This window comes from Tympanuchus pallidicinctus, unplaced genomic scaffold (genome assembly GCF_026119805.1).
Source record: "Tympanuchus pallidicinctus isolate F22 unplaced genomic scaffold, pur_lepc_1.0 scaffold3, whole genome shotgun sequence".
In the NCBI taxonomy this organism is placed as follows: Eukaryota; Metazoa; Chordata; class Aves; order Galliformes; family Phasianidae; genus Tympanuchus; species Tympanuchus pallidicinctus.
This window is the reverse complement of record NW_026294747.1, coordinates 85,213,276-85,285,364: the sequence shown is the minus strand read 5'-3', so window position 1 is coordinate 85,285,364 and position 72,089 is coordinate 85,213,276. Positions and strand designations below refer to the sequence as shown.

The following is a 72,089-nucleotide window of genomic DNA, read 5'->3' as shown; positions in this document are numbered from 1 at the left end:
AATAGAAAAGCACTAGGCATAAGGAAAGCTTTCCTTTGGGAAGTAAATAAAAAGCCATGTGGAGTGGAAAGGTACACTAAGCTCAACCCAAAGCTCTCAAAGTGAGTATGCGTTTTCTGACACACAATAGATTGCTATAGTTACTCATGCTTTCAGTTGGAAGGTCATTTGAAAGGGAAGAAAGAAAAAAATATATTGTTTCTATTCTATTCAGAATGGGCTGGGTGAAGTAAGAGTGGAGAGCACATCCAGAGTTGAGTGCACTGGTTCTCCTGATGTGCAAGATCTGCTTTATGCAGGGATGTATGCTCGGCTCCACTGAGTGCAAAAGGAGGATAAAGCACTGTGGCTTCAAACTGGCAGATTCTACATGTTCTGTGCAGAGGATAAGTGAATGCACAAGGAAAAAGACTTATTTTTAAGTCAGAGCAGAGCAACCATTAATACAGGATCTTTGTGTTACTGCTACCTTTCTGAAAACAAAACAGTACAAAAACAAACAAACAAAAAAAACCACACAAGCGTTTATATGCAAAAAGATATTGTGCACAGACAAGTCATACCCTTAGTGACCCCCAGGATAATCTCAGAGTTATAGAGAAGGGGTGAGCAAAAATTAAAAGACTCGCATCAGAGCCTTCTCCAAAGATTTCTGTTTATTTGTTCATTTAAAATAAACAAACAAACAAAAAAAATCCAGCAGCTTGGAAATTTTACAAACACAGGCTTTTCAACAGGACAGAAGAAACCCTGCATTTGATTTACATTATATATCATCACTGCCTAGAAAATGTGCTTGCATAATCACAGGATTTGAAATTACATATGAAAGCAGCTAAGGATAATCATATCCATGTTTCTGTTCTTTGTGTATGTCCTCTCCCACAACTGCTACTTCCTATATATTGCTGTGCTGACACTGATAGAGAACTCGACTTGCTGTGCGTGAGATCTACAAGCTCATGAGAGCTGATTTGCAAATGCTAATGACTGCAGTTTTTAACTTAAGAAGAATTTACAAAGGCTTCCACTTGGAACAGTAAGTTCATTCCATTTCATTTCAATAAACAAAATTAACACTGAAAGGGAAAAAGGCAGTGAAACACAATGAGCCTATTTTTCATTTATTTACATTCACTTCTAATACGTATTTTTATTTAATGTGGTAAAAGGCCAAATTAATATTCAGTGCCAAGTTTCAGACAAATGTGAAATTTCGAGACTAATTGGATTATTAAGCTCTTGAAACAAGGATTTATGATTGTAGAAGAAATGCTGACACAACCTGAACTCCGAGCAGTGGTAACGCTGCCACAATAGCAAGTCGTGTGAACAGCCCAGATTGCCTTATCCTAGTAAAATGAAGGGTTTAAAACAGAGCAGAAAGTTCCAAACCATTTTATTTCTAGTGCTGTCATGTTTGCAGTCAGGTTTGGGTTCAAGTGATGTGAAAACATGGATCTGTTTATATATTCCGGAGTTACACCCACAGAACAGAATCCTAGAGAAATTTTTGCAAACGGGGCCTGCAAGAATACAAGAAGTGCGTGTAGGTGTGTGTGTGCCTACAGAGATTATGTATGTAATCAACACATTAAGCTCCACAATGCTGAAAATAATAAATTGTTGTGAATGTGTAAGGTGGGAAGTGCATTTTACATGGATTATCTGCCCTAGTTCCTGTTCTTATTTTTGGAAAGCAATCAGCTCTTCGTGAGAACTCAGCACGGTGCTGAGCCACCCTCGGGCTTTTCATGGCCCAGCCCTTCACTTTGCATTATCATCTGCTAGCAGCCACATCCTGTGCAGACTGATTCATTACAGCCAAGAGAAGCAGACAGAGCAGGAGACCCACTGAATCCCAAGGTCTGAAGCCACCGTGAGATACTTTCCTCACCGTACCATGCAAAATTGGGCTACCTTTCCCAAGGAATTACCAGATGTTTTTGTCACTGACTACTCCAAATGAAAGGTGATACATTATTTAAACTCAAGATCTCTGTTAGAAAACTTTCACATGCTTGCTCTGAAAGGCCAAATAGTCACTGCAATTGAATTCAAACGTAAAAACAAATATTTTTTACTACTTTTGCTTAACAGCTATAGTCAAATGCAAACAACAATCAGGTAGAGACGATAGGCTTTACGAATATTTATTTACTGATGAATATAAAATCAATTATTATTTGCAGCTATGGAAATGTTTTTTGTTTTCTCTGAAGCTGCAGCTCATTGAGTCAGACAATACAGTATATTGAACTTTCATTTTTAAACTCTCAAATGTATTATCATTGAAACAATATGATTTCCTAACATCCTGCTTCTGAACACACATCACAAGAAATTCAGAATTGAAATTACTGCTGCACTCTTTCTTTTCTGTTTCAACACGGCTCTTTAGCAGGAATAAAATGCCCTAAGCTCTCAGTGGGTAGGGGCACCAAACTGCAGCCCTGGCCTCCAGAATTCACTCCAGGGCTTTACAGGTAAATTACCCAGGTTGAAGTATTTGTTTTCAAGCTGCAGCATGCAGCTGAGTCTTCGTACAGACTCTTTTCCAACATCTCCTGTCATGATTACAGCAAGAGCAGGACATAAGGAAATGCTGTATATAAGTGAGTTACACGAGACAGTGGCAGAAATGCAGCTGCTGCACCATACTTATGTCCCTGCCAGTCCTATTGCAGCACCATGTGAGGGAAGCGTATTGATGCGGCAATAGGAGATCTGTCAGAAAGCATCAGTGTGCCACAGTCTGAGAGACTCCTTTATCTCCAGCCTAACATGAGTGATTACAGCTGAATTACAGAGGCTTTAAATGTACAAGTCAATTTTCTGAGCTAATTAAAATGAGGGAGGCCAGAAGTCCCAAGGTTAGCATAATTCAGTTCCTACACAAAATAAATTTTGATTAAAAAAAAAAAAAAAAAAAAGAATATATATCCCCAATTCAAATAGAAATTCATTAGGTGTAATTCAATGGAAATAGTAATAGTCCATAGACTGTCATTTAACTTATGCCAATTATGATATAACAAGGACAAAACAAGGATAAACTGTTTGCGGGGACATTGTTACATGAATTTATGTTTCCCAAAAAATCAAAATTATCTTTGAGAAAACATGTTGACCCACAGAAGCACCTCAGATGCCCAGATAAAATATACACGATGGATATATAAATTCAGTATTACCATTTAAATCTGCGGAGACCTTATGCTAGCTGTCTGAGGACTGCATCTTGGAGATCACCATGAAACCAGTGCCAAGAAACACCAGTGGCCCACACACAGCAATATCCAATAATTAGAAGGTCATAGAGTTCAGCTAATGTTAGAAACAAGAATATATTTAGAATTTTTCCTTCTCTTATCTACATCCACATTAGACCAGCCTTACTAAAAGACTGCTTTTAGCTAAACAAGTCAGAGATGAACACACTTTCCTGACCCTCTTGACCCATAAACTCATCCCTATGACAGCCAACATAGAGATCTCCAACATCAAAGCCTGCCAAAGCTTTCAGGGCAAATGACATTGGCACAGAAAGAGATGGAAATGCTGCAGTCTGAAAGAAATTATTTTTGTTTATCATTCATAAAATGGTTACAGAACATAAGTGCCAGGGCTGCACGGCTAGTGGCTGTTCTGGACCACCTCATAGCACCAGGCTTCATGCATTCACCTTGCCTGAACTAGACTCCTACTGTTCTTGGAAGCAACCCCAGACACGGCAGCTGGTATGCCAGCCAGTGTCCCTACACCCCCAGGCCTACCCTCTGTCAACTTGACCAGAGATGAATGAGTGATTAGGTGGCTTTCTTAAATAGGGCATTGTTTCATTCAGTAATAGGAAAACTTCAGTGCATGAAATAAAGATTTACAACCAATTAGGCAGCCTAGAAGTATATGTTTCCCTTAGTTTTCAATATCTTGAACAACTAGTGAGGTCGAACAGTTTCAAATACTCCCTTCCTGCATGCCCCCCAGCTCACAACTGCAGCGAGCCTCCCTTGGGATGGGATCCTGGACAGGCTGATCTCGAGAGTGGCAACCCTACCACAGCAGAGCTGTTGGAACTAAAAGGCTTTTAAGGTCCCCTCCAACTTAAAACATTCTATGATATGATTCCCATTTCTTTTCTAACATTCAGTTTTTTGTCTTCAGCTCTTCAGTCTGGAGGAGCCGCTGTGTAAATATAGCTGGAACTAAGAAGGGATAACCTTGATGGCTCAAGGATTAGCATCTTACCTTCCTGAGCTGTTTACAAGCAGGCATTTAGTCTGGAAGCACAGTCTGGCCTCTTTGCCTAGATTCTCAGATGTTGGGCTTGCCTTTCAATAAATTCAACATATGAAAAGTGAACGAATGTGCAGTCAGCTTGGCCAGGCAGTGAACATGCCATACCTCACATCAGTCACAATGAAACAGGAGCTGACAAGGTAGGATGCTCCTGTATCTAGCTTGCTCCAGATATTTTGCACATCCCCCCTACCCCCCTCCCACCTTTTTCCCATTTAGGTCTTGGGAACTGCATTTTTACTTCATTACAACTGATTTAAGAGGACCACCTAACACTTCCAAGAAGGGTATCCTAGCAGCTGTGCACTTGAATTTGTTCTCAAATAGGAGGGAACAAATGTAGCCCATATGGTAACCCCAGAAATCACCCTGCTGTGAAGTTCAGTTGCATATTTCCCTTCTGTTTCAAAACACACATGGTTTATCCACGCAGTTCTACAGCACTATACTGCTTCTAAAAATAACCACAGCCTGCAAAATTCTGTGAGAAGAACAGGGCTTCACATCGATAGGTCAGTCAGGAGTCTAACAAAATGCTTTCCTCATCACCCAGACTAAATGCACACAAGACCATATTATCCACAGCTCCCCAGACATCCCTTCCTGCAGCAACAGCAGTGACTTGGGCTCAGGAACATGAGGCTGCTGGCTCCCAGAGCATGGCCATGAGTTGTGATCATCTCAGATGAGTCACATCACAGTAACAACAATGCTCCAAAAAGCACTCAGCCATTCCTAGATTTCCCTCTCAAAACAAGCCAAAGGAACATGCATTATGAGCAGGCATTACTAACCTCCCTGAACTAAGCCTGCAATCTACCTATACATGGCATACTCAGACTGCCTACATTATACCCACTGTGCTGTATGAATTCCTTCTTTATAGAATCAATGCAGCATCAGATCCTCCTTAGAAGCCACGAATTGCACTCTCTTCAGCAAAGTTTCAGCCTGCTGCTAATTAACACCCTGCTCTTTTGTAAACAACTGACCCAAGACATAGGCAGCTGCCTTCACACAGCCTTGTTGGGAGCCAGATGAGTTCATCAGCCACTGACAGCTGCTTGCCATTCTGTGAGCACCACAACACAGGCAGCAGCCCCTGCAGAACTAGAGGCTGCACCAGGGAGCATCTCACCAAGGCAGCTCAAGGAGCAGGGGGTGAGCACTGCTTGCCACATGGAAAGGATCAACTGGGTCTCAACAAAAGGTGAAAATTTGGAGAGAAACTTTTCATCCATCACCTTGCTGGGGAAAACAATATCTGTATTTTTCAAATGTAAACACACATTCAGTCCAACAACTTACTTCAGTTGAAAGGGTTGGAAGTCAATATACAGTTATTCAGCTAGAAAACAGAGCCCAGACCCTGAAGACAAGCCAAATTTAAATGTTTTTCTATCTATATACAGCTGAGGCAATGGCATAACAACCTTTGTAATTCCACAACAGCAGCATTAAGACAAGAGCTTATGGCTTGTTTCTAACAGTGCTGCACCAACCTAAACACAATCCTACGCCTTCTTGAGGTAGAAGCAGTTTCAGGTGTTTACCACGGCCAGTACCTTGAAGAAAAGAGTATCATTTGAAGGATATTTTTGCAACATTTAGCACAACCGCAGCACTGTAACAAAATTACATCTACTTGTTCTCTCAAAGATTTTCTGACACATATCAGTTATGTATTAAATGCTCTATTGCGATTACTGCTTTGTTCATGACCGGTAACTCTGTCATAGTAACAGAGAACACAATTTTGGAGGTACCACTACAATCATATTTGACTACTTTACTCAGGAGTTACTGTAATATTACAGCCAAATAGTTCTAGCACAGATACAGGTATATCTTCAATGTAACTCACCCCCCATTTGCTGTTTCCCCTTCCAAAACCAGCGTCAAACACTATGCGATAACAAGCAAGTCACTCAAAGAACACACCTTCTCCACTTTCTCTGACCATTTCCTCCAAACAGAAGTGCTGGGTAAAGATCAGTCATGTCTTTGTAGTTAAAATCATGCACTGAAGCTATTATACGCACAGGAGTTCAAGGACACTGTCACTGTTAAAGACCAGCAGGTTCAATATGCAGAACAAAATACGACTGGCTTTTTTTTGGGTGGGGTGCCTTTTCAACTATTCCCAGTAAAAATTTAATGAACGTTTGAAGTAATAATTACTTTGTATCTTATAGTTTGCATTCTGGGTACAAAATAAAAAAAATAAGTAAATAAATAAAAATCATGCCAACCTGTCACACCAGCTTCCTTAACCTAACAGTGATATGCACATAATAGGAAGAAAAGCATTAGTTAGATGATACCAATAGCATCCTAGATTCATAGGGCTAAAGAACAAGCACCTCTTTCTCAAGATCCACTGTGAACAACCTCCACTTTGATGAACCATCAATGATGTGAAAGAACTGTGAGATAGGTTTGGACATTCTTATTCAAACTTAAATTTTGATTTGTATGTTTCTAAATGAGATGCATCTTGATGTCGTTAGAGGCCTAAAACTAATCAGAACTTCAATTTTTCCACATTCTGCTACTTACCATAGAATCTGAGAAGAAAATTCACCGAAGGTTTAAGAATCCTTCGGACAGCTTCAGATATTTGCACTTGTCTATACAAAAATCAGTACAACTTGTGCATACACAATAAATGCCCAACATTATCTGTCCAACACCAAACATAACACAAGAAAGGTTCACATATATAAAGGCTTTTTCAAACTATGCAAGACCCATCACTACAGAAAGGGTTACAGAAAGCACAATTAATATTTCTTCTATGAGCGTATTGATACATCACTGATTTAAAGGCTTTAACGAGGTACCTACAGTTTATAAGACTGGAACATTTTTGACCCTTACCACATTTACAAGATTTTGGTTTTCAACAGAAATGGTTCTATGGCTAATAGGATCAATATGTGCACAGAGGTTGAGGAGAATATATCACTGCAGCACAAGTCAGACACCTTCTCTACAGACTTGTTTTGAATTGTTTATTGAGGTTTAAGAAGTCATCCACATTTCTATAAATATAGACATTACTTGAGTAAGTGACTTACAATGTCACCAGTGCAGGTACATATATAACCAACATACAAAAGCTCCACTGGAAGCTACTTCAGTTTATTCAAAAAGGACCGAGATGTATTAAAAAAAAAATAATAAAATAAAACAAACAAACAAAACAAAAAAAAAAAAAAACCAGCTGTCACTTTCATTTATTGAAGACACTAAAGTGCATTTTTGGTTACCTCCTGGACAAACAGCTGCTGGTTAAAAAATTTGATTTTTTTTTTCCTAAAACATATCTAAGTTATATTGATTGACATTCAGGTTTGTAGCTGTCACCCTCCTGATACATGGCAGCATGTAAGAAAGTGGTTTTTTTTTTTTTTTTTTTTTTTTTTACATTGCTGGTTGACTAAGAGGAGGAAATAGATTTTATTTATTTATTTTTTTATTTAATGTTTCCAACAAAAGTTTAAAGAGAATCTAACATTCTGATGAATTTTTACAGCACCACTAAAGTTAGTCCTAAAAATCCAGGCTCTGTTATAGCCCTTTTAGTTGCTAACCAAGTATCTAAAGAGTCACCTGAAGCTCTGTACCAGTAAGAAAAACTACCCTCCCTTTTCTGTCAAGCACTATCCTGCCCAGTTAACACTGTTTGCACACTCTGTAAACAAGAACAGCTTAAAGCATAATTAAAGCAGAACACAGGCCCATCTTGAAAATCTTCTTCCCCCACTCCCTCCCTCCCAGTAGTGTCAAATGTTTTGAGTGTATAAAGCATTATTACATTCCTAACCACAAAATACTTTAATAATTAGAGTCACAATAAAAAAAAAAAAAAGCATACGTTGAAGTGACATAGCAATACCACTTTAATAAAATGGGATATTTTGGGGAGATACAAGAAGTGCTCTGCTAAGTTTAACTTCATCTTTACTTCATTATGATTTATTTTTATTGCCAAAAAAAGTCACTAACAGAGCAAACATGTTGCGATTGCTAGAACCACAACAGCCTAAGTTGTTCTTTACAGCTTCTTTACTGCAATTAATTTACTTTTAATTGGATAGATCGAGGACGTAATACTTATCATTCAAAAATAAATTACTAATTTTGAGTATTAGCTTAAGTCTGATTTAATGTATAAGGATGAATAACTACCTCTAAAAAATAAAAAACCTTATATATGAAAAACATGCTGTATATTGGGAAATCACTTTTCCATGCTCCAACGTGCTGTTTACATTTTTTAACTTGTCAAAAAAGTCTCTTCTATCAGTTGAAAAACCCACAGCACTTAAGCTTCAAGTATTTGAACTGAACATGAGTCAATTTCAAAAAGTGCCAAATTAAAAAAAAAACACCCTACACATGTAGCCAAGCTTCCATAGAAATCCCCAAACAAGATAAAAAACAGCCTCTTGAAATAATGGGTTACTAGCTTCATACATGTTTTTAAAGCTGTATAATGTTCACCTAAATACTCCACTTATGAGCATTAGAAGTTCAAAAACACAGAACACCTTCAATGCAAATCGCTTGCAGAGGCACCCTCAAATGTAGGAGTACAACACTAAGCAGAAAACCTTCGTCATATTTGGCTATTTAGACATCCATGTCACACATACCCACCCATCCATCCATTTCCTGATAGTATTACATCATCTATTCGGGCTTCTGAAATAATGCAGAGCCATAAACTCAGAAGAGACTATTTAAAAAAAATAAAAGTTCCATGAGCACACTGCCTTCCACAAGGCAAGGTTGTGCAACTGATTGTTTAATGTAACTAAGCTTAACGGCATCCAAACAAGCAGGCCTGGGTTTGGAAGCTGTCTTATGTCAAATTTTGACCACGTAACTACTCTAAAACAGAAAGGTCAAAACAGAACTCATCTCTTCTTTTTCTGCTGCCTCAACATTTTCCTTCGCTTAATTATCATATCGTATAGCTTTTCCAGTCCTTCTTTGAGTCCATCTCCGATGATTGCACAGGTTGGCTGCAAATGCCAGGGAGTCGAAGAACTCAGCTCACTCATCGCTAACATCTTCTCGATTTCAGAAAGAGAGAGAGAGTTTCTCAAGTCCTGCTTGTTAGCGACTATAAGGACAGGCACTCCTTGATTTTCAGATATCCGCGTGATTTTGTGAAGTTCCGTTTTGGCCTCCTCCATTCTCTCGACGTCTACAGAGTCCACCACAAACACAATACCATCGGTACACCTCGTGTACGACTTCCATAGCGGCCGCAGCTTCTCCTGGCCGCCCACATCCCAGAAGTGGAACGTGACCGTTTTCGAGTTGCCCAGCGTTACTTTGATTTTCTCCGTATTAAATCCTTTCGTGGGGACGGTGTTGACGAACTCATTGAACTGCAGCCTGTACAGCACGGTCGTCTTCCCAGCAGAATCCAGCCCCAAGATCACGATATGGAAGCACTGGAAAGAAGGCAGGCTGGACAGGATCGGCGTCTGATCCGAGAGTCCATTCCCCATCGCCGGGCGGCGAGGTGACAGCGCGCTGCCGCTGCCACTACCACGGGCGGGGTCCAACGGTCGCGCTCGGCTCCGATCCTGCGGCGACAAACGCAGCGTTACCCCCGCCTGACCCGGCCTAGGGCTGCCGCCGCCACCCCCCCAACCGCGGGCAGCGAGACCGTAACCGCTCCCCGCCCAGCCCGGCCTTACGGGCTCGGCAGCCCCGCAACGCTGCGGTGGCCGCTACCGACACTGCGGCGCGGCGGGCATCCGCATTCCCTACCGCATGCCGCCGCTACCGCCGCCACCGCCACCGCCCCCAGCCCTGCCCCTCCGGCCTACCGCTCGGCCCCGTCCCTCAGCGCAGCAAGGCTAAAGCCGCCAGCGCCTCCATGCCGCGCACCTCCGTGCCACCAACGCCGCTGCCGCCGCCACTACGACTCCCAAACCTCTGGCAGCAGAGCAGCGCCCAGCCCGCGCCTAGCCCCGCTCGCCCCGCCCCGTGCCCCTCATTGGTCTCTTATTGCGGCGAGGGCGGGGATAAAAGCGTGCTCCGCCTCGCCTATTGGCTGGCGGCTCCGGCCACTCATCGCGGACCCCATTCCGGCACTCTCAGCCCACGAACAGGGAGGTGAAGCGCAGCGGGCCTTGGCGGTCGCTCTGTACCCTCTCCACCCACGGTGCGCGGGCGGTGGCAGCGATCTCGCCGTTTCTCTTGAGCAGCATAAGCCCATAAGTTGCTGCTGCTGTCACTCAAGCCGGCGCCCCGCCCTAAGCAGCTGAGAAGCGGCTCGGTGGCGCCTCACAGTGCGCGGTCCGCTCCTCGCACCGGAGCTCACCTAGCGCCGCCCGGGGGGAAACCCGTTAGCAAGGCTCGGCCCGGCAGCCGTAAGGCGTCCTCGAGGGGTGGGTGGGGGGGCGGGCGGGCGGGCGTGCAGCTCCCCTCTGCTCGCCTGGCCTTTGCGTCACCCCGCCCTGCCGCCGGCCGCTCCCGTGGCATCGCGCGCCCCCCGTCGCCTAGCAACGGGTGCTGCACGCGCAGCCCCACCACCCCACTTCCCCCCAGCGGAGAACCTCGTGGAGCTCCCCACGTGACCCGTCGCCCCGCCCCCCTGAGGGCCGCCGCCATGTTGAGGCCGGGCTTTCCTGGCGGCGCGTGTGGGTAGGAGCTCTGTTAGAGCGTAGGGAGAGTGTGCTCCGCGCTTCCGGGTTCGTTGATGTAGCCACTGAGGAGGAGGACTGTTTAAGGATATTCTGGCAATTTCGTATTTCTCTGCTGAAAACATTGCGGTTTACATTTTAAATCGCAACTGTGATGTGTAAAAGAGCGAAGTTGTATAGCGGGGCGTGGTGTAGCATCAGAAATGCCACAGCGTGCTGCAGACACGTGGATCAATGGTATCAGCGAGCTAAAACACCCGTTAGAATCCTGTTTAAAATAGCAACGTTTTCACGTACTGTTTAAAATAGCACATGGAGCTCAGGCAGAAAAGCATCAGTAGAACCAGCCTTGGTTATTTCATGGACAGTGCTCAGTGATTTGAAAGTGCTGGAAGCCAGATGAAAACACCTTGTTAAGGAACATTACCACAAATAATGGATTTAGTCATAAAACCTGACCATCTGAAATAAATCGAATTGACCTTTATTTCCTCCTATAAAATTGTTTGCTTATTTTTATTTAATCAACCTGAAGATATTGTAGCCTTTGAAACCTCAAACTGCTTCCATGTAGCATTATAATAACCATTTGTAATGAATCCCACAAGGAAAACATGGGCTATCTACTACCTTTATTAGAGATATTCCAATTTTTAACATGAAATCCAATAATGCTGCCTTTATCTATTGTTGAAAAAGTTAATACATAAGAACATATTTCAGTGCCCTGGAAAATGGAGTGATGCAGAACCAATGATTTTCTACAGCATGGCATATCTGATATCTTAAAAGATTATATATATATATATATATATATTTTTTTTTTTTTTTGGAAGAAGAATTTTATGATATCAGGGCAATAATTAAATGAGATTAGAGAGGAATGACCATCTATAGCAAACTGAGCATATCTGTGTTTATAAGTATGTACATGAAAATGATCCACCGTCTAAAAATTGATTGGAGAAGTCAATTGTTCTGTTATAACTTGCTGTAAACTGAATTATGAACTCTTTGGGGCAGGTACTATTCTTCATTGTGAGTCTTCTTAGTGTTTAGTGCCTTGATCTTAATTAATGCCTGTAGGCATTACTGCAGAACAGCTATTAAATTGCAATCCAAGTTGATCAGCCCCTCCTATACACTTCATGCTTCTTTAGAAGTCAAACGTGCAGACTGGGCAGGTGTTCCAGGTGCTATGGAGTAATGGTAGCTAAATTAATGGGAGGGTAAGAAAGCTGACACATTCTGCCTTTGATAATTGAAGGTGATGGTGAAGCAAGGCTTTGATTATGCTGTAGAAACTTAGACTGAGGAAAGTGTATGGCAAGAAGTACACTTACTACCTTTTCTAGTATGTAGTTGAATGGGGTCTCTTATTTAAACAAGTGACCATAATTGCAAAGTACATTTATGAGTAAAACATGAACAGGAAAAGTATTAAGCTATATGAAGCCTGTCATACAAAAGAACAAATTACCCTGATTTTGTGTTGGGATTTTTCACATACTGATCCTTAACTTTTCACTTCATATCTACTGTGTGTACTATGAGTTTTGTTCTGACTCGTTAAGAGAATGATGTTACTGCCAGGTACAGCTGGCTACTTATGGCTGGCATTTGGTAATGGGATCCCAACACCTCTGCCTTGTGACACATCAATAGTCACAAAGAATGAATTCTCAATGTGTGAAAGCCAAGCAATGTGTATAAAATACAATCGACTGTGTTTCAGTGTAATGATATGACACACCTACATGAGAGTGCAAAATAACATTTTAAAAGTGTAGCTTAGTTATATATGTTCAAAAATTGAACCTATTTCTCTTCTGTTATGCCCTAAATCTAAGATTATCAATTAAAATGTACTGTTCTGAGGTGACTTGCTTTGTTTCTAATAGATCTGGTTCCTGCTTAAAATATTATAGCACTTTTATCATAGGTTTTGAAAATAAACAGTAACAATGAAATTGCTGACATTGGAAAACATGAAGTTCTGCTTTTAAGAGTCTCTTAAAGTGACATACAAAATGTTTTGCACAAAGAAGTCTTTTATCATCTTTCCTACATTTGCTGAATTATTTTATTACTTGCAAGCTGCATGAATTATTTTGCTTTGATTAAAAAGTAGTTGGTGGTAGAAAATCTAATTTATTTCTTCACAATAAATAACGAAGCTTAGAGCAGCAGGAGATGGAATTGCTGTGTGTTACAGTTTAAGTTACAACTCTTATTAGACCAATTAATTAAACCTATTCTCATTTCATACATACCTTCACGTGAAGTCTAACATTTGCACTTTGCAGCTTTCATATTCACAGATAAATATCATGCCATATAGCTGGCTAGCAAAGAGAAAGCCTTGCTCTTTGATTCTGATTTCGAGTTGCATCTTGAACGCTGCTTAGGTGTGTTAGATGAAAAAAAATACGCACAAAAACACAACAGTACTAACTCTTTACTTTTCTTACTCCTAGAGAGAAAGTGATATGTCTCAGAGTGACTGATGCTATAATCTCCAGCTTCTGCGTTATGCGCAATTCAGTGATTTCACCCTCACTGTACTGATTTTTCATTTACTGGGAGCAAATAACTGAAGGTTAAATGTTGATCCTGTGTTTATAAATACAAAGGTTATAATCACAATATTTAAACCCAGGCATACAGCTAGTTAGGGGAACAGTTGAAGGAGGAGAAAAAAGTGTTGTTTTTGCGGGTACCCCCAGTTTTCAGTCTCCATACCCCTACCTCACTAAAAGGCAGCCACCTCTAAAAAAGAAATACAAAAAAATAGTTCCTACCTTAACCCCTCAGTTTGTGAGGTAAGACCATGAGAGACCAATCTACGTGTGATAGTAAGTACAAGCATTACGGCCTTGGCTTGCACATTTTCTTCAGTGGCCTCATATTGATAGGACTGAGCATATATTTACCACAATAACAAACATTTCACCTGCTACTCCCCCACACCCACCATATTTGTGCCATCATTTCATTTTTCCTGGAACTACTGACTTGAGGCAGACAAGCTCTTGCTGGCAGCCAGGGCTACTGAATGCTGCCATTCAAAAATGTCATCAGTTATGGCACTGCTTCCAAGAGATTTATCTTTTCCCCAGCATTCTCCTCCCCACAAAAACTCTGTGCTCTTTAGAGCTTTATTTTTGTATGCTAGAGTTACTCTATTTAAAATCCTATCAAGTTGAGACATCACTATATGCTACTATTTCCTCACAATGCTTTCTTTGAAGAAGGTTGCACAGTTTTTAAGCATATCATTTTTCCTTAATATAATACAAGCAGTTTGCAAGCAGATTAAAAGTACTACAATTTCAAATGGTAGTATCTGCTTTACTGTGTTCCTGCCTAACCAAACTGAATACATGAAGATATTTTCCAAATTCCACAGTAAAGGAGATGCCTGGAGTAAATCAGATACTGCTGTTTGCTCTGTTAGTGCTAGCACAGAGCAACAATGAAGAAAACTAAACAGAAAACTGCAGTTACTTTTTTCTTCTCCAGAGAACTTTCTAAATATTTAGTATTAAACTTTTAAAAGGGTGGTGAAATTTGCTGGATTTATAAAAGATGGGTTAAACAGATTCTTAGTAGCAGAATGAAAGATTCATTCTTCTATGAATTTGTGTTTCAGCTGGTTAATTGTAGTGGAGGAAGGATGGAAGTTGTGGCTGAGGCTTTTCAAGACTGATAATGGTAAAGGGTTTTGCTCCTCTGGATTCACTAGTTTAATGTATAGTGTGAGCACACGCAGTTGCTAACCATGAATTTTCACAAGATTTGCAGAAATTGTATCGTCTTTATGGCATCAGTGTCTCTGTTAAGACGTAGTTTAATACTTATAATAAATTATGAGGAGCTGGATATACAAATATGCACTTGCTGTGTTATGAAAGGTTGTTTCCACCGGGAGTCAAGCAAAAAAGGAATATAGCATCTCATCATTTGAGCACGTACAACTAAGTGATAGTTTGTAGGATGAAACAATAATTTAAACCACTTATTCCATAATAATCCATTCACTTGCAATGGTCACTTTTTTAAAATACAAGTTTTGTGTTTCTGTACTGCATATATCCAAAAGGAAACTCAAAGATTGGAATCCAGTATACAGGCTCCATTGTAAAAACAAACAAGCTGTTCATCTGTATAACTTTGTACCAGTGTATATAGCAATTGGAAAAAAAAATTACATAGAGATTACAGTTAATGGAAGTATTTTGTGGAAGATATGTCTAAAGTCCCAGGAGGGCTTTGAAAAATCTGCTCTGTCTGCCTCAGTGTGTAATGTTATATGTAATGTAGTGATAATGTTGCAGCTTCTTGAGCTAGACATTCAGAGGCAACTACTAATATAAATTGCTACTGAGACAATGAATAAGTGCACCAAAAATTTATTTCATGATCTCCAATTATTCATAGAATCATAGAATGGCTTGAGTGGGAAAGGACCTCAAGGATCATCAAGTTCCAACTCCCGCCGCTGGCAGGGCTGCTAAGCTCCATCTCTAATACTAGACCAGTTATTGTATGATTTACCAGTTCTCCTAATAATAGGAGCTTACTAGTGCTCCTGATAAGTACTGGTTATCTACAGAAAAACATATAGGGAATCTAGCTACTCTCCGGCATTCTAAAAGCATCTCTTTCTTAGGTCAGTCAAAAAAAGACTTACTGCCTCTGTAGGTCTGTACAAGAGGGTACAGTCCCTCTTGTTTTAATCTGTAGAAGGAGGCAACAATATATTATGAATTTCAGTCATAACTGTTTACAGGTGTAGCTGTAATATATTTTATAACATAATTAATAGATTAAAAACGTTCCTGAAGATAAACAGCATAAGATCTGCTTTAACAGGTAGTGATGTAAGCCATAGATGCTCAGTGGACTGTATCAGTTTTCTGTGAGCAGTCTGCTAGGCTCATCTTCACCAGCACTTGCTTCATTTCCCTCCAGCACTGTCTTTGTGCAGCATTTGTACAAGAGTTTTCAGAAAATACATCACTAGGCAGACCTGTGTCTCTCTTAATCAGTAGAGAACAGAAGAGCATAGAGGGAAATACTTAGCTGGGGCCAGTGAAACATCTCTATACATTTGCACACACAGTGGTATGTATTACAGTTCACTGCTTTCAGGGATTAGTGTTTCATTTGCAGATTTACTGGGGACTAAGAGTTCTGAGCCAAGGCCTCCTTTCCTTGTCCCTCTTCCAACCCAACTGCATTCCAAGGTATAATTAACACACACAGGCCATGATGTAGAAGCAGCAACTCTACAGCTTTTATAGGTGTATGGCAGTTGCATCCAGTCTCTGAACAAATTTGGATTTTAACCAATGTTTTGGATTGTATTTTATATCAGAACAGTGTTAAAAATCAGCTTTCCAAGAGGGAAGAGAGTGCAAATACCCCCTTTGCTTTGATTGCTAGCATTAAAATCATACTTCAGTTAGCAGAACGTGAACCACAGGTAACCATTCTAGATGGGATATTTCTCAAGCTGAAGAAAGTATTTTGGCTGCAGGTGATAAGAACTGCAACCAAAGGAGTTCTTTCCCCAGGGTCATTGAGAGTTTCACCAACTAGCCGAAACTGTTGTACAAAGGTTTCAATCTCTTACACTGGGACACAGTGGGTGTCTGATACTTCAGGAAGTACAGGATATTTGTTGCAGTTTCTAAGATTTCAGCAAAAAATGTAGTTACTGTTCTTAATAGCGATACTGAGAGTTCTAGTGAGAAAGCAGAGCCTATTATTGTGTGCTGTAGAAAAATAGTCCTTATCCTGGGTTGTTCACTAAGCTTGTGATCACTTAGGTGAAAAAAAAAAAGTAAAAGAAAACAAACAAAAAAAAAAAAAAAGAAGAAGAAGAAACAAACAAAGAAAAAGGAGGATTAAAGAGCAGGGAAGACAAACACTGTGTGGGTGGGGAGCTGTAAGTTCAGCTCATTGCTCATCTGTACTTTAGAATTTCAAGTCTTATCAGGTTAGCATTTCTTTTTACATTAACAAATCTGTCAATCAAATGCAGGATTGGGCCTACTGTTTGCTGAAGTTTACTACCTAAATTAATTGAAAATTGATTTGAAAACCAATCATAGGTGTGCTGGGCAGAAAACTTTCCTTCATGCTCAAAGGTTTCAGTTTTTGGATGGAAGCAACAGTAAACTCACTTTGAAGATCTTATAAAAGCTGTCTCTACAAAGCCATTTTTGCTTTCATCTTAGAATATGATTCAAACAGACCACATTATACATTACAGCTTCATAATATTGAGAAAGACCAGATGTCTTTCAGAGAATTTGCCACCTTACAGTTGTTGCCACCAGCTTTATAAAATCTACTTATGTAGAAAACTGCCAAAATATTTTTATGCCTTATGTTGACATCATAGCTTTTTATTTGGAATCTAGGCTTCGCCTATTCTGGTTCTCATGGCCATGCCACACTACTTAACAGGGTTTAAACAAAGTAAGGGAGGCAGGTATATCAACTCAGGGAGAAACAGACTGTTTAGCTGAAATTTTAATCCTGCAACATTAAGTGGAGACAGTGGATGAAGAGAATAGTGCAAGAGCAGGTAATTCAGATTTATGAAAGGGTAAACCCCATGATTGCCATCGTGTCTTTGGAGGTTTTCCTCTGCACCTTCTGCCAAGATGGGACACAGATGGAAGATTAGGAAGGGGTCAGGTAGAAATTATGGAAACAGAAGGAGCATCAGGATGCTGTAAAGATGTGTATAGATATGTTTTTAATTAGTTATTCCATTTGAGACCTCTCTACTTTTAAACTATAAAAGGAACATAAATAAAACCTCTCTACATAAGGAAAAGAATAAGCACAAACATATCATAAGGAGAAAAGAAGGAACAGAATTTACAGAGTTCTTCATGCTTGGAATTCTTTGGCTTTCCGATAAAGCGATACGTGATGCATGCAGCATGTGAATTTATACAAGCCCAATCTGAATCTTTAACAAAAGTATGAGAGAGCATTGAAGAGTAGAGTGACAATGGTTGCATCCCTTCTCCCATTTTAACAGTGGAACACCTCTGAAACTGTGGAGCTGTTTTTAAAAACTATGTTATTCTTAGAGGTCCCACCTATTAAGTCTCGCTTCAGAACCCAGCCCTCTTGCTTTGGGTTGCTGACACCTGCTTGGCATTTCATTTCAGTACAAATCCACATGAACTTTTTTTTTTTTTTTTGAGCAGCACTGCAGTTCAGATCATTGTTTGGCTGGGGACTGATTGAAAACCCAGCACTCTAACACAGTTACACCTCCTATATCTTTCAGACCTGTGAAAATTCATAGTTGAGATAAAACTGAGAACCATTTGTAATTACTGTGTACTCCCTAGTTCCAAGCTTTTGTTGTTACAGAATCACGGAATTCTCCCTTTTATGTGAAATAAAGCAGCTAGCAGATACTTCAATGGTGGAGATACCACTGAAATGCAAAAACAAATCCTGAAAATGAACAAGATACTCAGCAGTCATCTTAATCCTTCCATCTACAGTCAGTGGACACTTTTTGGTGCTCTCAGCTTTCATATATGTAGCAGCAAACAGAAGCCCTCGACGCTCAGTCTGTAAGTTGGAGCCATGTCACCAGATGTCTGCTCCCCAGTATAATTCAGCATTAAAAGAGGAAAGAAGTAAATTATTAACAGCCAGTCTTGGAGCAGCCCAAAAGATACCATTTGCCAGAAACAACGTTAGCTGCACTACAGAGAGGCCGTTTGGCTTTACCAGCAGCATCAGAAAAGTTTAAGGACATGGAAGAACAGAAAAATTGACATACTAAAAGCAAATGTTCTTACTTCCCATGTCAAAGTAAAGAGGAGCCTGAGGATTTTGCTGTTCCTTTGTAAACACAGCTGAGCCTCATCCCCTCACGCTTACCTTTCCCAAAACAGCTGCTTCTGTTCTGGGGAGGAATTCATTTGGACCCAAACAGATGCACCTGCAGTTATGACTTATAGGGTGCTCTGACAAGGCAACATGAACCGCGTTGCTAGAATTTTTGTTTGTGTTGGTTTATATCAAAAAGTCTTTATTCCTCAACTGAACTTGTTCCAGTCCTCTCCCAGAATTCTCTTAATAAACCTGCCTAGCAGCATAGAGAATTCCCCAGAAAGGGGTTGACATCTTGCATTGTCTGTTTTTTCTCTGAGCAGGTCTGTGCTGCTTGACAGTAATAACCCAGCAGCTGTCTGGATTATGATCAGTACATACAGGGTGACAGCACTGAGAAGTGACTCTGTTAGGTCAAGCATTGTGCAAACACATGATAAAAGACAGCGCAGTTTAAATAAACAGTGGAAGGGTGGAAGAAATCCCCCTATAATAGGTAGAGAGGGAAAGCACAGAAATTGTGCGATGTATTTCAGGTTACACAGGGATTTACAGGGAATACAGATTATGAGAGTCCTTGTCTGCTGTTTTACATGTGCAAAAATTTTCTACCACCTTTCTTCACACAGTCTTGGTAAAAGTCACTTGAAGTTTTGAGTACATTTAAAGCTCATGGTCATGCCCTTCTGCTAAACTGAACAACTGATTTAAGAAAAAGCATTAAGAGAGTTGGTTACATGCCTTGCAGCCTATGTTAAGATCTCATTATCCCTGAGCCAGCAGTAGAGCAGCACACTGGGCAGGGCAACACTTGGAGGAAGGAGAGTAATCACAGGATGAGTAATGGACGCTGCAGTGCCCCAGCACCTCCTCAGGGATGCTCCCATCTCATCCTGGGTTGGGGCAATTCCATGGCTTCTCTATGAGCAAACATCTGCCAGGTTGAATGTTAGGAAAAATTTCTTGTCAGAAAGAATGGTTAAGCATTGGAACAGGCTGCCTGGGAAGGTGATGAATCCACTTTCCCTGAAGGTGTTCAAGAAGAGTGTAGATGTGGCTTTGAGGACCATAGTCTAGAGTGGTCACAAGCATGGGTTTATGGTTGAACAAGATGATCCCAACTTTATCTGCTCTTATTCAGTGCATCCGGAAGCACAGTGAGATCCACAGCAGCTTAGACGTGGCAACATTAGTACATGTTGACTCATCTCTACAACATTTCTAATTGCTCTACAACTACCTGAAAGGCAGTTATGGTGTGGTGGAGGATGGCCTCTTCTCCCAGGTAACTGTGGTGGAACAAGAGGAGATGGCCTTAAATTGTGCCAGGGGAGGTTCAGTTTGGATATTTGGAAGATTTTCTTTTCAGAAACAGTGGTTAGGCATCAGAACAGACTGCCGAGGGAAGTGGTAGAGTCCTGGAGGTGTTTGAGGAAAGGACAGATGTAGTTCTTAAGAACATGATTCAGCGGGCATGGTGGTGATGGATTGACTGTTGGAAGAAGTGATCTTAGAGTTTTTTTCCAACCTTAATGATTTTATGATCATAAAGAGTTACCTATTGTTGACTGGAAATATAGGATTTTCAGTGCCCATCTATTCTCCTTGCTGACAAGGCAGTCATTGCCACTCTTCTCTTCCCCTATCACAACGACTAATCTCTGATGAAGACCAGTAGAATAGCAGCTGGCTGATGTGGGAAGGACAGCCATCTTTGGCACCAGCAAAGATGGCGCTGTTCAGCTGGTGAAATGGAGAAGTCTGACATTTCTGAATCTCCTCTGTGAAAATCTAAGCCTAGAGGGAAATTACAGTCCTAGCAATGATCTATTTCACTCAAGCTTGTTGCTGGTTCTACTGTAGGAAGGAAATCAGATGAACGAAGCAGAGTCAACCACTAGGTAAATTATGGTAAAAGTCATCTGATTGCATTCAGCCTTGATGTTAAATATTTCCAACTCCACTGAAATCCAGTAAAAAACATCAAATAAAACTGTTTGTCTAGAACTGGTCAAGAGATTTTGTTAGAATATATCAAAGCACTACTGTAGCTAAAGCAAACGTGCCTACCTCTTGGCATTGCTATGGGATACCTTCACAGTGTCCCAGTGCCTGGCACATTCCCAGAGAAACAAGGCACACTCCTTCCCTAGTCCTGCATGCCTCCACCCAGGTTCTGAAACATTTGCTTATTTAACAAACAAATGATCTGTAGTGAAACCAAACAGTAAAAAGCAGTGTTTTCACTTGATGCTTTTGTTTCATTTACAGGCAGGCCCACATGAATTACGGTGGCAAAATGTTTAAGTTTATTGATCTGAGTATCTTCACAGCACTCTGTCTTAAGGAGAGCACATACAGGGTAGAAATGTGGATGTATTTAGGATAAGATTGGTTCCCCTTAAAACAGCTTATCTGGAATGAATGAGTTTACTAGTAGTGAGGAGAAAAAATAAAATCTTATGTTTTCTATTTGGTAGGAGCAGACTTTGTTTTGTTTTGTTTTGTTTTTTACAGGCTTGAATGTCAACAGGATGAGGGCCAGAGTAGTCATCAACTAATTTGGTGTTATAGCAGGCCTCCTAATTCCCTCTGGCCTGCTCTTCTTCCTCTTGAACATTGGACGCTTTAATTGTTGTGAGTGTGGTTTATTGATCTTAAACAGAAGTTAGTGTTAATAGTCAGAGGAGGTCAGAGTATCCTTAGAACAGTCTAGAGAGGATGTAATGAGACATGAAGGACTTATGGATTGTAATGGATTAAAGATCTGGTTGCACTTCCATTAAATCAAAGTTCCTTTGATTTTAGCAGTAAAATTCTTAGCCAGAATTAGGGAAAGGTATATTATTTTTTTAGATAAAACTACACTCTGTAAAAAAGAAAAAGCTATTATTTGTAAAGTCAGCATGTTAAGAGTGTGATCTACCTCTGTTTTTTATTTGTTTTATATTATTTCTGCAATTAAACTGTATTAACATCAAAATGATGCTGTATTGTTGACCAATAGAACACGTGACTACTTGCTGTTTGGAAACATAATGAAACAGTAACTAACTCAGGGTCTAAATTTGCTATGTGAAATAGGCTGAAAATACTGTTTCTCTTTGATAATAATTCAAAACTCAACTTATTCTTGAATTAACTTCACTGCATACATTGTGCATTTTTTTCTATTCTGAAATAAATATGTGTATTGGATATGTGTATTCCTAAAGGTAACGTGCTTAAATATTTTCTTGAAAATAGCTTAATCTTCACTATTTCCCAGCAGTCACAGTTCTGTCTTGAGAGAGAAAAGAAACGTATCTTTGTATGTACTGCACGCGCTGATGTATATGAAAAATAAACATTCTCACTCCCAAGTAAAACCAAAAACAATGTTAAGAGCAGCTCACATGCTCAAAGCACAATTGCAAACATTGTTCAGTTATGAGCTCTCAATGTTCTTCTCAACATCAGCAATCAATGTGCCAGCACAATGCACGGAAGACCAAAATGCCTGGGCCAGGAGACCACAAAAGCTTCTCTGTCTTGTGCATGGGAGCTGAAAACAGGCTTTCACAGTGCTGCAGCACATGCTGACAGCCTGTGTAGAGTTCAGAGCTGCCAGCAATCTGGCAGATGTTGATGTACAGTGAGAGCAAATTTTGTTTAATCCTTGGTTAAGGAGCTACCATAACTGTTAATTTTCAAAAATAATTGCATGCATGTGTCAAAGACATGAGATAATCACAGACTGCTCAGTGGCTGTATGAAGTGTGCTAGCTGAGTCACTGAAAGGTCTTTGTGCTCTTTCCAGGAGAAGGACATCTCTTCTGTGCTTGTAAATAAAACGCAAGACCTATCCTATTTCCTCTCACCAAAAAGTAATCATTCCTGTAGTCAATCATTTTTGCAAGCAGGGAATTGTAAAGCCTAACAATTAATAACAGTGGGTGTAGTTCTTTTTTTAAAAGATGAAACAATATGCTTCTAAGTGCCCAGTTCCCAAATTCTCACAGTTACTGGGACGAATTAGATCTTTGTTGGGTAAAACAGCTTCAGAGTAACAAACAAAACCCCTGACTCAGCCTCTCACTGGATTGTCCACTTAAAGAGGAAAGTATCTACTGTTCTTTAAGAAGGTTTTCTAGACGTCAGTGGGTGCACTGAGCAATAATGTCAGAGATAAGGAAATCAATTTTGCATATAACATACTTTTTCATAATTTTATTTTAAATGAAATGACATCCAGATACAGCACAGTTCTTTAAGAAAGGATTTAAATGAATGTTTAAGGCTGAAAAAACTCCCTGAATTAATTGATTTAGCTTCTCTTTATTTTTTGCCAATGTTGTTATTAGCTCAGACAAAATTCACTCTTATGCATTTCTCAGATTCAAAATCACGATCATTTTTTAAAAAAGTAAAAATAAAACGTTCACTTTCCAAACAATCTTATGAGATCAACAAAAGTGTTGAAAAGCCTTCATTAAAAAGCCACATTGACTTGATTTACTGCTCTACAAATTGTTTAAAACAAGCATTCTAGGATAAATGCTTAAAACAGCGATATAGATTTGAAGCAGGATTTTTCCTAATGCCCCTAAGGAGACTTTTCTGACAAAATTACAACTTAAAAAAACATACTTTGAAAATGTACTGTTAAATTCACCAGAATACAAAAAAGAAATCCCAAATGATTGTCTGAGAGAAAATTATGATGTGGTGCTTCCTCGTACTCCAAATTCCCAGGAATGCTGCTGAAACAAGGAGTTTCCATGCTGATATTTGACTGAGACCTGTTTAGAAAATGAGTTGGGAACACATCCTACACCTGACAATGTGAACAAACTCCATGGCACGAAAGCCAAAGGGACTGCTAAGTAAGGCAACCAAGGCAAAGTATGGCTTAAATGCAGTCTGGTTAAGTCAGAGTAAGTATTTTTGAAGCTGTCACTTATGCTTCCACTAAAAAATAGCTCTCTAAAATGTCAGTTAAAAAGATCTGGAGCTGGAGATGCTTTGCATAGAGAAACCTAAAGAAATATATTAAAATGTGTTAGAATCTAAAAAAAAAAATCCACTGCAAAACACCTTCATATTCTTACAAGTGCACAATCATAAGGTCCAATTATAATATCTAGACCAAGGATATCTAAACAAACGTGTTAAGAACAGCTTTGTCAAAATACTCATCTCTTGTTTGCCCCTTGCAAGACAAAGCTGTGGATCAGGCAGTGTCTGAAATTCTACACCGGCCAAATAATGCACAACATTATGCTGACCTTACGCTAAAGGAGTTTCTTTGGCATTGGTTTGAATTGTTAAGGGAAGGCATAATTTGGCCCATATTTGCACAGTAAAAGAAACTGGTCCACTTCTGTGAAGAATTCATAGGTTACATATTTCCTACATGAAAAGTCCCTCCCACCTCACCTGACACTTATCATTTATCCTATCCAGCACTGAGAGCTGCTACGTTATTCATATAAATACATCGAAGCTCAGGAAAGGCTAACAACATCTGCATCATGTTGTTGCATAAGCTTATGCTTGAAAATACTAGAAAATAGTTGTGCACTGATAATTCTTTGGCTTGAAGCTGAAGATCTCTTGGGTAAATCAGTTTTTCCATTTGTTGGAGTCCCAAGCCAGGAACCAGCCTGTGAAGGTTGGGGGCTCGTGCCCCTGCTTCACAATAACGATAGGGGTCCCCTTATCTCTGCCAGAAGGATCTGTTTCAATGTAACGTTTGGCTAAAAACAGGGGGAAATGAAACATGTAAAATATTAGTTGATTCCTTTGGCATAAAAAATACATTGAAAGCTCAAGAGAAAGAACCCAGAGCTATTACAATAAGGTATTCCATTCATTATTTCAAAGGCAATGAAATGGTCAAGTAATTGCTGATTTCTCCCAGTTGCCAGTGAAAGAATTTTCCACAAGAGTCAAACAGTGATTATTGCCCTAGTCAGTCCACTGCCATACAACCGTGTTTTGGTTTTTGATCAGGAGAATACATTTACTGGTGCTTTGCAAATTCACAAGCTTTAGTCCCATTTTTGCCATGTAAAAGCTTCAAATCTGCATTCAGTACAGATCCCCTGACGTCTCAGTGTAACATCAGTACCTAATGGAAATGCAACAAGGCAACCTTAGCTGCTTTGAGGAAATGCCTGTAAGCATTTTTAGCAGGAATTCCATCAGGAAGGCTCAGGTATAAGAAATCACACCAAAGACTACAGAGGATTTTTCAAGGAGGTGCATTCCACGTAAATTGTCTTGATTTGTCCTGCAGTAGGAATTTCCTCCTCCAAGGGTGGCAATACAGACAGCTGGGGATTTGTTGGCATTCCTTTGACTATACACTGTATGGTTTTGGTCAGTAATACCTCATTTTATTTTCAGTGCAGTTTCTTTTCATTGACCTTTCCTATATTCACTTTAAAAAGCTCTGATTAATTTTTCTCTTCATAAATTTACAGGTAAGAAAGATATATGAGTTCTAAATTACATTTAAAGGAGAAAATAATCTTACCCAGGGTTAAATTCTAATAAGCCCAGTAACTCTTTTAAACAACACTGTAAACACAGCTACATTTCTTCTTCAATATCTTTTCATTTGTTTAAGCACTATTGATGCTACTTCCCTCAGAATTGTGCCAAATTGATTTGATTTACCAGATTTAACGGATTCCTGTCGTTCTGTTTCATTAGCATCTTTCCCAATCCAGACAAAAACCTGCAAACAGAGGAGAGAAAGCTTTTGTGTTTTTATTAGGATTTTATGTGTAGTAGGCAAAACACAAAACAGTTGATTCCACTAGGAGAAATAATATATTCTATGAAAGTACTGCAGATACACAGGTCTCATAAACCAAAATTAATGTGTGTTTTTTTTCACTTGCTAGAGAATGTAGATCTATACTCAACAATTTCACCACTCTCTTGACGCTGGAATGCCAGACTTGATGCACTCAGATGAAAGGAACTCTAATTACATTTTCCATGATCATCTTTTCCAAGTTTGCAAGGAAATTGCTCTTTGGGTACAGGTGAAAGTGCTGAACAGGAGCAGTGTGGATCAGGCTCTGTATACGCATTAACACTGGTGCCCTGAGACAGATGCTACTCAGAGTATTGAATACTTCACTGAATAACCCCACTTCCGGAGCCCCAGTCTGCAATCTTCACTTTTTTCTTCTTTTTTTTTTGTTTTTTCTTTCTTTTTGCTAGATTTTCCCAGATTTTTTCCATTCATATCTGAGTCAGTATATCCCAACATCTTCCCACCCAGCTCTTAATACTGCCTTCCTCTCTGCTCCTTCTTGTATGGGCCTTGCACATTCCTTTGCATTTCCTAAAATGTCAACCTTTTTCCCTTGAAAGTTAGGCTGAAGAAGACAGGTAAAGCATGATGTTCTCCCCATTTGCCTCCAAGGTGCAGAGAAAGAATAGAGAGAATGTGAGACACAGATATGCTTTCCACACTCACAGTAAGTTTGCCTGCCATGTAAAAATCTCTCAGTATTTTCAGTTTTCTGTGAATCCGGGAAAATAATGGAGATTGTTTCTTCACCCTCAACTCAGATCTTCTGAAGAAATCTATATAAAGGTCTGGTGTTTGTCCCCTTCTCTAAAAAGATTTTTTTTCATAGGTGATGCTGCTACATTGATTTTGTGGCTTTTTTTTTTTGCAATAACCTTCTTTTTTAAAATTAATAAATCTTAGGGATGAAGTCAAGAACATTTTCGAGAGCCTCAATCCTGGAGCTTATACTCTTGTAGCCTCCATTGGTTTTAATGGGAAGTGCCTGCTGTGGTGTCACATTACGCTTAGAAATTCAATCACGTATATTCACACTAGAACATCATAGAACTCAGAAAATACAACTCCCAGTGATACAATTCAAAGAAAATACAACCTCTTTCATTCTCAGAAATATGATCTTTCCTCCCATCTTACATGCAAAGTTGTTAAGAGTAAATTCTTGTTACCACAAAAAAACAACAGTGGTAAAGCACGCAGCTTACCTGCTCCCAAGCATCTAGTAACATGACATCATCTTCAGCCAAATCATCCTGAGTGAATTCTCCTGGGACCTCCTCAATCTAAAAAGGACACTCTGGTGGGTATTTTTTGCTTTTGCCTTAATGACTTCTCCAATTTTGGACAGACCACAGAAATTTTTTAAAGGATAATAGGAATTGTGACCATTGTGAATTAGGACTGAAGTTTGCCAGAAGGAGAAGACAGGGAGATTTCCATAGTGTGACATGTACCAAACTAACTACACCAATTTTACAGCTGATGTATTCAAGCAGCTTACATTCATTAATAAAGAAACTATTCTGATTTGCATTGGGTAAGCTCAGTGGTGAAATACACATGCAAGCATGCTTTCCAGTCAGTTGAAAATGAGACATGATAGTTAACTAAGCCATTAAGGATTAGCCCCCAGAGGAAATGCAGACTGCTTGCTTCTTCCAGGGATTTACAGGCAGACAAGAAAGTAGTTTAATTTTCATCTGTGTGAGCAGGAGAGCTAATAATGTAGCTAATAGATAGCCTGTTAATTGTAGAGGTCTATCAAGCATTTGGCTATGCTTGGTCGTGCAGGAGTACTAGAGGGATTGGAATCAGAATTGCAAAAGTCAATCCTTTTTTCTCTCTACCATAATATGATGGCCAGAAGCTTTGAGTGATCTGACCCCCTTGTTGTGGTGAGCTTTATTAATGGTGAGTCAGGTACTGAGGAAATGAAATGGGAGGTATGGATTTTCATAGATTTGGAGGGGATTTAAAACAGAAAACCAAGCTAGTGCATAGCTGCCATCTGGATATTATAGTGAGACTGGTTATCCTACTGTATTTCACAAGAGTATTTTAGAAGCTTGCTAGAACAATATGCTTTACTATTGTTACAAGATTTTAAAGTCCGTATTAAAGGATCCTATTTCTAGTATCTCTCTCGGTATGAATGAGATTTCTCTTAAGGAAGTTGCAGAGATGGTAGCCAACTATTTTGCCTATCTAAAATTAGTTTATCTTTTCTGAACAGTAACACCTTCCCAGAATATGGTAAGTAATTAAGCCTATGCCATACACTTAATATCCAGCACACAGTTCTGGATATTTCTGCTAAGGAAATATGTCCTCCTACTTTCCTGAGCACAGGCCAGTCCCTTAGAGGTAATTACATGTCCTGAATCTCTACAGAAAAATTCAGGCTAATAAGGTTTTCTGGCAAAGGTTTAGGATGTTTCTTTTCCTCACCCCACTGTCAGACACGTAAAGGGAAAGGCACTGACCTGCACTTTCTCAGAGAAATGATAGCAGACTGGCAATGTTCTGCAAGAACGCAGTGCTTTTGACTAGGTAAACGCCTCATCTTTTTGCATCTGCAAGCCTCTAGTCCGCAGCTAGAGCAGGCTATGCAGACATCTCCAGTATCAATTCTTCTGTCTCTTCTATTCTCTGCACTTGAAATGATTCAAAGCATCAAGCCTCAACTTTCTAGCTCTTGTTAAGCACTACTAACTACACAAAGAAAAGCCAGGTCCCCAAATTAATTGAATACCCATTGGTTCCCAAGATAAAACATGCCAGAAATTATACTATTAAAGAAAGAGGAAAGTATCCATTATACACTTACAATAAATCTGCCAGTTTTATTAGAACAACCATACAGACGAGGAGGATGATCTTCAGCCTTTGTCAAAAGCTGTGATGAAGTCTGATATTTTTTTTTACCTCCAAGTGCTTTCCAGAATTCCTCTGAAATACACAATGCATAATTTATATAGCAGTGGATTTAACATCTAATGGTTTTGCTTGATACTATTTCAAGAATCCCTGAACAGCATCTTATTTGCTGCCTCAAAGATGAGTGCATTTTCTTACAATTCTTCCTCCAGTTTGTCAGCATAACAATAAAGGTCTCACTTGCAGATTTACACAGAGCAATGTCTTGCTCCCCTCCTGGTCACCAAGGGCTAAGAAAGGATCACACTGCTCTGCAGCACCAGCTGCTGTCCTACAGACTTCCAGGGCATTGCACTACTTGTGCATCAGCCAATTTCAGATAGATTTCCATTGTAAAATGTTGTGTTAGATTTTCAAAGGGAGAGAGCGAGCACATGGTTCTGCTTACAAAATACGTAATCGTGAAAAATATTTATGCTGTATTTCCATACAGTGCTGTATATCCACAGCTGCCCATTAGAAACCAACCTGGTTCCTGGCCTTCATTAATCTTAGCAGTCTGGCACTTAAGAATACTGGCAATGTATTGAGCTCCTTGTTCCTCTTCTTTGTTTGCTCCTTTTCCCACCCAGGTGTAACCAGTATTGTTTGGAAGTTTCAGAACAAAGGCATCATTGGAATTCAGTGACATTGCATCAACATCAACCTAGAACATCAAGAAAAAAATTGTTTCACTCTTCCCATTTTCAAATAACATAGGTCACTATTTTGAATGCTTTATAAAACATGCATACAGATGTTATTCAGCTATGCTTTGTTAATTTGAACTTTTCCTGGATTTACACTGACATAAATTAGAGATGAACTTCACTTGAAACTAGGATCTGACTTGAAGGACAAATTTTAGGTACTAGGAAAGACTGTCTCATTAAGGTTGCTGATTTCTTGTTGGTTCTTTGTCATTTGATTGCTCACTACACATTTTCATACACTTTCCTCTGCAACAAGCAGATTGGTTGTAGCCAGTTATACTTTATTCACTTTGATTTTTGAGATAGGTTGGTCACATAGAGCAGTGTTTTTTAGAGTTGTGTTCATACCAGATGTGATTATTCAACAGAGATAGTAAGAGCAGCTCATGGCAGCTATACCATATTATTTAGCAGGTGACTTTACCTCAGCAATCCTTGTAATGGACATTAGGTTCCTGCGGATTTGGAAGAGCCGTGTGGGTGGAGCAGGTTTCTGACCTTCCTTCTTGGATGTACCATTCTTGTACACAATAAGTGGTTTATTTTTGAAGAGGCTCAGTAAATGGGGAGGCTCTTTGCCTTGACTGACTCGAATCTGTACATACATAATAAAATGCAATAAAAGAAAGAAGAGGACATGGGTAATTATTTTTAGCCTTTATTGAATAGCATAGAGGATGTTAGCTAATAAAACCAGGAGTGTTAGCAAGTGCAGGAACTGGCAAACTGAGAAGATGTAAGAATATAGGTCCAGACACATTAGAGTGTTTGTGACATTCGTTGTTAATCACGTTAACACAGAGATAGGATTTAAACCTCTAAAATATTGTCTCACTGATTAAAATGTCTACTATCTACTGTAATAAGAAAATTGCTTTTTTTCTAAAAGAACTGTCATTTCATGGAGTTTCGTATGTCACTTAATTCCACTAACACAATAACTTGAAATTTTAGGGGCTGTGTATTTAAACACAAGAAGACAGTCGTTCTTCCTGATTGTTTTTTATGTGTGCATTTATCTGTAGTACGATAAAAAAGATGAGCATAAATCCAACTTGCATGAATTACATGGATGACCGAAGGGAACTTCCATTACAGATACAAAAGAAATTGTTACCATCTCAAAGAACATTGAGCTATGAAGAACTGCTATTTTTGCAGATTAATGTACTGTATAAGTTACTCGTATACTTTCTGTTCATTCTTCTTTTATGAGAGTATCATCTGTCATTTCCCACCTAAGGAAACAAAAGCTGCAACAGCTAAAGACTATATTGTATATGGATTTTTTATGCAAGTTCCCCTTGCTTTATACAAGGAAAAGTGACTTACATCTTGCATGAAATGAAGGCAAAAGGAAGAATGGCAGGATAGAAAAGCTGAGGGGGGCAGGGGGGGAAGAAAAGCAAATAAATGGAAAGCTGCCTGTTAGGAAGACAGCAAAAGGCAGCCGCACAGGGAGGAACCATGCCTGTCTTTTGGTCATACTGGCTCTGCTCCCTATGCAAAACACCCAGGGGACATGGCAGTACCAGGCTGAGGATGCTGCCGTACTCAGCCAGAGGCAGGGGAGCTCAGTATAAGCGTGTTGCAGAGCTCTGGTACAAGGTACAAGGCCCCGAGCTATGCCTGGTCAAGCTGAAAGCAGCAGAGAGCCAAGGAAGAGCTGCTGCAGGCCAGCAGATTGTGCTGGTCTGCCAAGGAAGCACTTCCAGCTGCTGTACTGCTGGACAGACTGAGAACATTACCTGACTGGGACACCTAACATGTATGCTTGTGGATGTCAAGCTGCAAAACTGTGGCAGGATTTTACAAACGACAAACAGCAAGAACAAACAAATGAAAAAACAAAAACAACACAGAAGAAATGCACTGAGGGAAACATTCCAGCAAAACAAATGGTCTCATGGCGTTTTAATACTAATTTGTACTGTAGTGCCATCTAGTGAGCAGAAATAATACACTTCAAACCTTTCCAATAATGCTTTTACACATTAAGTACAGGTGATATATTTTAGGTACGCAAGTATATGCATACAAATCCATACATATATATATATGCATGTATTTATAAGCATATACATGCCTACCTAGAATATATTACCTATACTTAAGATAGAATCATAGAATCATAGATTGGCCTGTGTTGAAAAGGACCACAATGATCATCTGGTTTCAACCCCCCTGCTCTGTGCAGGGTCGCCGACCACCAGACCAGGCTGCCCAGAGCCACATCCAGCCTGGCCTTGAATGCCTCCAGGGATGGAGAAACCACAACCTCCTTGGGCAACCTGTTCTAGTGCGTCACCACCCTCTGGGTGAAAAACTTCCTTCTAGTATCTAACCTAAACCTCCTAAACACACATCTCGAATAAAACAGCCTCTTAATCATATTATTGCAGTTATTTAATTGTAATGTTATTATTCCTGCAGTACTGGTCGTAGGTATGAGATAAAACTGTATGGTGCCAAGCTGTGTCCAAAAACAGAACATATGTTAGGAATACTTCAAGGAATAATTAACTGGAAGTATTTTAAACTTTCCTGAGTATACTTTCAGTAATAAATCATAACTGATTAATAGACAGAAGTATAATCTACCTTTTAAGTTTAGTGTACATTGGTGGGTGGGGGAAAACCTTACATTGGTAACTAAAGGATGGGAAATAAATAATTACCTTCTAGTGCCTAGAAAATCCCTGCCTGTCCCTAATCATCTTCCTGCTTGAGCTCTTCTGTGAAAATAAGGGGCTTTCCACAGCTCCTCCTACCCAATGTTGGTTAATGCCCAATACAAGTGCGAAATGTATTTGAAAACAAATATGAGGATAAAACAGTATTAGTTGTATGAAGAAAATAAAAGGGAAAAGCTGGAAAAACAATTTTTAACTGAGTTCAAGTAACTGGCAGCTTGGTTTTATCTGTACAAACGGGTCAATGACAAAAAGACTGTGTGAATACAAACTCTTGTTATTTCAACTAAGGAGATACATCTATCTTCTGCAACTAAGCTAAGTGCTATGAAAAAAGATCAGTATGGCAACATGCACAATTTCTTGCAGAGTGAACTGTGAGGTATTTACAGTGCTTCATGGCTAATCATTGTACCATTAAGTTGTGATAAAACACAAGTAATTTCAGGCAGTTTATGCACTGAATGGAAGTTAAATATCTTGATAGATGACAAATACACAGAAGGGATCACCATTAGCAGTTGATATTCCCTGTCTTCAAACACTATCTCCTCCTTTCAGTTCTTGTTTCTGCATCCATATTGTATTCTCTGTTCAAGGTCATCCCAAAAACACTAACCTGCACAGCCTGATCGTTCAATGACCTGTCTAGCTGAACAGTTAGAAATGCAGAAGCAGTCAGTTCATCTTTTGTAGCATGGGCTCCTTGCCTGAGGAAGACATTGTAAAAAAAAAAAAAGATTGAGCCTGATTTCAAAATGGTCTAGAGATTATACTGCATGTCCAAGACATAGTAAATAACCGTGCATTTACATGTGACTCTCTACTCTTCTCAACAGGACACAAAGTCAGCATGAAATAATATCCACATACGGGATGTCTGTGCAAAGCTGTCAACACATACCATGTGTAGATGATCTGCCCTTTAGGATAAGTGTAAAGGATGATGTAACAGTCACCACCATAGAACTGTCCATATGTCTCAGGTTGCACAGGAACTCTGCCACTGCTTTCCACTCTCCAGATCTGGGGGAACACAGAAATCACTGCAAAATGCTAAACTTCATCTTCAGTCTCTTCAAGAGGCAATTTGTTCTATCATACCTTAAGCAGTTTTTCTTCTATTCTCAAATGTATAGTATATGACCAAGAAAGACTGTATGAAAGATATGTTTGCACCCTACATCCAGAGAATGAATGAATAATGATCAACGCGCCATGCAGTACACTCTTCTTTGTCTTGATGCTTTAATGTCATTTCATAGTGCTATATTTGAACTTACTTTCTTAATGTCTTAAGATGATAGTGTAACACGAATGTCACAACGTTATGGCTCCCAGTAGAACTATAATAGTGTTTAGGAGAGGTATTCAATATGCAGTTTTGCAGATTTCTTGTATTTGATTCACTCCAGTGCAACTCAGTCAACAGCTGCCTTTCAAAAACATGTGGTTGAAATTATAAATAAAAAGTGCTCCAGGTCTAAGCTGCTGTGGCTGAAATCCATGGACCATTCCAAATATGAGGTCAGAAATGCAGAAAATAAGACAATAAGACTGTGGGCATTTATTCCTCCTCTTACTTTCAGGATCCCAACATTCAGACCTGTATCCAACAAGGTGCGTTGATGCAGTACCAAGCTAGCCATGTATAGTCCAAATATATTTCCTGGATTATACAAAAGACTAATCCAAAGAGATTTCAATGGGATAAGGATAGATTTGAAAAGACTCTAAAGTCATCATATTCTTTCAAAATTCAGGCTACTTGAAACACTCACTAGGGACAAAGAAGCAGATAGGACAGATACAACAAGACATATGTAGATAAATGGATTAAATTTCTGACTCCAAAGGCAAGTTTTCCCATTCCAGATTTCAAGATGATGTGGGATAGAAGCATTCCTTTAGTTATAAGGATTGTATTTAAAGTATTTCCTGTATAACTATTTTATAAAAGGGGAGATATTTCTGCTCTTTGATTTCTTCTGATGACTGCTACATCTTTCATGAGCATAAAAATAGCATTACATGCCAGCATACGGGTGACAAAGAGATTCACTTTCAACTTCAAGTCTATTTGTAGGAATAACCATTAACGTAATTGTACTCAACATAATATCTTACATAGCAAAACATACAGTAGCAGTTTAACCTATTACAAGTAACAGAGAAACTGGGTAGGTGGAAATTGGAATAGGTGTAACCACACAAAAAGTACCTGTACTTTCCCTGAGCCATCATCTATCATGTTATGCTGCGCAGCCATTTGTGGAGACTCGTGTAACTTGGTAGCATCAAATTCAATCTGCTCAATTTTAGCCACTCTCTCTGTGACATATACTTTGCCGAAGCCATCGCTTTGATCTTTATCCTTCCAGTCTTTGAAAAATTGTTTGAAAATTGGCGTTTCACCTCCTTCTGGAAGCACTTGAATCTGAAATGAAACAGGAAACATGAGATGGAATGAAAACAAGGCTGACATGGTTACTGAAATGAAAACTCTTCTGAATTATCTGTCAATAAAACATTGCCCTTATGGGCTTATATGCCCTTAAAAAAATACTTTTTTTTTTTTTTTTTTTTTTTTCTGATTTAAAAACAAAGCCTTTAACAGAGTTCATTATCTCTTGGTATCATCTCATAAATTCATAAACAGATCACACCTGTGTGTTGGCAGGATAATTCATCTGCTGTATAAATGCTTCAGCATTCTTCATGGCAGCCTTTCTTTCCTGTGGGTTAGCATCTTTGCCTGGTTTAAAGATAAGAACAACAATCCATGAGAAAAGGCAGTGAGCTCACCGACTTTGTCAAAACAAGATGCCCTTGAGCCAGATTCTCTTCAACATTGCTTATGCCTCCATCTTGACCAAACACGAATAATGAGATCCACACAACGTTTGAACAGCCAAAACAGTACCTTAATGGTTTTGAAAAAAAGAATCGTTATTCCTTTTGCTTTGTGTGTTTTGGTTGGAAAAAAAAGAAAGAAAGAAAGAAAGAAAGAAAGAAAAAGGCTACTCAAAATTTCTGCTAGGTTTGAGATATACATCCAGTAAGAACACTCAGGGTATTTTCTGTGAATCCTTGTCTTCTTTGCTGCAGTGTGTTAACTGAAGCTGCTCTCTAGAACTGCCTTCCCCTCATTAGGCACCACCACAATTCTACTACTCCCAAGTAAATGAAACTCCCTTTCAATCTGGCTGTGCTGTGCAATTTACCACCACCTTTCCCCACCCATTCCTCCTTCCTCAACCCTGTTCAGTTTTAGAAATCTCTGAAAGCCTCAGTGGGATGATTTTTTTTGTATCAGTTCTGCATTCCAGCTGGCTGTCAACGACTATGCTTTAAAGACTTCTTAGTCTACCAAGATGCTCTGATAAGCTATTCATTGTATTCAGTTTTGAATGAGACTATTAGCAAAGTAATTCACACTCCTCAGCTTAGTGGGCTGAAGATTTCCAGCAGCGATGATAACTGCAGCCTCTCATTGCAAGGGTGAGACTTGCAGATTAATGGTTTTTTTCTGACACATTATCATTATCAGTGGTAGCAAAGTGAGGATACACAAAGGAACAGGTAGGGCCACGTTCACAAGACCTACATTGGATGTAATTGAGGGAAAACCAGGAGTCAGGCTCAGAACTCTGAGCACAATCCCCCCATATGTTGTTTTTTATAGGTTACATCCCTGAATGAAAATAATTACTCAAGAAGGATGCTTACAATACTTCCTGGATTCAGAAGTTTGACAACTGCATTGATTAATTACTTGCTATTTCACATGGCAGAAAGAAATGCAAATGTCACAGAAGAATTAATATACTGCCTCAGACAAAAAAAAAAAGGGGGGGGGAAGGGGGGAGGCAGGAGATACTCAATGTTAAATGCAATAGCATCACCATTGCATTCCAAGTACAGTGTCCAGACCTAATTCATCAGCTCTTCTCTGGGAAAATGATCCATTAAAATGACTGCAGACAGTCCTAGCACCATTGATAATAACACAGATAAATATTCAGGAGAAAAAAAAACAAGCATGTTTTCAGTTGGTCCCTGGAAGATGGAGGTTGTAATTATCACTCACCTTTCAGTTTCACATCTCTACCAATAAAGGTATGAAAATATAATACCTACTTGTTATCAAACCTTCAAAGCCCATATTTTTCCTAGAAGATGGATATTTGATGGCAATACACAAAATCTGCAGGATTCTTTATGTTTGCTTTGTAATTGCTACTTAGATAAACATTTAAGCATTAAGCTTACAGATGTCTTAAAAATAGACAGGATCTTTAAACAAGACACATTCTTAAAGCCTTTACTGACATGAGCAATCCTTGTCCATTGACCATGCCAAGGCAAAACCATGACCATACTATGGGTACTGTGTCCAGTCAGTATAAAGTTTTGGCTATTCAGTGGATGCTGTATTGATCCCTCAGAACTGTGTTTCTTCTGCCTTTTCAATAGAAGGGTCCTCTTACCTTTCCACACAAAGATCTTCCTTGCAGCACCATTGTCCAGGATGAAGCACTCCTCTGACAAAAGCATAGCCATGGAGAAGGGGTTTTCCTCTGCTACCACTGACAACTTCATGGATCCACTTGCATCTGACACCTAAGGAAGCAGTAATTGCAACTTCAAATAAACTCTGGTTTTGATCATCAAACTAATTTCCATTCTCCGAATTACAATAAAAATTAGTTACTATTCCTATGTCTGAAATTTTTATCCTGCTGGAAAGTAAGGACGACTTTTTTAGTTTTGTTTAATGTTAAATCCAGCAGAGGGAGATACAGTGTTAATTTTAATGATCTCTCAGTTTTTAAAAGCAAATAATTTTCTCTTACACTTTGGGTTCAAATGTGTATACAGTGAACATCTCACCGTTAAAAACATATGCTTATATCAAACTATCCTATGAATTAGTGTCATCTTCCGCTACTACATCACCCTCACTGAAGCCAGAGGTACACTTACATGCTAAACAAGAACTGAAATTACAGAACAATTGAAATTTTGTGGTCTTCAGGAAGAAATAACTCTTTTTTTTTTTCTCGTGGAAGAAAATAAAAGTATTTTCTAGACTTCATTAAAAACACCCCCCTTTTCCAAATAGTTTCTCACTACATGGCAACATGAAGGCAACATGAAGGAAAGTTAAGAGACATGAAAGGAAAGAAAAAGAGAAAATCAAGAATTTATTGTTTCAGTTCTGCAGCTTCCTGCAATGAAATGGAATGTCCATATATTTTCATTTCAAAACAGGCTTCTTTTGTCAGAAATGATCAAATACCAAAACTTGGCTCTGCTTTGACACTGGTAATGAAGAATTTTTCTGATATTGGCACAGTCCCAGTCAGTGTTAACCCATGGGAAGTGAGAAAAGAGAAAAGGAACATTGAAAAGAAAAGAGTTCCGCATTCAAATTTCCTTGGATTTTAATTAGAAAAATAAAACTGCCTATCTCTCAAACTCTGTTAAGGATAAATCACACACAACTATAAAAACTATCACTTTTGAAACCAAGAAGACAGGAAACATTTTGATTTCAGATTTAAGTCAGTTAATTGTTCTTTGACCTATGATTAATGGGTCTCAGGCCATGCTTAATTTATTTTCTGACAAACAGGGCTGTAATCAATATTTTTTCCTCATTTCAGCTGGGCTATCTTGATACTGTGTGAGAATCTTGGCCACTGGCTGCAAATCACCCAACACAACTGTGGTTCTTTAGGTGAAACCAGAACTCCATGTACTAAGGCTCTGTGTGCATGATAACTGCTGAGTGTGCCTAACCCCCCAGAATAAAGCTACTTACCATATAGAGTTTAGCACTCCTCCGATTTGCAATATCAGCCATCTCATCGTCATCATCACTACATTCAGGAAGCTCTGGCTTTTCCCCTAAGACCTGTATAATAAGAGAATAATAAAATGAGACAGAGTATAGGTTCTACAGTATAAATACACAAATACTTCCTTGTGTTGTTCCAGTAATTAATTAGTTGGCATCATCTTTACCCCCGATCTGATTTAAATCTAAACTCATGGATGACTTCTTACAATTTTTGGGATGGCTTCATTTGTGAAATGTTTGAGAATAAAATTAAAGCAAAATGAAAAATATGAACTAAAGTTATCTTCAAAAATATTTCAATTGTTTATCAAATATCAGATTACGAGTTGAAAAATCTTTAAAATTACAGGTTCTTAATTCCAGTTGCATGGGAAAAAATTAGCAAGGATCTTGGAAAAAAATCATGGGGTGAGAAAAATATATTCTTGTTCTACCATTAGATGATCAGTTTTAACACTGTGGTAGTTTTATGTCATTGCGGTGTTGCACCAATGACAGCATTATAGCAACCATTACTAGAATAAATTCACAGAGGTTCAGCAAGAATATCCAGATCCAAATATTGTGCATAGAATTGTATGAATTTTGTTGTAGTTACATCTCAGAGTGAAGATGATAATGATAGTTAATTAGGTCGCGAGTACAAGTGATGTTACAGCCTTTCTATTGACATAGCAGATTTGCATATAACATGGAGTTGCATGCAAAAACATTCTAAATATTTAATAACAAGAAAGCCTGACAAAGCATATAGCCACAAGGAATACGAAAGAAAACAAGTGTGGCATAAGAGTTTTACAGAAATTTGCCATCTGTAGAGTCTTCTAACCTAGCAAAGCCAGTAAAGTACATGGCCTTATTAAGTGTGATTGCTCCAGTTTAATCTAAAATAATTTACTTGCAGTTCAAAAAGTTGTTCCCTCAAAGTATAAGAAAGGCATCTGTAGGAGCTCTTCAGTAGCTATCGTTCAGCTTTTCCTGAATATGCACTACGTGGCTGCAGGTTTATTCATGTGAGGCAAGTGGGGCCAGACTGTCATAGCAGTGCCACCAACTGGTGAACGACCACCTAACGGAGAATGGGCAGACATGGCATACTGTCACAAGTCTTCTGAAAATGTTTCCCCTCCTAGGTTTGCACACTAACAGCAGCCTACACTCAAGTTGAAGAGCACCAAGAATAACCCTGCCTTTGTAATGCAAAAGGCAGAAAATGCCCAAACAGGCATGCTTCTTTGCCTGAGCACATACTAAATGGGTTTAAGGATTTTATAAGATTTGACTTTCAGTGACTATTAAATGGGTGAAAGACTCCTATTAATAAAACTTCCAGAAGTCCATACTCACTATTTTTTCTGCCTAATTAGCTACTTCCAGTAAAAACAGAAATCCCATTCACACTCAACTTGTGGTTTCTGACAGTTATAGTCAGCACTTTCCCTTGCCATGCATATGGAATACTCACTGCACCACAGTTATTATGCTTTGTTGTAAGCTTCTTAAATTAATATAAAATCTACCAGTCTTACAATTTGTGCATGCACAGGAGACTTTGACAACTATGCAAGAGCCACTCTGAATATTTTTTAAAACTGGGTCAGGAAGCACTGATGCTGCTTCTGAAAGCACTGTGACAGAAGCAGCCCACAGCATGAGCTAAGCGCTCTGCTCTAGCAGCAGCTAAATCAAGTAAGTTCTAGAATTTAAAAATTCATTTCTAAAAATGGCTCCAACACAGTTCAGATTGCTGGCCTCACCTAGTGGCGTCCAAAGACATGCATCTTTTCCTTTCTAAACTAGAATTACTACCAGAGCCTCTAAATCTTTTCAGTTCATCAGTACTGGCATGATGAGAGGGACAACTATCTTAGTGGAAATTCTGGTTCTGCAACAGCAGCTTGTACAACAGCTTCTCTGGCCAAAGCTAGCCCCATGCTACAGCAAAGGCAATCAAAAAGGAGTATCACTGAAAGATCTGTTCTGTGATTCTCCTGCAGAGGAGCACAGGAACAAACAGAAAAGGGTGTCCTCTTTTCTTGTATTTGAAGTCACAGTTATTCATAGATCCTAGCATTTTTTGACCATTGCTAAGATGGATGGGCCATGATTTGCTTCTCCTAGCAGGTACAGAAATCTGCTGGTACAGAGGACTGTGCAGCCAGCATTGACACTGGAATAAGCCTTCAGCTGAATCCCTATTGGAATACTGTGTGCCCATGTCAGAAACAGGAGATGAGACAAAGGCGAAATAACCTGAGGCAGACGAGGACACCAGTCATGGCGTGAAATAGACATAATCTGTGTGTGAAACAATAGTCTGAAATACAAAGTCACCACACCGGGGACAACTTATGTCACTCCCAACATGCACCAATTTCAGATGCTTTGTTCTATAGACTGTCAGAGGACACAAACAACAGAAGGAAAAACAACATGTCTAAACAGAAAGCAATTTATGCTAAAAAAAAAAGTTTTGTCCCAAAGACATTCCTCCTCAGTTGATTTTCTTCCTTCTAATGGAAATGTCTGCAGTATGGCTGAGTCCATGTATACTCACATATCTGCCTGGATGTGGAGACAACTGATAAATGTTACCAATAATACTACAAAGAGCTTATTGAGTTATTAAGTGGTATTCTAGAACTGGGTCATGTAACTACAGAAGGATATGTCTGGCTGAGGTGCAACACCAGGTGCTGCATCATAAATAGAAGAGAACATGCCAGCTGAGGCAGAGTCAAAGGCTTCTGAAACCATTCAGCATGGTTCCCTGATAAAATGAAATTAAATCAACAGTTTAAAGGATATTGAACCTTACGGTCCTTATCTACATACACTGTTAGTTTCACACACACTGTGTCAGCAACAAACACTGAATTTTACTCACACAATTCTCCCTGTGCAGACAGCCCATTGGGTCACATCTCAGGGGCCAGTGTGCTGATGGCCTGGAGCTGGTTCTCTTGGGCTGCTCACAGATTTGGAGCCCTAACATGCAGATGTGTAGATCAAATGTACAGATCTCAAAGCAGCAGTGCTCTCTTGGGGACACAAGATGGCTCAGCTGCATTCACTCCTGGGCTTTCCAACCATCTTATCAGCGCCAAACCACAACTTCCAAAATACACAGATGCACACAAAGACTTTGTAACCATTTCTTTAGTTTTATTATTGTTATTATTATTTAGTATTTCTACATGGTAGAAATAATTGAAGGCATAACTGGGGGCCTGAAAGCATAGTTGTGTCATAGCTGCCTCCTTCTCTGGGCTTGGGATCTTTAAAATCTTGCTTGATTTTAGTACCACAGAGACTCCTCATATCCCTCCACCTCATCTGCCAGTGACATATTAGGCTGTCAAACCCTTCCTCACCTTTTGCTGCTTCATCCCAGAGCAACACCCATTCTCTCCCCATCACTGCTTCCTGCAGTTTTAGCAGTATCCTGGAGAAAAGCACTCGGGCATATTACAGGTACTCTCATGCTACATTTTAAATCTGCCAGGGGAGCTGACAATGGTATAGAATAGAAACTCAATCTGCATTACTTTTAAAAACTTTTTTTTTCACATTGTTTTGTAAGTTTTGTTAAACTTTTTGGAGACAATGGTAGGTTAGTGCAAGAATATCTCAGGGGAGACCAAGAAAACAACAGTTCCTTTTCAACTACCCAACTTCAATCTTATCTTCCAGTTATTGCAGTGTAGTCTATCCTGCCTGCAAAACTATAATCCCATTACTTCTCCTTGTGTGCACATCTCCTATGCACAAATCTGTACCATCTCAAAGATGTATAGAATACAGTGCCAGAGTTTCCCAGAGTTTCTTCTGACAATGGAAATTCCACTCTCTTACCCTCAAAAAGTATAGAAGGAATCACAGACAAAAGTTATAACCTGTAAGAATGAGACGGGTAATTTTAAGTAAGCACACCAAAAGAAGGAATTTAGTAAACACAGTCTTCACAACTGGAGAAGGTGACACTGCTTAAATGGGAGCAGGAAGTTTAAAAGAGCTCAGTGAGGCTGAAAATCCAACGAGTAAAACAATGCTCGAAGAACAAGTCATGTGAAGGTTAATTAAGAGAGCAAACCAGTTTCATACAGTTTAACCTGTGTACACGAGTGCTGTGTTTGTGTTTCATTTCACTGCACAATTTGGATTAGGTTCCTGGGTCTGAAACTGAACTATTTGCTGTGGCTGTGATCCCAAGCTTGGGTCTCAAACAAATTCAAATTCCCCTCTTTAAGCGCTAAGAGCAGTAGAAAGAAAAGCAAGTGAGACATTTACAGAGCTTAAGGCTCCTTTCAGAAAGCATCAGGCTTAGTAGCTCGTCAATATTGTACTTTCTTAGATGCTCTGACATAAGTAAATACATCTGCTACTACCAGCTCTAGGTACACATGTACTGGTCACAGAGAATAAATTTTTCATGCAGAATGATGGCTCTGAACTAAAGGCACAGCATGAACTCACTGGCAGATAAGAAAGTGGGTTTTTATATTTACTTTCAAAACAAAAGAAGAATATTACAAGGAATGCCTCTCTGAAATAAATACCATCTCAAGTATCTACTCCAATAAGCAATAAGAGAAAAAATTCCAGCTGAAAGAGGAGGACATAAAGGGGCCAACCCTTGAGTTGGATGTACAGATGTGTACCCAGGGGGACCTTTGGGCAAAGGTGATTTTAGGGCTTCACTGCTAACATTACTGGCCACAGTTCATCTCTATCACATTGGCTTATGTTTGTCATGCCAGCAAATGATGACTGCAATAGATATCTGCTCCAGACAAAAACTACTTTTGACATTAGTCAGTTATGAATATGCTTTTTTCACTGTTTTTTTGTTTGTTTGTTTTTGGTTTTGGTTGTTTTTTTTTTTTTTTTTTTTTTTTTTTTTTTTTTTTTTTTTTTTTTTTTTTTTAATATTGTAATCCAGAGCTCTTTCAATCTATTTGAGCAAACTTAATCTTTCAAAAAATTATACTTCAATCAAACTAAAGAAGAACAAAACATCTTTCGCTTAACTGCTCCCAGATAAGTCAGCAGAATTTCTGCCTGAAATTGCCACTCACCAGCAATTGCAGCAACAATAGATGTCATTACATGCTCACCCTGAGCAGAGGGCTTCCTACCAGCCCCAACAAAGATTGAGAGTAAGATGAAAATGCTGTAAGGTGCTGACAACCACCAGGGATGCTTTCTGTTAGCACACAGTTCTGGCATTTTGATGATTTGTTTGGTCTTACCCTGTAATTTATCAAAAGCACTTCATGGTATTAAGGTTTAAACCTGATTTGTATGCATTCAGAATGTTGTATAATAGCAAAACACATCAGCTGTTCTTTTGATGCAGAAATTATGGCCTACATTTTTTTTCCAGTTTCTGTTTTCTCAGGAATTTCAAATGCAAAATGTAATTTTATTCATAGCTCTGTGTTTAACTCGTAAAAATAGGGCATTAGGCTTTGGCAGCTTATCATGTAGTATTTGCAATTTTGCATATCTCTAATAATTTGAATATGAAGTCTTGACTTCATGTGATAATGCTGTCCTAACATCAATTTTCTACTCTGTGAAACAGCCACAAAATAACACGTTCACAAGAACTCACTGAGATCAGTCTGGAGAGAATCATGTTTGGCTCAGAGATAAAGCAAACTGTCCTCTGTCCCACTGGGCCTTTGAGATTGGGAGTGCAGAGCATGAGCTGGGGAAACTCTTGCAGCTGTCATCTTCAAACACCCAGCTTTTTGGATGTCTCCAAGATAAACAGTGATCCCACCCATGATAGAGAAACTGGGAGGGCAAATGAGGGTGGATAGTGGTAAGGCAAGGGGGAATGGTTTTAAACTGAGACACGGGAAGTTTAGGTTGGATACTAAGTGAAAGTTTTTCACACAGAGAGTGATGACACACTGTAACAGGTTGCCCAAGGAGGCTGTGGATGCCCCATTCCTGGAGGCATTCAAGGCCAGGCTGGATGTGGCTCTGGGCAGCCTGGTCTGCTGGTTGGTGACCCTGCACATAGCGGGGGATTGAAACTAGATCGTCACTGTGGTCTTTTTCAACCCTTTTTCTACGGTTCTATCCACACTACATTAATAACAAATATGGAAATTCTTTGTTACAATCACTGAACACTGAAAATTAAGCTGTTCAGCCACCCACCTACTCACAGCGTAATTATAAACACAGTAAGTAATTACCCCTGCATCTTTTTTCCATTTATACCAATCCTTTCTACATTTTTTTTTTTTAACTTTTTTTTTGTTAAAGCCTCCTCAAATACCAGCAAAAGCATTACAACTGAGACCCACAGAGACCCTCACACATCCTTGACTTAAGAGATACCAGATTTAGCTGCTTTCTTGGAACACTGAAGTCTTTGCAGCTTTGCAGACCTGAATTGTAAGCCTTCAGTCTTAAAGCTCTGTGTGCTGCACAAGTTACTGTATGCTTGTGTACTAGAAAATAGCTAATGGAAATAAATCAGTAACTAATGCTAACAGAAAGCCTCAGGCACATAAGGCACTGCTTACATTCAGCTTTTTTGTTCTCTAAGCACACACTTGCAATCTTTTGCAATGCCACCATGCAGGCTGGTTTCCAGGCTGCAACAGGCCAGGCTGAACTGGAGGCTGAAAATTGGAGTCTGGCAACTTCCCTAAGGAGCTTGAAGCAGCAGAATAGGGAGAAAGGTACAGGCAACAGCTAGCATCCCTGCTGGAAAACGAGGACTCCCTGGAGAGGCAGAGAAGATGAAAGGATCAACAGTGATACACAGCATCACAGTGAGCAGTGGGAGCCATAGCAAAGCGTTTCAGCACTCAGAACTCAAGACAAAAAGTGGAAAAAGCTGCCCAGAGCACTGATATGTTTTTCCAGTACCCAACTTGCTGAATTCACAAAGAGCATTTCTAGTTCCATACAGCCCAATAGCTCAACTGTGCCAGGGGAATGTCTTGGAATGACAATGAGATTTCTGCACCTGAGAGAGAGCACAAACTCTGATCCTAATTTTTAAGAAAGCAAATCAGAGTGCGTTGACAGAGTTTTGCTAATGCTTCCTACTAACACTTAAAATAAATTAAATATGTGTCAGAACACAAAAACAGAAAGCAAGAATATTTCTATCCCTAGATAGATGTACCAAAGATACAGCCTACTCAACTCCGGAAACCATTTACCCTGCTGGTTTAGGTGCCCTCCGCTCACTGATTTCCAAGTTCCTACACTTCAAATTTTGTGTGATGTAGCCAAAGTGTTAAATGAAGGGGGTATTACTTCCTGCTCTTCAAGGCAGATATTCTATACCTGATTACTGAAATATTCAAATCTCTCATGTGATTTTACCTGTCTTCTGTTGTTACAGTTACAACCAGGTGGTATCAAAGTCATAAGCAGTAATGTGAACAAAAGACCTTTCCCTAAAAACCGGCTTTGCAGTAAAAGCAGTAACTACGTTCACCTATATCTACAGTGTTACACATCGGTTATAGTAGAAATACTAAACAGGTCCCTGCAAGAAAGAAAAGAAAAAAAGGAAAAAAAAAAAAATCTTCTCAGGTGCCTATTTCTTGGGTACATGCTGGATTTCAGGAACAAATATCTCTGAGATTTTTATGCAGTAAAGAAACTTTCAGTTCTTCCCCATGAAATATCCAGATGCTATAAAGTACATGAAAGTAACTGCTAAAAACTCTTTCCTTTAGTCTTGTCTTCTTAATTATGCTCATTTAATGACTGAAAATTATAGCATTTCTTCATCAGTAGATTTCTTAATAGCCTAGCACACGAAAGAAAAAAGCTGTTACAAACTCCATTAGTATTCTAACATGTAATTATAAAATTGTAATTGACTAACATGGCAACTCTGTAAGTGCTATAGCTGCAGAAAAAGAAAGCAAATATGAGAAATTTTCCCACCTACAAGAATGTAAATGAGATAAGTTATAATTAAATTGCAAGTACTTACAGCAATTCATGCTGGTTCTACTTATTCACTGAAATACTTGTATAGAGGCATCTTTTCTAGCATAAGAAATCGGTTTTTCAACAATTTATTATTGAAGCAGTTCATAAAGAATTTAGCTCATGCCATGCAGTGCAATACTCTTGAACATTTTCTGAAGTGACCAATGCAGACAGTGAAATTTGCATTCAGAGGCATGATTACAAACCTGACTTTCAGAGGTACATGCCACCTGCAGCTCTCATTTAGTTCCCTTTAAGCACCTGCCTTCAGACAGCCAAGATTGAAAACTGCAGCTTGAAAATCATGATTGGTAACTCACAACACTCCTGAAGAGTCCTCCTGGCCAGCCTCTGCCCTTCAGGGCAAACCCCTGCTGATTTAGGCCTGGGGAAAACACTGGGCCAAGCAATGACCTGGAAATTTGCTAAGCAATACTGAAGTCAAGTCAGTGGAAGATCCAAGCCATGTGCAGTCTGAATGCAGGTTGCACAACAGAGTCCTGCCAGGGCAAATTTTAGGCAAATTAAAAAACTCCTGGCAAAAACCACGAGTGCCCTTAATGAAGGAGAGATGCTCTGCCATGTGAACATAAACTATGTCACTGCTTCTGGCTCCCTGCAGGACAAGGGTTTTGAACTTTAAATTCACATCCACAGTCCTCACAAATTTAATATAACAGTGTAAAAATTAAGCTTCCATTTTTCAGATGGGAAAGGAGGAGCCTTGAAAGTTACACATGCATGTGCGCTAACTTTCCCTGGAATATTTTGAGTTCATATCCTCTCCATCAGCATTCAAGAGATGAAGACCCGAATTCTATCCTTGCAGACGTGCATATACTCCACCACTTCATGAGGAAGTGCATTCATCTTTCCAAGATGTGAACTTGACTCAAATTTGTCTCTGGGTCTTAGTAACATTGCTGTTGCTGTTTTCCGTCCATCAGCTTTCCTAAGCCTTTATATTGGTGTTAAAATTTAGTTATTGTCTCTCTTCTCTGTGCATCTCACTGTCCAGCCAATTCTTTGTACTTGTGCATAGAATTCCCTGAAAAAAATGTGAACATTTTTTCTCTTTCCTTTTTTTTTATTCTAACATTCAATTCATAGCATACAGCCTGTCAGTAAAACCACACAGAAGCTATAAGCAATTAAATGCTTATATGATACCTAGCAAACACCTGCTGTCTGTTTTATAGAGAAGTCATAACCTTTCTTCTTCCTCTTGTGCTACCCTCACCCCCACAGCTCCTCCACTCCTCTGTTTACAAAACAAATATAATAAAGAACAAGGGAACAAGAAGAAATGCAAGTGTTAGGCGAGCAGCTGTAGCAGTGCTTGTTTTTACAGTGCTGTGACTGCAGAGCCAGCTCTTGCTGTCTTCCAGGAAAAGAACAGGCATCTGATAAGGGAAGCTCATTGCTCCCTGCTCCTTGCAATAATCCTGCTCCTATGTAACAATCATCATTCACAGTACCATTAATGTTCTAAAAGACCTCTAAGATCATCTGATCCAATCATCCACCTACCACCAATACTGCCACTAAACCATGTCCCTAAGTGCCACATCTACACATTTCTTGTATCTGCAGGAATGGTGACTCCACCACCTCCCTGGGCAGACTGTGCCAGTGCCCAACCACTCTTTCAGGTAAATTTTTCCTAACAGAATCCAACTGGAACCTCCCCTGGCACAACTTAAGGCCATTCCTTCTCATCCTATCATTATTGAACACAATAGCATTCAGGAATTCTGAGGAGTAAGAATTTCTTAGGAGCTTTAAAGAAAAGAAGAAGTAGGCTGTGTTATCAGAAAGGACAAAGAGGATCCTCTGTGACTCAAAAACATTTAAACTAGGTGAATATTTACAGAAATATTTTATGAAAATTGAGTTTACATGCATCTGATGTAAGGCCCATAGAACTCTAACAAAAAGAAGCACAGGACAACCACAAATAATAAAAACAAAGAAGTTATTCTTTTTTTTTTTTTTCTTTTTCTTTTCTTTTTTTTAAGGCAAAATTTCATTTTCTTGTGGGTTTAGACCTCAGCAGTGAAGCTTCTCACGTTTCACTGTTTCAGCCATGACAAAAAAAAATAAAAACCAAAAGTGTCAGCAATAAAAACTACAACAATTCCACAGTTTTAAAGAAATTCTTTGTAGGAAAACAATAAAACAGCCCAAAGGATCAGACAGCTTTGACCATGTAGGAAACAAGAACCATCCTCAAAGTGTGAGATCACAGAATCATTAATGTTGGAAAGCTCGCTCCAATTGTCTAGCACAACCCCCAACCCATGCCTGTGTCCATTCTAGACTATTTTCCTCAGTGCCATATCTCCATGGTTCTTGAATACCTCAAGGGATGGTGACTCTACCACCTCCCTGGGCAGCCTGTTTCAATACTTCACTACTCTTTCTGAGAATAATTTTTTTCTAAATCCAACCTGAACCTCCCCTGGCCTAACTTGATATCACCTCTCCTATCACTGTTACTTGGGAGCAGAGACTGACCACCACCTCGCTTCAACCTCCTTTCATGAACCGATGGTTAAGTAGAAGTTGCAGGATCAATGCACAGTTTAGTGAAAACTCAGTTTATCCTATCCTTTAATTGGCTCTTATACCCTACAGATTACTCTGCTCTGCCACACAGAGACTGTTACTGTTGCTAGAGATGCCTGGGGAGAGCAGCTATATAGCTAGAACACTGTCAATCTAAAAATATTTCAGGTGTGCAATATTTCACATTACACTAAAATATGAAAGCAAACATGTTAAGACTTTCTCTTCAACTCCATCTTAGCATATCAGATCAAGCTGTTGATGAGAAATGTGTGGAGGACTGCATGTCTTCCATCTTTCTCTTGGGTGACTTGGAACAGAACGCTGCTCCTTGCATTACTGCAAGCAGCATCAGCTTGTTGGCCCACTACAAAACTTTCTGACATTTCTGATTTCTTCTTTCACCTGCTTGCCATTGCTCTGAAAGCACAAGCACAGTTCGCACTTCACTTACCATACACAGACAATAACTTTACTGAAGAAAGGAAACAGAGTACCTCAGTGATTCGCTCATTCCTCTCACCATATGCTGAGTTATGGGAAATAGTTTGAAAAAGTAAATGGGAAATTATTTTTTTTAAATCTAGCTCCCTCAATTTGTCCTCTCTACAGAACTAAAGCAGGCATTTCAAAAACAATTAGAAAACTGTTTGTCCCCAACACAGGTACTTGTTGTTGTGGCCACATTCAGTTATCTCAGTGATCTGTTGGTACACAAATGCAGTGCTATGAAATCCCTGCTTTTTAATGCAATCAGTCAGGACAAGCCTTGGTCTCAAAGCAGGGCCCAAGGCAACTTCTGACTGGGCTAGAAACTGAGGATTTGGTCCCAAATTAGCTCTAAAGTAATATATTTAGTGTTCTTTTTGGTTTAAAGAAAAAAAGAAGTGGAGTTAGCTCTAACTCTAACGTGGTCACATTACAGTGACCAAACTGACTCATGATTGCCAAGACCTATTTTTAGATTAGTCCCATGCAGGTGAAAAATTTCCTGTAACACAATTTAAGCATTCAGGCCTAAAGCCCAGCAGAATGAGCAACTGTTCAGCTGTTTACATGTAAGAATCAGTGCACAGAGTTGGCAGTCAGTGAATTTCACTATGGGCAGCTGCAGCTGCGGGGAGCAGTCACAGTTACTGAGCAGGAGCAGCAGCAATTTCTCCACTTTAGCCACTTAATTTTTCAAATAACCAAGGCAACCAAGCCTTCTCCCAAAAGGAGAAGTTGAAGTTTCTTCATACATTGTTGACCAAGAAGTGAAATGATTTATTCTCATACGCTAACAACATGTGACAAGATTAAAACGCAACCTTGGCATTTTTCCTGCTCTTACTCTCAAAGCTCTACAAAACAAGTTGCACACAGTTGGCAAGCAGGTACCAGGGTGGGGCCAGCATGACTTGGCCACACACATCCTTACTGGGTGTTGGCAGCAGCCTTCAGCCACCCATGTCCTTGCTGGAGCTAACATTGTGTCTGCAGTTGAATGTGAGCCAGATAAAAGGTGCAAAGTGCAGCTGTTTTGATCCACACTCCCAACTCATCATAAGCCTATTAGAAATTCCATGCAAGACCTCCAGCAGCAACCTCAAGATGGGCTGGGTCAGAGGGAACGTGCTTGACAGCATTTTCCTGCAGTGCCACCCAGCCCAGGCAGGCTGCAAACTGAGCTCACACTGCAAACAAGGAGCAGGACTTTGGTTCTAATCGTCAGTCTGTGCTCTTCTCATCATTGTTACTAATGTAAAATATATACTACTCACTTTACTGCTTAAACCAATATTAATCACATTCCATGAGCCAAAACTGAATATGTACACCATCACAAATAAAGGTATACCAGCAAGAACCATTCAGCATTACCTCCTGAAGTTAATCTGAAGTGTGAGATAATATTCTACTGGAACATTTTCCATTTTACTGAAGGACTGCTTTATGACCCTGTTTACCTTTTCCTTCTTGTCAGAGAATGAATGAAAAAGCTTAACTTAGCACTCAAATGTCAAGTTACAATGCTGTTATTACCATGCAACAGGAACAGCTCACCAGCACTTGCTAATGTTTTCCAAAATCTGAAAATTCCATAAATTGTTTTTTTTTTATTATTATTATTTTTTATTTTGTTCTTCTCCACTTTACTTTGATCATCTCTGTTAAGGTATCTGAATTCTGTTTTTTAGATATATGGTCAAACTTTAGTCTAAACATGAGGAGGAGACTCCCTAGACTTATTAGAGACCAGGTACATAACAGTTTATAGTGGAAGTGGTGATGCCACACAGTGTGCTTGACCCTATGAAGCTTCACGCAATTTGCTACGTTTTGACATTCTGGAAATAGAACTTCCATCTGCTGCTTGACCCTGATGCTGCTTTTTCCTCACACAGAGCAGACAGTTTGGTTCAGGCATGAGCTCTGCTGTTAGTTCTGTTACCCTATGGCTAATTCTAAAAAGCAAACATTTAGTTTTCAGAAGAATATTTTTAGTTAATGATCTCTTATTCCTCTGCCTGATATCTTAATACTACTGGAGTAAGGTAGCAAGAAGTCATCTAAACTGATGTACTGCAGCTTAACTCTCTCCGTGCTCCCGGACTCCTTGCAGAACTAAGTTTTGAACCCAATCCTGTTAAGCTCCTGAAGTATAACAGCACTCTTATTCACAGCTGTGTCAGTAACTGCATATATACAATACAATACCGTTATGAGTTCATCCGGTTCACTTCCTTCTTCCACCGTAATTAATCTGGACCTCCCATTTCGTTCATTGTCCCGAATGCCAATAGCAACTTGAGTGGCCTTCAGGCGCTCATATTTGTTGCATGAAGAGCCACACCACTGATAGATCTCCTAAAATAATTCAAAGCATGTATATGTTAGCAAGGTTTCAACACAGCAAAATCATGAAATCAGTATTTTATTAATAATTATCTGACTGCAGCTAACCAGCAGAATATCAGTGAAGTTGCATTTTTCAGCAGATCTTTAACAGGAAGCATTTCTATGTCATGTAGATATCTGCAATAAGCAAGATATTTAAATAATGTAAGTCAGTATCTACATTTTAGAATATCATTCAATCTCACAATAGTCAGTTTTGATTTGTCCAAGTTTTGCCTGAAAAAATAGAGATATATCTTCAACTATCTAAAGAACCCCAAAACTCCTAAATTTGCTGCTGTAAACTGTTTTTATTTTACAACAGCAATTACTCTTCTATGTCATTTTAACAGTGGCAGCTCGCATCTCTGGCAAGAAACAAAATCATTTTAAAATCTCAGAAAATTAATTGTATCTGCACCTCAAAAGTAAAGTTGTATATTTCTAATCTTTTTTTTTTTTTTTTTTTTTTTTTTTTTTGTGACCTTTTACTGTACAATACTTGTAATGTACTCAAGTCAATTTGTCACTCATTGCATCAAATCTCCAGCTCAAGTGCAAATCGATGTCACAGGCATTTTCAATAAGGCTTCCTCCCTGGGAGATTTGTCCTTGGGGTACAATCAATCACAGTCACAATCACAAGAATCACAAGGTTGGAAAAGACCTATAAGATCATCCAGTCCAACCGTCTCCTCATCACCATTGCCACCACTAGTACTAAACCATATCACGCAGCACGTCATCCAGTCGCATCTTGAACACTGCCAGGGACGGTGACTCCACCACCTCCCTGGGCAGGCATTCCAGTGCCTGACTACTCTCTGAAAGAAGAAGTTCTTCCTTATGTCCAACCTGAACCTCCTCTGATACAACTTGCGGCCATTGCCCCGTGTCCTGCTCGTTGCCTGGGAGAAGAGGCCAGATCCCTCTTCACCACAGCCTCCCTTCAGGAGGTTGTACAGTGCAGTGAGGTCTCCCCTGAGCCTCCTCTTCTCCGGACTAAACAATCCCAGCTCCCTCAGCCGCTCCTCATAAGGTTTGTGCTCCAGACCCCTCACCAGTTTTGTTGCCCTTCTCTGAACACGCTCCAGGATCTCAACATCTTTCCTGTAGTGTACAGCTGATGCAGTGCTCATAAAAGTTTATTAACCTTGGATAAATATGAGCTCTTCCTACTGTAGTTATCACAATTGTCGTTATAGACAACTTACAGAGATTTACAGATCAGAAATACATAGTTCTTTTTTTTTTTTTTTTGTGATTATTACTGTAATCAAGTTATTTAAAACAAGATGGGTGTATACGTTCCTGCCTTAGGAACTGACTATAGCACAGACAAAAGTCACATCTGTAAGAGATGTCTGCATGCAAAAAATGCAGCAGCTAGGAACAAACTACACAGAGCAATCACCCAATTGGGATTGCCACCTTTAAAGGGAACTCCTCAAACACCACAGCAGTGGGTCTTCACTTTTCAGAGAAAACGCTCTGAAGGTAGCAGCTCCCTCCAAAATATCTTATGGGCTTTCAAGCCCTTCATCTCATCTGTCTGAACAGGTAGTGAGTAGGTAGGCCCACCACATAGCACGGAAAGGGCAATTTGTTCAGAACCGAGTATGTCTACTGAGGCACCTCTCAGGAAGGAGGGCCACCAGAAGCAGCGTAAGACAGGTCATCAAACCCAGCCACACTGCAGACAGAGGAGCCTCAGTTCTGGCATGTCCTGTGCTTCATCCTAAATACAAAGTGTTTCAGGATACAGAATTTAAATTTCAGCCTTGATGAAAACTGCTAGGACACAGAATATAAATTGCAGGTCCCCTAGAGGCTGAGATGGGAGAAGATAGGCAAAATATATGAATCAGCTCAGCTGGCTGATTTTTTTCCTCCATCCTTTTGGAAGAAAGTCATTTGATTCTTCTTGCCATGATTCAAATAGTCCAGTAGCAACAGTAAAGGTAAACATTTGTCTTCAACATTAAAAAGGGTGAACTGGTTTGTGTTCAACTGCACTGAAAATAATAAGGAATAACTTACAGATGTTTAAGTTTTATTATATACATACAATTCTATAAAAATTACATTTTAAATGAAAATCAAATTCATAAAAGCTTTTTGAGATTTTTTTCCCTATTATCACTATTTACTTGTATTAATTTAATACTATTTTCATCATTTAATAGTACTTCCTATTATCATTACATAACAGTACTCGAAAAGATAGTTTGAAATGAGTGGGAGAATAAGTACTGTTACTCAGCAGTAGCAGATACAAACTTCTAGAAGACAGCTAACAATGACGCCACTTGTATGCAAAACAGCACTAGTAACTTCTGATAATTACTTTCCAAAACCAGCTTGGAAATGCTCCAAAACAAACAAACAAACAAACAAACAAATAAATAAAAACAACACCTGACTGATCTCACAGCCAAATTCCCTTCCCTTCCTTTAGGAAGCTTCTCTCAGCAGTGATGCCTTAAGCTTACATCAGGATTACTTGGATTCCCAGAACTACATTGCTTTCAACTTGCAGATGTTACACAGTTAAAGCAATAGGGTTTTCACCCTGGATTTATCAATCTTCTGATTATAGGTTCAAGACAAAATAAAAAAAGTTCCAAATTCTGGCTTAAATAACTATCACACTTAAGTGTCCAGAATCTGAGACCCACTCTTGGCTTCAGGTCTGAAACCTATCTTAAATCTGATTATGACATTTCCACAAAAGAATATCTGTGCAGATTCAAGGAAACAGAATTCTAAGTCGTTAATAAAAGACTGTCTTGGTTATATGTAAAAAGACAAAAGTTTCAACCCAAACAGATTTTTTAATATCATTCTTATAGCAATACACTTCCTCAGCCATCCTCTCCCAAGTTCTGGAAGACTTCTCAAAACACAGATTTTTAGCTTTGGAGAATTTCATTATTCAAACTTAATTACTTCTTATCTTGGCCTACCTCCTAATTGAGCATATTTGAATTATGAGAATATAAGAGCCGTGAGTGATGTAACAGGAATTCTTTATTTCTTACACCCTAAGAAACAAGGAAGATGATGACACAGAGAAGTTGGGCAAATATTGCCTTATCTCAGTGTGTATGCTGAAATTCACAGAGATCACTCATTCATAAAGGTTAAAAGTTCAACAGCCTTCTCTTGGTCTTTTGGTAACCAGCTATGCAACCTCAGAAAAACATTCTCATCTACAAAATGAATATTTACTGACTACACAGGATATTGCGTGACTTAAATTGTCACTGCAAATTAAGAAGACCTTTAGATCTCAGACAATAAATACACCTTTTCCTTTCTTAACATCTCTTAAAGGTCCCCTTACACAGCATGTCCTGGCTAATCCCCACTCACAGTATGCTCTCCCCTTTGCCTTCAATAAGCAACTAAACTGAGTTCTCTAAACCAACGGCTCTATGCTTCAGATCAGCTGGAGGAAGGAGAAAGACCTTTGAAAGCTACCACAGAGGATTTGGGTTGTTTTGGTGTTGTTGTTGTGGTTTTTACTTGCAAACCTTATTATTTTATTGCTACATGAGAAAACACACACACACACATCAAATTAATCTCATTAACCTGAGCTAATTTTAAGGCTCAACTTGCAGACTACAGGTTAAAAGTAAGGAAAAATTATTCAAACTTTTCTCAGAATTCTCTTTGCAAAAGACATTGCTAAGTCTTCCATAAAGACAATAAAATTTATGCACTTTCATTTTCAAAATAAAGTTGTTTCATTTTCTGGGATTTGGAAGGGGAATGGTAATTTTTAAACTATGGAAACAGTCTCACAAAATAATGTGGCCTAAATATTTATCCTTAACTAAAATAAGTATGAAATTTTATCAGATAAAATCTCAAGAAATTCATGTGGTAAATTTTCTCCCGCAGCATAAAAAACTTAGATCAACAAGCAGCATCTGAAAACATCCTAGACCAGGAGTTCACAAATAGTATATCCATCCCTAAAGCTCTACCTTACTTCATTATTAAAAAATAACAGTTTAAAGGTTTAAAATGCTAGAAAAGGGAGAGTCTGAAAGTTTTGTGCATTTGAGAATAAAGATAGCATTATTTCCTAATACTGACTACATCTGAACTCTGGGTACTGAGTATTTAATTTAATAGGAAGAAGTGAGAAGCTTGAAGTCATAAAAGTGTCCTAAAGACCATAACATTTTACTATAACAACCACAAGTACTAAACTAGTGTATAACTGCCAGTGCTACAAGCCCCTTGATATTTTGATTTAGTTACCTCTGATTTCAAAGTAAAATCATTTTCTCAATCATTTTAATTTATATCTCATTTTCTGGGCTCATGATAGAAGTTCGGGGGGATACTTACACATCTGTCTTCTTGATACAGTTTATTCATCTCAGTCTCTAGTTAGATTGTGGTTTTAACTATTTATTCTCAGAGGGGAGGAAAACAAGTTTAAAAGCTATAATAACTTCTTGACAAGGTTAATATTTATATTTTACTACATCCAGCATGCCTCTGAGCTTTTGGCTTGTATGTTATTATTTATACATTTATTTTTAGGTATATATATAAGCATGGCCTTTAGGGTAGATCCTATAGGTAACCCCATAGGCGTGGTATTTGCCTTTAACTCACTCAGTGCTTTCACAATTTCTTAGCTGTACTATACCTTCCCTATTTTTAGCATTGTTTTGCTAACCTTATTTTGAATTGGTAGGCTGACAGAAATTGTTTCCAATATAACGAAAATAGACACCAAGAGTTCACTTGGGAAAAAAAAAAAAAAAAAAAAAAAAAGGAACTTCATTCATTCAGCAGTAATTCCTGTGCCAAGCCCAGTTTATTTTCAGAAGGTTACAGTAGCAGCATTTTTTTTTTCTTCTTTTTAATCTCTTTAACAAAGTTTAAAAGAAATGCTGTGGAAGAGACCTATTCTATTACTTGATATTGATGACTGATATCAATATCCTCATGGGATTGCAGTATAACAGTTACTGAGGAAAATGTTGCCATGAATAATCACAGTGACCACTCCATAGCTCCTGAGAGAGATCAGGAAAGCAAAACAGGTTTGTGCCAGGGGTTCTGCAGTCACTGCTAGGTCCTGTCACATCTACACGATTTGTAGGAGGGCAGTTGGGTTTCCTAGTTATGAAGTAGCAAAAGGAATCAGGAGTCATGGGTTTTACCCCTGACAGTTGCTGGGCTGGAGAGTGACCCTAGGAAAATAATGAGATTTAGATATACACATTAAAAGAGTACATTAAAAGAGTGACCCCAGTTCTGTACAGAAACGTGCTGCAGGATGATTATTTTTGGGTCAAATAACTGAGTAACAGTGCTTTGGCACTTTTCTCTGTATGGAGTGGGACTGTGAAAGAGCAACTCCTGCCCCACTGCTCCAGCTCCAAATGGGATATAGAGCTAAATGAGGAAAAACAGAAACTTACTTATTTCAGAGGTAACGTAAAAACAAGCTTTCCCTTCTAATACACAGCCACCTCTGTATTTGACTGGTAGCCAGCTTAGTTTGGCACAAGGGAAAAACACGCCTTTTTTATGAATTTTGACCAGGAGAAGAAAGCAAAAGCCAAAAAGCTTATATTGGTGAAAAATTCACTTTTACTCTGGCTATAAACGCTTCCTGAACATACACATTCCAATCCCATATCTTCTCTTAAGTACCTAGTAATATAGTCTAGTACAACTACCTCATAGTCCATAGCGTACTCCTGATTTGCATTCTCCTACAGGAATGGACATTAAACAGCTAAGCTAGGGAGCTTTCAGAAGTAATTTAAAACAAATTCAAAGCTTCAATTTTGATAGAAAAATATTTAAAATATCAAGTCTCACTGATCTTAAAATAATTAAAAATATAGGTTTTAAAGAAAGTCTTGGAGCCAAGTATTGTCAGACAATGCGTCTCCATTCTTCGTTGGCAGGCCCTGATGTAAGGTAAACCTGTTCATCTTCGCTCACATCTACATTAAAACATGCTCCCATAATGCAATTGTACCTCACTTAAGAAAATAAATCAATAAATAACACTCGTGGTTTAAGAGTCAGCTAAATCTATGGAGTGGATACTGCTTTGTCTGCATGACATAGCTTATTCTGACTTGAATTTCATCAGTCAGGATGTTCCTGTAAACCAGGATATTAAGTACAGAGATATAACTATGAAGCAGAAGGGCTTAGCGTAAGAAAAAAGATTTCATTTAAATATGCTTACTCATGTACAATATGATACTATGTTATCTTTACACCCACAACCCCTAAAATGACTAAAGGCAAGAAAAGAAGGCTTGTAAAATTGTTATTCCCTGAATTCCTTTTTTCTCTGAGGCTTAACTGCTTCTTTTTATATATACAATCAGACCAGAGCCTGGGCAAATAACCACATCACAAAGGTACTGCAGTGGCTCAGTGTGTAGAAGAAAGTCTGATGAGGCCTGTAAAGAAGGAGGTCAGCAGGATGAGCTGTGGTGCAGGAGTGACCAAAGGAGGTGGCATTCCTATTGGAAAAAGAATATTGCTATTGAGTGTGGCTAGAGATAGGTTGGACACATGAATATTGGCAAAGTTTCAATACATATCTTATTATGCTTGTATAGTTGCATCAAAATAATTGGCTTGCACTCATCTGAGGCTCCATTCATCCTCTTCACATACAGTAATAAACAGCTGCTCTGATACAGCAAGCATTAATGATAGTTGAAGCAGTCCTTTGTTAAGTCTTGGTCTCTTAAAGTTCGTAGATTGAACGGAAAGATATCAGTACAAAATGGGAACCTGCAAACAATCTTGGGAAACCGAGAGACCTAGTGCAATAGTGTGGAGGTTTTGTTTTGCTTTAAAACCATAAACATGTGCCAAACCAAGAAAACAAGTTCAAATTGTGGGAAAAATAACCGAGCAGTAAAACTGAGAATCGACTACAAACAGCACTTCTTCACTAACATTTTTCAGGAATGGACAGATACATCAAGAAGAAGGTTTAGATTGAACCAAGCTAATGTAGGCTTCTGGAAATTTTTTCTCAGTTTCTAAATTATTCAATATATTTTCCTGTCTTGGCTTTTAAATTCACTAGACTGAAATTGCTTTTTTCCCCTTGCCTGATAGACACTGAATCTGCCTTTCATTTGTTAAAACAGTGGTACAGCAAAACCTCTGAAAGCTGTGGAGTTTTGATTACCCAAAATACACTCTGAATTCATTCAGTCAGAATGCAGCATAGGCCACCAGAAGCCTAGCCCTAGTATGGTTACAACAGCATCTTTGTAATCAATCTAGGAGTCTCCCATTTGATTCAATTGGAACAAACTTTCACGGTAAAAATAAGTACCACAGGCATACTTACACTATATTTTCCTTCACACTTGTTTTAACATCATGTTCTGGGAATATCTGTTGCTACGTCACACTGCAAAAAGACTGAGTGAAAGGAGTACATTCATTCTGAATAACAGTGTCTCAAGCAGCAAGGCGTCTCAATTTCCTACAGCAACAGGAAGAAAATTAACTGAATTCTTGTGAGTCCCCTCAACTTGAAGGTGTTAGAAGTTCTCTCAGCCTTAGTGATGTCTCTGTTTCAGTTTTCTGTGTACAAGTTGAGGAGGAAAGAGGAAAGAAAAAAGCTTTCCAACCCCTGAGAAGTTAGGGGAACTACAAACCCTGAATACTCCAGCTGAAAAGAAGAAAAGGCTGAAGTATTTATTTTTTCTCCTGATGAACTTCCAGAACTCTGAAGGTTAAAGTACTAAAACTATAAAAATAATTGCCTCATATTTACAGAAAAATATGACATGACTCAATACTAACATACACTGTGCATAGTTACAGCCACATTTGTAACCTGTTAATAAGTCCATGATGTTAATAAAGCACTAAAGTTGTTTACTTCTTCAACCTCTGCTACTTGTTTAACAGCCTCCTACTACGACACAAGCATTGTTTTCTCAGCTGGGTGAAAATGGGAAAGAGGTTAGTTGTAGGAGAAACTATGAATGAAAAACATGGAAAAAAAGGACATGACTAGTTGAATGTGACAGTGCCAGGAAAAGCAACTAGAGAGAAACCTATAGAATTCCCACATGCAAGAATCTGCTCTTCCAGTCCTGTTTATTCCCAAACAGTGACTTTGTTATAAAGCAATACATATGCTGATTTTGAACTGCTTTCTTTAAGGGGAGAGAAAAGTCACCTAGAAGAGACAATATAGGGTAGAAGGAAGGAGATTGCAGAAGTAAAACTCAAACTGTTAAAAGTTGCAATGTAATGCTGAATCATACCCTGCTGTCATAACACTATAAGCATGTGTTCTGCTTTATAACAATAAAAAAAAATTATTTTGTTCTTGTAAATTTGTTTTAATATATACACAAAGTTCAGTTTTTATGAAAAGCAATTGCAATATAGAAGTGATCCTTCTAGATGCGTTCCTTCGAGCACCTTTATGGAAGATATGACTTACACTTGACATACCAATTATGTCAGGAAGTCATGTGAGACAACTATCCAAACAGATACATGACAGCTTTACTCACTGTATTGTGATGTATTTTACATCATAATTTTTAACATAATTTTCATTTCTGATTCACAGAGCCCTTGAAAAGCAGTGTGCATTGGCTGCTGTAAGGTATAACAAAGTGCAGTCACACACATTTCAAATTAGTAACCTCTTGGTTGTTACAAGTCAATACATAAGAACTACCATAGTAATAGGAAAGATGGACAACAGTTCAGTTTACTTGCAGCATTTACTTGACTTTTGGTATAGCTATCATCTAGCCTTCTACATTCTTCCTTTGGGAAGATGGGTAACATTTTGTTAGCAGAACTCTCATTGTGCTGCTGAAACTTTCCAACGTAGATCAGGCCCAGCCTCAGTACTGCTTGGTATTCATCACCTCACCAGCACATTTTTTAAACAACCATCTCTGCATTTTTTTTTCCAAGAAGCCAAGTGGCATGCAGCCCTCTCCCTGCAGACACTTAGTTCACTGTACTGCTGCCAGTGAGAAGCAAGTGTTACACTCCAAAAGCTCTGTTTGAACTTAGGGAGTGTTTTAGCTGGTCATTAGTGACATAATTTTAAAAAGCTTTTTTCTAGTTGAGCTTCTAAAATTGAAGTGATAAACTGGAAAAAAAAAAAACCCTCCACCACCAACAACCCAACCACTTCCATGTTTCATTGTATTGCTACTCACATTGCTTCTGCTGCATTTTGCTAACTGCTCTCTCCCTCACTGACCGGATGTTTCAGCTCTTCCCATATCACCAGTGCCCCTCAACATTCATACTTTGTACATCACCACTATGCACCAGTGTACACATGGTAAACATCACAATACTGAGGAGTTTCCTGTCCACTTTGAAAGTGTCTTCACACTGTCATGCTGCTTAAAGAATCACTTGCCTTGGTGATGAAGGGATAAAAAAATGTGGCTAATGAAAGCAGCTGAGAGGTAGGCAAGCTGTGCCAGGTGTAAAGAGGGACAGCACAGAACATAACCAGTTAAGACCACTAGGAATCACCAACTGTCCTTCTGCTTCTCAAGCAGGGCATAGTGAACTGCAGAGCACTCTCTGGCCAGAAACTGGATGGGTAATGTGGCAGAAGACCATGGCTTCTGAGAGGCCTATGGAACAACTGTGCCTGGATAGGATGCACCAAGAAGCATAAGCCAACAGGGTAAGGGGCATTCTACTCCAGGCTTGTACAAAGCCTTCTTGCAGCTGCCTTGTACTTTTCCTGCCTGAGCTGCTGCTGGGACAGGATAACTTCCCAGGTTCAGCATGGAGGTGGTATGGGCATTCCTTGTAGAAGAAAGTCAGAGTCTGACACCCCAGGCATGCTCCTGGATCACTCACTGCACAGAGGAATCAGTGTGGTGGTCACATAGCTCATGTAAGAAAGCTTCCAGAAGACTGTTTGAACAGAAGGGCTATACCCACTGGCTACTGACTTTCCTCCTGTCAAAGACAGAGTTTCTCTGACATCTGAAGCTATTTCCTTCTCCAGCCTTGGAAGTTCAAAGCAGGCAAGGTAAGACCTGGTCAGGATATTGTAAGTGCTACAAGCACAATCTAGTAAGCAACACAGCTTCTCGTATTAACCATCACAAACTGAACTGTGATCTCATATCTAGCTATCTGGAAATGCACACAAATACTTTCAACTCAAAGAATTATCATCAGAAGGAAGACTTAGTGGTCAGTAACAGTTTAATTTGTGATTGTTATTAACTTAACTTTCCCTTACCTGTTCAAATGACAGGTTCAAAAATAGCATAGTAGTTGAGCTCAGCTGGAAAACTGAGGTGACTTATATTAAATAAGTAGCTTGACATAGTGCAACAAAAAATGTATTGCATGAGTAGTTTTGCAGTACCACAGAGATCATCCTTCTAGTTATCTGTGAGAATGGAAGAAGTACATCTTGGAAGCTCCTTTTATTTGACAGGCTTGTAAGAGCACTGACAATAAGCTCATTATGCAGTTACTACCCATTAATGTCAGACAGTGATCCAGTAGTGCCCTGAAATAAGTCCCAAGACTCAAGAACGACCTTATCAATGATTCATTTTATTTCTATTAAGTAATCTGAGCAAAAAAAAAAAAAAAAATTTTTTTTTTTAAAAGGACTCCTACATTAAATTAAGAGCTCCTTTAAAAGAATCACCCATTTGCAAAGGACTTTCAGTAGTGGAAAATTTCAACCTGAAATAGAATTACTTCAGCCTGAAATATAGTTCTTAGAAAAATGCACTGTTACAGTGGAAATTTTGGGCAAGTTTTGTATCACATCTATTTCTCAACAGGCACTTCAGGTAGACTTGCTTCTTCATTTTATAGTACATCAGATGTTGCCTTTTCACTTCTCAAGAAAGGTCTGGTTTACAAAGTAATTGATAATTAAATTGCTGCAAGTAGGTGTCAAAATACTTTCTATTTTTTTATCCATCCAAGAAAACCAATCCTTACACCACCACTGGCTCAGCAAGGCTAAGCATTGTTGTTGGCCATGTGATTCAACTGGCTCTCCATAGCCCAGTAAAGATCTAAATGTTTGCACATCTAATCTTTCTTCCTAAAATGGCATATGATTACATAGCTGCTTAACATGTCTTATCAGTCAGGAAATCAGAAGCCAAAGTGATGTTATACTAAGAAACCAGAAAAGGCTCACAATGTACTTTCATGCTAAAAAAAACAAGAAGCTGAAGTGTTACATTTAAATTGCCCAGTGACAGCACTCTCCTCTCAGTACATCTCACCAAGCTATATATCTAACACCCACAGTACATCCATATAACCACAGTACATTTCAGCATCACTGTCATGTCTGCAGTGTGTCTTTAGCAATTGCTTTAGGTGAATGAGGCATCTCCAGCACAGTAAGGGCCAAGAGAAGTCAGACTGGAGCATGCCCACCTTCATTAGGTGTTTGTGGAAGGGTAACTCCAAACTACAAAACTCAAGCCTGAGAGCCTGATTGCAAAAGCAGGCATTTCCTACTGATGGTTAGTTCTAAATTGCCCATCTCCCACAGGTTAGCCCTGAAAGGGAATAGGTAATTTAGCTCTTCTTTGCCTCCTTAATATAAAGTGACATTCAGAGACAATATTTTGGATATTGATCACTTGGTTGTTTTAGATGCTCAGACCATACCATCACAGGAGGAAGTGCTTAGCAGCATTCAGATAACACAGCAAGCAGTATGATTAGAATGTAACAGATAATCAATATAGCTAAGTGATAACAATATCTTCGTTCATCACAACAGTGGGGGGCTTTCAGAGCAAAAAGTAGAACTTGTAACATGAGTTAAGAAGAGATTTTTTTCTCAGTGCATTAAGTAACTTCTCAAACCTTGCTGAAGCCACTGACCACTTCCTTGTGAAGCGTTAAAGCTAAGACCAATTGCAGTTGCACAAGCACATGAAAAAAAAATTATCTACAAGGTAGCATTTTGTATATGTCAGTATATCAGACATGAGAGTAGCTTCAAACTGATAACTAGTATCTAAAAAGTGTGAACTACCTATGGTATCAGAAAGTTAACATGAGTTTTAAAGTGACAGTACAATCCCTTAGGTCATCTGAAGCAAGCAGAATTATCTTCCCTTACCTGTCTATACATTCCTGCACTCAGCTTCTCTAACTGCCTTTAGCAGAAAGTCCTACAGGAGTGCTTATACCTGAGTAGAGATTCTGAGAAGCAATCTCTTGAAAAACTAGTTTTACAACACATTTTATTACTAGCTTGTTTTGATAACATATCTTGCATCCATTTCTTAAATTGTCAAAATTAAAAAAAAAAAAAAAAAAAAAAAAAAGGAAGTACTCTTAAGGGAAAGGTCCCCTTATTAATTTGCCTTAGCACTGTAAGGACTCACTATGAACAGCTTATGCTTAAAACATGAATAAAAATACCCTCAATGCCTCAAGTGGGAAATAACTATTTCTTGAGCACTCTGTGTATACTTTAGAAACCATTCAAAGCAGTTTTGAGCTTTGAAAGTGTTGCGACAACAAAAATTACATCCTACAGCAACATCTTTTCTCCCCTGAAATGCACATCTACTTTTCAGTGCAAGTTGCTTTGGAAAAGACTTACATTTCCAAGGTCAATAATGAAACAATCTCCTTTGTTGAAGCTGGCCCAAGTCAAGGGGACTTCTGTGGCTCTCACAACTCTCCGGCCCTTGATATGGAGAAGCCTCTGGGCTCTCAGATCATTAGTAACAACGTGATTAAATCCAGAGGCAACACCACCTGCCTGAATAAAAACACAAAGCACCAAGCTTTACTTCAACTTCATTTCTTTGAACTTACCTTTTTGCTGCAGCTGAGAAGCAAGCAGGACAGAGTTCATGCAGTAAGCCAGAACTGCAAACTTTTTAACAGTGCTGACCACTGACCGGACAGACGTGGGGAACACTTCTGTTGCTGAACTGTCAGGTCTTAATCTGAGGGAGCAGATGTCCCCCTGCTTCAAAGGTGTTTCATAAGTGTGCAGAAAAGGAAAGAACAGGATTCACCACCTTCTCCTATATAACTAGAAGATGTTGTAATCCTAACCACCTTGTCAAGGAAAAAGTTAGTAGTCTATCACATAATTGAAGGAAAACAAAGGAATGTGCAGTCCTGCATAGTTTTCTCAACTTCTTTAAATCTCAGCAGTCCCGGTGCTTTGAGAGTCTGGATATGCATAAAGAGAGAGGGTAATTGAATAGCAGATCTACAATTTTCTAAGCTGCAAATATTCCTTCAGGAGATAAGCTAGCCAAGAGCACCAAACTAGGGGGAAGCAAGACCAAATTACTGATTTAAAAATCCATAAACTAAGTTAAAGGCTAACTTTTTAGACAGAAATGAGGTCTGGGTCTGCTCTACTGTTCATGTTTTTTGCTACTTATGCACAGTAGGATCTTCATTTGAAGAAAATGATTCAGATTACAGAACAGAAGTGGTTTCTGTAAGATCTGCTGTCTCTTAAACAGTGTCCCATGAGCTCCCTTAGACACAAGAGTATGCAACTTCATGATCAGTTGATTGGGGATTATGGAAAGCATGCCTGGGAGTGGTCTGCACTTAACAGAAGGAGCGCTGATAAAGCAGCTGACACTCTATGCAAATACAGGACCTCAACAGCTCAGAGTAGGTAGATCTAAAACTACTAAGCATTAAAGAAACAATTTTTAATGTTTCAATAACAAATATTTCATATTATTTGGATGAAATAACATTAAAACATTCTAAAAAAAGAAATATGTGACAATGTGACAGGTGGCTCTTTACCTTGTATTTAATTCCTCCTTTGAAATAGCTCACAAACTCATTAGATTCATATCCTTGAATTTCTCTGCTCTGTACAGGCTTTCCTCCTAAGTAGTCATCCAGTTGAACAGTGAAAATAGCTGCAGCTGTACTTTCATCCTGGGTACATTCTTTCCCTGGAATAAGATAAAGTATTATGTCTATAAAAAACCAATATAATTTAGAACCCTGTTGTAGAAATTGTGACATTCTGCCTCCAGTAGGTTGTTGAAAGAAAGCACTGCACATTACCTTGACCACCAAACACAAGGTCACTCACAATTTATTTGCTGCTTGAAGATCTATCTTTAAAAGGACAGAAAAAAAGCCAAAATTATTTGCACTCTCTCTCTTTAAAAAAGAGTGTATTTTAAGTGAATATAAGTGAGTGAAGTAATAATTTTTGGACTTCAATCGCAAACACCAGGTCTTCCTAAGCAAAAAGCTGTGAAGAGATGTTAGTTAAGTCAAATTATATACCTGATATTTTCTTTCCTAAAATAAACCCTTTTACTGCAACACTGGTCACTCACATACAAAATCCTCTTATTAAAACAGATTGTGCACTTGAGCTGAGCAGGAAGTTTAAACATTAGAAAGTAAATGAAAGAGGGATCTGTGATTCTTTAAGACTCTGATCTCAGGCAACAGCCAGATATTTGATGAAGAGGTTCTGTAACTTCTGTTCTCTTTGCATGTCTATTTTCTAACTGACTGCTGTTTAATTCCAGACTCCAAAATTTACATTTCTCTAGGACATATGCCTCTGTCCCCCATGGTCCTAAAAAGAAGGCTCTATAACCATATGAATTCAAGAGAAAACATTTCCCCCATTCAGTACAGGAATTGAGACACCTGGGAGGCCAAGAACATTTTTTGGTTCCCAGCCTGAGGGCATGTTACAGCTGCAGCATTCAGGTTAAATTTTCAAGCAAAGCATAAAATTTGGTCCAGGTCCAAGTGAATTTGTGAAGTTGAGCAATTGTAGTCCTACCAGTTCAATTTACTGCTATTATTATGAGATAAAGTGCAAGTTTTCTCTGAAAATATAAAACATGAAATGCAGAAGTGTCTCAGCCTACATCCATATTCACGACAGCACTGTTTAAACCAAGAGATCTCCTATTGGCTGACAAATTTATGATTGTCTTTTATTATGGACATATCTCTTCTACTGTTGTATGTAATTGTAAATGAGTGTGAACAGCTATGCATTAACTGAGTTCTTTAACAACAACATTTTTAGTAACAGTTACCAGGGTGAGACAAGTAAGATACAGAAATGTACACGAATTCTCTCCATCTCAGCCTGTTACTGACTGCTTGTACTGTTCACAGACTGTTTATGAGAAGACATCAGAAAGACCCTCTGACATCTTCTTTACCCACAAGTTATAAAACATTTGCTCATAAGGAAGAAGTCTTGTGAGAATCATAAGGAAGAAGTGGTAAGAATCATTCAAAACTACTAAAGTAACCCAGACTCCTGCCCTAGACGTGACTACCCTTACTTGTGCACCTAATACAAAGCTCTGCAGGGCAGATCAGAGCTAACAGCTTGCAGCAGCGTTTGGTATCTCCACCCACTACTGGAGTGTCCCGTGAGAAGGAAGGAATTTCCCAGCAGTTTGCCACACTACTGCCAAGCTGCCAGCTGTATAGGGATGTGTGCCTAGATTGCCCAAAGCTATTTACAACACCTATCAGAATGATATATGCAGTGTGTACAACCAAAGGTCTTCAGCCAACTCATAATTACTGCAAGTATCAGTCACCGTTTCAGCTTCATATCCAGTGGCAGTCCTTGCAGCTTGCCCTGGCACAGGTCTAATAAACCTGAACTCCCAAGTTAAAGTATTTCTAATTTTGTTAGCAATGGCACAACAAGCCAAACCTTGCTTCTGACTAACAGCACTGTTGACGTAGACTCGTCTGCCAGAAACTCATTCACACTGCCATCTCTGATCATACTCTTGTCAGAGCCTGATCTATCCAGTGCACCAACTGGATAACCAATAACAAATGCAAAGCTGAACAAGCCTCAAACATTTATGCAGAAACAATCCCACCAGATAAAGCACAACGAGACCCACAGGGACTCAAATATGGCAATACTAATATACATTGACTCATCTCTGCAACACTGCTTGTTGCTCCCTAAAACTACCTAAAAGGAAGTTGTAGCCAGATGAGGATGAGCCTCTTCTCTCATGTAACTAGCAAGAGGACAAGAGGGAACGGCCTCAAGTTGCACCAGGGAAGGTTCAAGTCAAATATTAGCAAGAATTTCTTCCCAGAAGGAATGGTCAGGTATTGGAATGGGCTGTCCAGGGAAGTGGTGGAGTCACTGTTCCTGGAGTTGTTCAAGGAAAGGGTAGACATAGTATTTAGGGACATGGTGCAGTGGGCATGGTGATGATGGGCTGACTGTTGGACTAGATGATCCTAATTAGAGGTCTTTTCCAATCTTAATAATTTTGTGACCTCTACATGCATCCACAGATGGCCCACACACGAACCTTACAATAACGGCAAAAGAAACTGACCTCAGGCCGTGGTCAGACGATGACTAACAAGGAAGTCCAATTAACCTTCAGCAGATGAGGAAGAGACCTAAAACACATCCTCTTTTAGTCTACCCACATGACAGGTATCTGTTTCACAGCTTTTTCTTGGCTGCTTTGGGAGGGGTTCTACAAGGCAATCAGCAATGTTAAAGAGAACTGGTTTTACAGAAAGCTAGGTGACTTCACTTCCAATATCTAGCATTAGAAAGCAAGATCAGCCTGGCTGGAAAAGGCAGCATGGAGACCCCAAACTATGCAGCAATACCATAAGGAGAAGGCTAAGTTGAAGTTTTGGCGGAAACAAAGATAAGAAACTTCTTCATCCTGGTGGAGGCAGGATTTCACTCTTGATTCTTGGTGAGACACAGCTAAGACTTGAATTTGATCCTTCACCACTTTTCCAAACCCATACCACAAAGCACTCAAACACACAGCTCCCCATCACACCCAGCGTTCTCACCCCCAGTGCCCCTTGGCAGGCACAGCATCACCTATACCCCATATTCCTGCTTCAGCCCGGATGCTCCAGAAGCAGCCCGGGCACGCTCCGTGCAGGGAGACGGTACCCCTACCCTGCCCCGTTCCGTTCCCCCGCTGCCTACCGAGCCAGTAGTGCAGGCGGTAGGCGAAGGCGGCTCCGCGGCGCACGGTGTGCAGCACCACGTAGGCGTCTCCGACGAAGAAGTCCCCATGACGGCTGGCAGGTACCGGCACCAGCTCCAGCCGCTCCACGCGCCATACCTGCAGCCCGCTTTCCTTCCCGGCGCCCTCGAAGGCCGGCGGGGGCCGCTCAGGAGCCATAGCTCTGCAGGAGCTGGGTGAGCACTGCTCGTCCCCGCCGCATTTAAAGCGCCGGGGCCGCCCCCGGGCGGAGCGCAACGCTGTGGCCCGGCCCTCCCTCCTCCGCAGGCAACCGGCACCGTTCCGGTTCATGTGGCTGTGCTCCGGAGGTAGAGTTGAAAGGACCCGCAAGGACTATCGAGTCCAACTCCTGGCTCTGCACAGGAGCGGTTAAATCCAAACCGTACGTCTGAGAGCCTTGTCCACATGCTCCTTGAAATCCGGCAGCTTGAGACCACGAGCACTGCACTGGAAAGACTGTTCCAGGGCCAGACCATCATCTGCAGAACCAGACAAAGTCTCCGTTGCTACAAAGGGATAATTTTTCTCCATTCTAAATGTAGAATCCAGTTTTATTTTGTGTGCCCAGTATTGCCAAGAAGTTTGTTGTAAGAGAAAATACTGGTATCTGTTTGAAGATTCCAGGTGAATCCCAGAGTTTGTGTCTCCCTTTCTGGTGTTTCTCCACATAGTACAACAACAGTCCAAAAAGGTTAAGCCTATTTCCTACTTGTCTGTCTGTCTTATAAATTGCTACCATGCTGGCAGATCATTATAGCATGAAAATTATAGCAATTGCTGCTTTCATCTGTTATAGATAGGGGATAGCTCAATTTGGATGAGACACAGATAAAGTCCAAGCTGTCATGGAATCACAGAATTTCCCAAGTTGGAAGGGACCGACAAGCATTATCAAATCCAACTCATGCCAGTATACCAGAATATGTATTCCAGTGCAGGAATACATATGTGTTTAGGTGCAGCATTTTATCCGGCTAGCTGAATTCTCAAGCTCAGGAGTTCTTGTTTTGGCAAGTTATTAGAACAGGGCAGGTATTTACCTGTAGGCAGGTTGGTAACACAGTAATCAAGATCAGGCACTGCTAAATGCAGAGAAGCAGCTGGACACTGGCACCAAGTTAAAAGCAGCATTAAGAAAAACATTAAGAAATCCTTTTTAACCATTTTCCCTGCCTTCTTTTCATACTGTCTGGTGTACAGTTTAGCTATTGAGGGAAGATGCTGTTATACATTGTGCCTATCACCATCTCCCACTTTGGTGAGCATCCTTTCATCAGCTTGCCAGACAGCTGTACTTTATCCCCACTGTCATGAAAAGAAACCTCAGGTACTCTGCTTTGTTCAAGATCCAGCTGAGCACAGCACAGCTCACTGCCAAGTATTTAACCTTCATTCTGCTAGGGCTTTGGATCTGGTGGTGCTGAGCCTATTTGATAAAGCATTGCATGTCCAAAATTAAATACTTTTCTCCAGATCGCATGCTTTGTGAAGAAGATAAAATAAAAATAGGAAGAACAGACAGAAAATAAAGAATCTAACAGGTTTGGTTTCACTATGTTATCAGATCTTTCAAAATATTCATGACTGATTTCTCAGACTCACACTTCCCCTTATCTCAGTTCTTTTGACTTATGCTCTCACAAACGCTACTATTAATTCTGTGCATTTATTATTTCTTCTGAATCTGGCAATTTGTACTTTGGAAATGTGCTGAGTTTGCCCAAATGTGAGCTCAGAGCAGCCTAGCACTATGCAGCCTCATGTCTCCAGCCTATCCTGCTTGTCTTTTGCAAAGTAAGGTATGTTGTGCACTGATTGCAGCCAACTCTCATTTACATCTCCTTGTCTCTATCATTTTCTCAGCTGTAACCCTGTTGCTGCCATTAGATGCACATCAATGCTATTTGTTTAGCCCTGGCAATGCTCAGTGTCATGCACCAATGGACAAAGGTTAAAGACCCAAGAATATTTTAATTACTTTGTCTTGGAGCGAAGTCTTTGTCACTACTCACACACAAAGGGTTTCAGCATTGATGGCAGAGTTTTCTCGTGCCTGTTTGCCTTACCAGGATTATGTGCTCTGTAATGACTGCTAACAAAATAATCCTGGGTTGTTTGTATTGTAAGTGCAAAGATGTTTGTTTATACAGCTCAGTATTGCTTTCTTCAAACTCACTTCTGTTATGTAAGTCTGTAATTTTATGAAAGCTGTGCTGTCTTTTGTCTTGATACATTTCCATCTATTTTTGTAGCAAAAATAAGCAGAGACACTGTTAATATTGCACCAATTTTCACAACTTTTGAAATATTCAAAAGCTTTCCAACATGCAATTAGTCAAAAATGATATTTTGGGGAAAAAGAATTGAGATTTCTCCTAGAATTCATTCTTTCAAAAGTAATATTTTAAAATTAATTTTAATATGTTTTGTCTGAAAAACAGCATTATTTTTATGACATGGAAGTCACAGGTCAAATTATGATTACTACACTCATTAGAAATTGCATTGTAAAGGAATTTCAGAATTCTTTAGACATCATGAAGATTTGTGTTCTAGTTTCCTAAAGAACGTATTTTGCTGATGAACTATGTCTTAGCCAAAAGGATGGCAAAGGCACAGGGCTGTTCTAGCATTGGAGTAATAAGGGGAAATACTCAGGGGTGTTTCAGGTTGGATATTAGAAAAATTGCCCTCAGAAAGAGTGGTGAGGCATTGGAAGAGGCTGCCTAGGGAAGTGGTGGAGTCACTGTCCCTAGAGATGTTCAAGAAAAGTGTTTATGTTGCACTGAGGGACATAGAGAACGTGGTGATGGGTTGACAATTGAATTAGATGATCCTAGCAGTTTTTTCTAAGCTTAATGATTTTATGATTCTTTGAAATACTTTTGCTTCCTATACCGTCTTCCTCAGAGGGAAGATGGATGTAGCAATTAACTGTTAATTGACCAGGAGCAGTCATGGAGAAAGTAGCACATATTTCTACCTCGTTGATTGCACCATTTGAGGTATGGCCATCTGTAAATGCCTCTTTTTTAAATGTCCAGAGTGCAACATCCTAATACATCACAAAGGAGTATCAGGAGCTCCTCCTCGAGCAATTAAAGTATCAGAGATTCAAAACTGTTTTGAGCTTACAGCTTTGGTATGACTCCAGAGAATCTGAGGTCTTATGAAAAACTTTGTAATTTATTCATTACTTGTGCCTTGAGTTACTGTTGTCATACATGCAGGATGTGGGCATGGGTGCGTACAGGTGAAAATATGTAAAGCTATGTACCAAGTTCTCATTTTTATGGCTATCAGGATTTCAAAAAAGCAAGGCATTACTTCCAGATGATGCACACTGGGAGGCAAAAGGGCTCCCAGAAGCTGAGCTCAAGTATATTTCCCAGCAGGATTATCTTTCAGTATGGACAGCTTAAGTTGATGTCCTTCTACAGGTCAGATGCCCTGCACTGAATCACAGTTAGAGGAAGTAACAGTGGAAGAAGCAAAGAGGAATTCACAGAATCATAGAATCATTTGAATAGGAAGGGACATTTAAAGGTCATCTAGTCCAACTCCTCTGCAATGAACGGGGATATCTATAGATAGATCAGGTTGCTCAAGGTCCAGCCTGACCTTGAACATGTTCAGAAATAGGGCATCCATCACTTCTCTGGGCAACCTGTTCCTATGTTTCACTATTTTTGCTGTAAAAACACTTTTCTGATATCCAGTTCCAAGGAGAGAATATTTTAAAATGTCATGATTATTTTCCTCTGCA

The 72,089-nt window shown here is 39.4% G+C and overlaps 2 protein-coding genes across 3 annotated transcripts; both read right to left on the bottom strand.

Annotated features, from left to right (window-relative positions):
• Window positions 1-7,302: 7,302 nt before the first annotated feature.
• Window positions 7,303-10,278, bottom strand: ARL4A (ADP ribosylation factor like GTPase 4A). Of its 2 annotated transcripts, none has more exons than XM_052695411.1 (2): window positions 10,155-10,278; window positions 7,303-9,908 (listed from the first exon to the last, which is right to left on the bottom strand). In XM_052695411.1, the coding sequence occupies exon 2, from the start codon at window positions 9,828-9,830 to the stop codon at window positions 9,228-9,230; it is 603 nt and encodes a 200-aa protein (XP_052551371.1). In that variant the 5' UTR covers window positions 9,831-9,908; window positions 10,155-10,278; the 3' UTR covers window positions 7,303-9,227. The 2 variants fall into 2 exon arrangements, with proteins under 2 accessions (XP_052551371.1, XP_052551372.1); XM_052695412.1 differs by having other exon boundaries at window positions 10,216-10,278.
• Window positions 10,279-23,045: 12,767 nt separating this feature from the next.
• On the bottom strand, window positions 23,046-68,508 carry SCIN (scinderin). Its single transcript, XM_052695394.1, has 16 exons — window positions 68,284-68,508; window positions 65,097-65,251; window positions 63,913-64,074; window positions 51,099-51,248; window positions 37,812-37,904; window positions 36,475-36,607; window positions 34,651-34,739; window positions 34,206-34,421; window positions 32,889-33,010; window positions 32,604-32,694; window positions 29,716-29,886; window positions 29,068-29,245; window positions 28,490-28,611; window positions 26,868-26,945; window positions 25,515-25,575; window positions 23,046-24,589 (listed from the first exon to the last, which is right to left on the bottom strand). Exons 1-16 carry the CDS (start codon window positions 68,480-68,482, stop codon window positions 24,456-24,458), a joined length of 2,154 nt encoding a protein of 717 aa, XP_052551354.1. The 5' UTR covers window positions 68,483-68,508; the 3' UTR covers window positions 23,046-24,455.
• Between the last annotated feature and the right edge of the window lie 3,581 nt (window positions 68,509-72,089).

Bases quoted from the DNA above. Each gene is read 5' to 3' on its own strand.
- ARL4A (XM_052695411.1), bottom strand. From the start codon at position 9,830: ATGGGGAATGGACTCTCGGATCAGACGCCGATCCTGTCCAGCCTGCCT.
- SCIN (XM_052695394.1), bottom strand. From the start codon at position 68,482: ATGGCTCCTGAGCGGCCCCCGCCGGCCTTCGAGGGCGCCGGGAAGGAA. The intron at 51,249-63,912 runs GTAAGTCTTTTC...GAATTATTTTAG, and splicing joins TCATTATTGACCTTGGAAAT to GAGATCTATCAGTGGTGTGG. The intron at 28,612-29,067 runs GTTGGTTTCTAA...TGTGTATTTCAG, and splicing joins TAATGAAGGCCAGGAACCAG to AGGAATTCTGGAAAGCACTT.